The 72,089-nt window shown below is 44.8% G+C and overlaps 1 protein-coding gene across 1 annotated transcript; it reads left to right on the top strand.

The window, feature by feature from the left end:
- Nucleotides 1-38,887: 38,887 nt before the first annotated feature.
- Nucleotides 38,888-69,246, top strand: LOC147709526 (fucolectin-like). The gene is made up of 3 exons (XM_086925508.1): nt 38,888-38,957; nt 46,632-46,929; nt 69,043-69,246. The coding sequence occupies exons 1-3, from the start codon at nt 38,888-38,890 to the stop codon at nt 69,212-69,214; spliced, it is 540 nt and encodes a 179-aa protein (XP_086781634.1). The 3' UTR covers nt 69,215-69,246.
- The last annotated feature ends 2,843 nt before the right edge of the window (nt 69,247-72,089 follow it).

Here is a 72,089-nt window from a genome sequence, read left to right as displayed (position 1 = left end):
CAAGTCCTGTCGCCCGTTTTGCGATTACGCCCGTGGGTCCGTGCCGGTCACCGGGCACCAGGCAGCGCAATGTCCCCGCCGACGCTCTCAGGAACAATGGCCAGGTGGACGGGCTCCGTTCCGTCACCCCCCTCCGGCCTGAGGGGGGAAGGATAAGTCTCAGAGCGGTGGCCAACGAGGGTCCCTGGGCTCCTGGGTGAATCAGGTCAGCGTCCCCTGGTCTCAGGACACAGCACCGCCAATCCTAGTGCCTCGGGCAGCCAAGTGCAGGATCTCGTGCCACTCGGCGACAACTTGGTTCAGGGCCGAAGTTCGGAACCGTCCGACCTCCTCGCCGCCATTTTCTTCTCACCCTCGGCAACACCTCGGCCGCCTCTTCACTCGATCTTCTCGGGGCCAGCAGTCCCCCAGCGACTCTCCGATTGCGCCCAGCTGTCCCCTTACACTTCAGAGGGCAGGAACGTCGTCTTCGGGTCGCCTAGGGTCCCGAAAACAGGAGAATTAGCGGGATTCCGCGCGGAGCTGCGAGCTCACGCCGCCATCCCGATCGGCGTCCAAGCCACGCCCCAGATCCACTCAGATGATGAATGCTGATCAAAAGCTACTGACATGGATGCCTGAGGTGTCCAAAGTGAGTCAGTCATGAACATGAAAAGTAATCCAAGGCTGAAGGAGACCAAATTATGCCTCCAGAAAAAAACAGTTGTGTTATAAGTGTGGATTTTCATTTCCACACAAAGATAAATATCCCACCATTGGACAGATGTGCAAAGGCTGTAGGAATGAGAACCATTTTGGAACGGTTTGCAAGGTGAAGAAAAAAGTAAATGCATCATGACTCACCTACAAAATAGCCACCCACAATTTCCAGTAGCAAAATTCGCCGCACAACCACGAGGCCAAGTACCAAAATTAGTGGAGACAAATCGACACCAAAGGTATCCATAAAGTCCTGAAATGATATCAGTGTGCCATGTATAGGTCTCCTATTTGGTTGATCCCCGTCTCCTTCCATGTGTCCGTGCCGAATCTCTGCTCGTCCCTTTGAAGTTTCAGCAAGTGTGACAACTCTATGGAAGGGGAGCGGGGGATGTGGGGCTCCTTTCCATGCACCAGCGCAGTCGAGCCACTGCCATCTGGTGGGTTCCCCACTGAGGGTGCCTATCTGGGTCTGACAGCCGCGTGTATATTCTTGAACCTCCTAGTATGCTACAAATAATTGCCCTTTTAGGGCACTCAGGTGCCTGTAGCCAACACATTGGCCATTGCAGCTGTGACGCCGCATAGTATAACTCAAAGTTGGGTGAACCAACTCCACCCCAGAGTAGGGGGCGTTGAAGAGTGGTGAGAGCCACCCGTCATCGTCCTTTGCCCCATATTAATTCCAATAAGAAGCTTTGGAGTTTGCGGAAAAACACCAGGGCAGCCCGTTTGGGAGTGCTGCGAAGCAGTAAAAGAGCCACGGTAGCACCAGCATCTAAGAGACAACCCCACCCAATCCAGTGGAGAGAGAGGCAGTGATTGCCAAAAGGGCAATGACTGATGGGTGGATCTCATCGCCTTGTCCAAATTACCCTCATTGATGTCCTTCTCTGAATGCTATATCTGGACTTCTAAGTATTTAAACGTGTCGTAGCACTACTGAAGACAGAATCCCATTAGGGTGATCCTGGTCAGTTCAGGGGTCAGGTGAAAAGGAACAGGCAGGATTTGGGCCAAATTACTTTTTGTCCTGCAATGTCTCTGAACTCATCCAGCATGAGCATCAGCCCGAGTAGGGAAGCGTCCAGCTCCTATAGAAAACCATCATTTACATATAACGATAGGATGAGGTATCCCCCACTGGTGTGCATGTTGTCAAAAGTGGCAGGAGAGCGACTTCACTGCCAGAGCAAAGATCAATGGCGATAATGGACACCCACCCCTGCCTAGTGCCCTTCTGAATTGTGGAACTGACCAAAATCACCTGACCTCTCCAGACTCTAGCCATTCGGCTCTCGTACAGGGTGCAGATTCACCTCAGGTACCCTAGGCCAAACCCTATGTGTTTGAAGGTTAGCAATAGAAAGAGCCAGCTCAGGTTGTCAATGCTTTAATGTCCAAGTGCACCGCCACCCAGCTGTAGGCCTCACGGGGTATGTCTTGGATTAGGCGTAGCAACTGTTGGATGTTAAGGAAGGTGCTTCGTTCTGATATGAACCCCGATTGATCCTTGTGTACTAGACTGCCAATTATGGGGAGCACTCTGTTTGCTAGTACCCAACCTAGAATTTTATAATCTAGATATAGGAGCGATAGTGGCTGGTAGGCAAAGACCTCCAATGGGTCCTGACCTTGCTTTGATCAGGGCTTCCTGCACTAAGTCTGGGAGCAGTTCTGTCATCCTAGTCTTGTTGAACATATCCAGTAAGTGTAGAGTAATGCGGGTGGAGAAGGTGGAATAATATTCAATTGGCAACAAGTCTGTGCTCAGCGTCTTGTTCTGGGAATATTTTGGGCAATAGCAGCCCATATTTCTTCCAATTGAAGAGGTACATCAATGTCAGCCCTTAGCAGGGGGGGACAATTTAGTCAGAGGCAGGTCTTTGAAAAACACATGTATACGCTTGTTGTCCACGGTCTTGTACAAAGATTGGTAATATTCATGAAACGTAGCGTTGATGGCCTTATAAATTGTGAGCAGAGTATTCCTTATCTATCCGAAATGCACCTATCGGGGATTACCCTTGATCCTCCTTCACTAGCCATGCCAGATGTCTCCCTGAGCACTCTCTCTCTGCATGTAACATGGTTATGCACTGCTTGTAATTGTACTTTCCCAGGTGCGACTCTGCTTCATTGCGTCTGAATTGCCACCTCTGTTTCCAGAAGCCACAAATCCAGTTCAAGGGTCATCAAATCCCCCTGTAGCAGTCAGCATATATCCCATGCAGCCGTGAAGCAGTGGCCCCACACAACTACTTCATGTGCGTCTCACTCCAGTGCCAGGGAGCTGGTAGAGCCTTTGTCAAGGTCACAATATTGGGTAATGCACTTCTCAAACTCCTCCGTAATTGGGGGATCTGATAGCGCTTCCATTTGCATCTTCCAGGTGGATATCCTGGGACGCAGCCTGCCCCTTTGCAGGGTCACCTGGAGAGGTCAGTGATCCGAGAGGGTGTGTGCTGAGTATCTGGACATAGAATTAGTGCACCTAGCTGCTCAGTGAGCAAAAAGTAATCTAGCCAAGTTTGAACATCATGGATTGGAGAATATCATATATGAGTTGGTGTGTGCGCCATTTGTTGAAGTGTTGAGTTGTGCAGACACTTGCAGCATTATTGTTTCAAACTGGGTCTCTAGTTAGCAGAGGTATGCAGCCTGTCCAAGTTGGGACCACAATCTAGTTAGGATGACTCAAAAACACACCCTAAATTAACTTGTGCTCACCCTCTGGTAGCTTGGAACAGAGCAGACACGCTTAACTTAAGAGGCAATGTGTAAAGTATTTGTGCAACACTTAAAACAGTGAATGCACTACACACAAAAAACACACCTAGTTAGAAACATAGAATTTAATGTAATGAACAAAACATGAGCAAAACAACAAGAATTCAATAAGTAGAACTGGAGTTATAAATTTCAAAATCTTTCATTGAAATATAGTGCACAAAAGCATAAAGCGCCAACTGGGGGTAATCCAGTCGTGCTTTACTGAGGTAAATCCAAATGTTCGGGCCGACCGCAATGAAACAAGGGGTGAATACAGGGACCCACCAGCCCCACTGAAAATGTAGCTTGGCTGTGCCATCAACTGATCTGATACGTGGAGCAGTGGAGGAGATGAGTCATCGTCGATACTGCTTGATGTAAGCAATGCCTCGGTTCTGGGCCACTCAATCCAAGATGAATCGACTTCCTTGCTATGGTATGAGCTGCGTCATTGTCGAGCCACGCAGGCGGCAAAGCGATGTTCTTGGCAGGCAGATCATCGGTGCTGAAAGAGATGTGTCAGTTCCGACTGAGGGAACAACGGCAATACGTGGATTTTGCTGCCAAACTTCAAAAACCCACTTCCAAGGCCACTGGACCGGACTGCCATCACTAAGCAGGGTAAAACTCACAGTTGGCAGAGTCCAGAAGTTGCAGAAAGGTTGTTGGAAGTCGTTGATGTCCCTTGAGACTTCAGAACATGAGGCAAGCCAGAAAGACCTTCGAGTCACTTTGGTTCTGGGGATGTAGAGATGCAGGTTCAGTCCTTCCCACTCCCAGACAAGGAGCTCAGCAGGCAGGCACAGCAAAGCAGGAGTCCAGAAAAGACCTGCAGAGTCCAGCAGAGTGACAGTTCTTTCAGCAGCACAGCAGTCTTTCTTCCCGGTAAAATGTCTTCATGTACTTATACATGGTTGTGCCTTTGAAGAGGGGACAGACTTCAAAGAGAGGCCTTTGAAGTGCACAATGCCCAGCTTTTCCCGCTCTGGCTCCAGGCTCACTACAGGGCGGGATTCGGTTCTTTGTGTGGGGACAGGCACAGTCTATTCATGTGCAAGTGTCAGCTCCTCCCTCCAGTCCTGCCCAGGATGACCCATAAAGCGGATCGTCACTAATTATTATGCAGTTCTGTATCGCTTTGCCTCTGACTCAAACCCGCAGGAAATCCTTCAATTCCTCGACTCCATCACATTCGCATGGCTGGAGGAGACCAAAGGCAGCATCTGGTTGTCCCCTTTTACGTAGAAGTTGTGGTGCGGGAGATCCAGTATATGGTATGTGGAGGATTTGATATTCACCACCTAGAAACTGGGCGAACCCTCCACATGGTGTGACCCCTATTAGCCTCTATTATTTGATAAATAGTACAACACATAGTTGGCCAATTGCCACCAGGATTCTCCCCCCTGTTCACCAATTTCATGAGAGCTATCCAGTTGGACTTTATACCTGGGCGTTCTATTGCTCATAGTCTTCTTACAATCTTTGCATTACTACACTCACTGCAACCTCACCTGGAAGTTGTAGCAATATTCTTAGATGCTACAAAGATTTTGATTCCCTGGAGTGGAAGTATTTATTCATGCTGTTAGAACGCCTTGGCTTTATTAAGCAATTCACCCAGTTGATTATACTATTAAACTTTTCTATCAACAACCTGTCAGACATGGGTAAATCAATGGAGAAATATCCTCAACATTTCTAATCAACATGGGAACGAGATAGGGCAACACCAAGTGCATTCTCCTGTTTGGCCGGTATACACTTAGATGACGTGTATCCTGCACTCAACCCAGCCTTTTCTGATATTTCTGGTCTCAGAGTGCATCTGCAATTGGATCGTTTTCAATAACTGAACTAGATGATCTTTACCCTGATGGGAATTGTATCTCCTTAAGGTCCTTTGCAGAGAGCCTGACTGTACTCCTGATATAACCCTCTATGATAGAATACGAGTTAGGTGCTTCACAATACAGAGCACATTCCCTGAAGCCCCTTTGCCACTGTATGCATTGAACACAACTCTGGAGTCCTCTTCTCCCAAGAAATTGATCTTGTCTGACACATAATTTAATGTGTCTAACACTATGCAGGGCGACACCCAGTCTGCATACCGAGGACCTACTCTAGATGATGAGCTGACCTGCCCCCCCCCACACCAACAGAGGACCGCGGCGCTTCTGCTGCATTCACACCAGTATGTAATGTCCAAACTATAGATTGCAACTAATGCATCTTAAGTTTTTACATCAAATACATCGTACTTCGGTATCCCGATATAAGATGGGTCTAAGGGAAAACTCAGACTGCCAGAGGGGCACCGATATCCTACACCTGGCTTGGCTATGCCCAGGCAATAGCTAACTTCTGGGCATCTGCACTTCTTATCATTGCTTCTGGAACCAAGTTCAGATACCACCACTCATTGCCCAGTTAGAATATGACAAGGACATCCCAGCTGGAGTGAGGAGATGTCTTCATGTGTGGTACCTGGGCGTACACACAGTACCACCCACACCTATTAAAGCAAAACCAAATCTGAAAAGATGGTTAGACATTGCTTTGTGTTGCCACATTTGCCACCTTGAAACAGATGTTAAGTAGGAGAAATGTTTCCTTGTCTAAAAAGATTCAAATCATTGGAAATGTACTGAAATCAATCAATCAATCAATATTTGTTAAGCGCGACTACTCACCAGTGAGGGTCTCAATGTACACATCCATTGTGTGAAATATTTAAGAACAATGGTCTCAGCACAGGATTTTGCACTGGAAGGGTAAACTTCTAGTACAAAACCAATTCTAGAAAGCAAGCACTCATGTTTGCACTATAGTGAAAAGTTGTGGGCAGGGTGCTTGGCAGCTTGTGTGAGCGCAAGCACATGGGATGAGAGTAGCCGCCTGCCATATTTAATAAATGGCTCTGTGGTGCACTCTCTCTCTAGCGCAACACAGCTCTGCCACTTTGGTTGCTGCACTGCATTGAACTATTTTTCTGTAAATCTACCCCTCTGTAACTAGTATCCCTGATTTTAAGGTTATGCATCTGTCTCAGTAGCATGCCAATAACCATCTATGACATGGTTCTCTCTGCCCTACTCGTTGTATTGACCTCAGAGGAAAGAAAGGTAAGGAAGGCCCTATAGGAGAAGCATGTCATTAACCAACTGAGCTATAAAATGAAGTTCTGCCTCTGGATTCTCATAATCTCTCCCACACTCTCTTTTACTTCCTTCTTTTTCAACTTTTCGGTCTATCCTCTCTTTCAACATTTGAAATCTTCACCCTTGTTTGTCCTTTCCTCTCTCCCCCCCCACCTTTTCCTACCTCTCATACATTTTATAACAACAGTTCTGTATGCAACTATTTTTGATTCATTACTTCTTGTTTTTGCATTATTTAAGTTTTTAATTCAGTTCATGTTTTAATTGTCATTTGATATCTATTTGATTGCTTGTATTTGGTTTCATTCTTCTAAAAATAAAATGTATGTTTAAACTTACATTTGAAATCTACACATTTCGGAAAGATAAGTTATCTAGCTCTTGGTTTATGCCTCACCCACCTCACACCTTTTAAAAGTGCTGTAATGAAGCAAGTGAGATGGCAGGGATCTCAGTGATAAAGAAAATCTCAGAACACAGTAACAAGAATAACCTACAATGCAGCTGTGTTGTCAATCGAGCAGGGCACGATGACCCATTTCATAGAATTGAGCGAACAGTGCCACCTACAGAGGACACTATTGTTCTTTGAATGATGAATGGTACAGCAGCAGCTGGGCAAACAACAGGATGCTGAGTGAGAGATATAACAGCTCTCGCTTCTGGCAAGAGAGCAGGGAATGCAGCAGAGGTAGAAACCTGAGCATCGCACCGAGGATTTGGTCCAAAGTCTCCAGCAAGGTAGCATCTACCAGGCACTCCTTGAATGAGACAGGCCATTGGGTGATCAACTGTTGTTATTTCATGTGGTGCTGTATATGCAAGCAGGTTCACATATTTGTGTGGATTAAATGTGTCTACATATGTATGTCACTGTCTAGAAGAATGGGTGTTTATGTAGATGTATGTGATTTGTTGGAGTTTGTTATTTATTATTGTATGGTTGCGGAGGTTTTGTATGCCTGTGAATGTATTCTTATTTTTTCTTTGATTCTAACTTATTTGATGGTTGTTTACACTCTTGCGGCCACATGCATCATTGCACCCGTTTGCGAATCCTAAATTGCAAAAATTAAGGAATCGCAATTTAGAAATCGCAAACGGCAATGCATGAATAATTCGCAAATATTTTAGCGATTTGTTAATTTTCCTTAATTGCGATTCACATTTTGCGAATTGCAATTAAGGAAAACCTTCCCATTGATTCCTATGGGCCAAAAGGCCCATAGGAATCAATGGGAAGGCATTAACATTTTGCGATTTTCATTTTGCGAATCGCAATTTGTTAATGCATTTCAAGGGTGCTGAGGGGGGTCCAAAGGACACCCCCTGCACCCTTGAAATGTTGTATTAAGTGCAAGTTTCACACACACATGTCCAAAGGACATGTGTGTGTGTAACATGACACTTTCAAAAATGCATTTTTGAGCATTTTGAAAGATTTCGCAAATTAACACGAGGTTCAACCTCTTGTTAATTTGCTCCCCCTATTTGCGAATTCGCATTTTTTTAAACATTCATGCATTGCATTTAAGGAATGCAAAAAATTGCAATTTCTAAAAAATTGTTTAATCCATCCAAAAAAGTGATTTTGGAATCGCAAACGGCCGAATTTTGCGAATCGCACCGTTTGCGACTCCAAAATCGCTTGATGGATTTGGCTGTTGGATTCCATTTCTGATACAAATATAAGTTGCAATAAAATCAATTAACCAAAATATGTTCTTTCACACTACTTAAAAGTACTAAAAAAAGATAAGTTAAACATAGATGTCTTATTTTCATTACCAACTTCATAACATATTTTATGGTAAAGATTAAGAACTGGATTCATCAAACGTGTGCTTTTGTTTAATACATTTGGTTATAAGAATACATGTTCTAGAATGTCATTTGAGCAATATACCGAATGCTCTGAAGAGTCAATTTGTACATAACAAGTATGTACTGGAGAGTCCATTACTCTACGGGAAAATATGCCCTAATGTCCTTTCATTTCTGTACTCTCTCTGGCTCCTGTATCTATCCTGCATGGTACCCTGGCCCAAACTTGCCATCACTGTAGTGCAGATCTGGGGAATCCACTTACATAGTCTCCAGACAATGAAAGCTTTAGATGTCACCAGAAACACAATAGCTTTTCAGGCTCTCATTATTTGTGTACATAACTTTACAACAACTTTCCAAGTCCAGTCCTTGCTTGTTTTAAATCAGAGGGCACCTATTTATCACATAAATCATGCACAAATCGGTTTTGTTCATCATACCTTCTTACTATTTCCTAGCTTTTCATTTTAAGAATAATTTACAAACAGTTGTGTCCTTATACATCTCAACATAAATAAGACCCAACTTCAACAGCACAGAATACATTACTGTACTTATTTCAACACAGTGTTTTCCTGCTAAGCTCCATCCTAGAGCTCAGCACAGCCTTTGGTTATGTTTATCAAGTCTCAGAGAAGGGCTTTTCCTTTGGCTACTCTCTCAATCAATCCTTCTATTTAGTTTCTTCTGCCTGATCTCTCAGTGGTTCTGTAACCCTTCTATGTGTCTTCCTTTGCTCCAGACAGATTGTTCACCCTTTGTTCCAAGACTCCTCCCCATCTCTTACTAATTAACTTCTGTAACTACTGGCATCTTGTTTACTTCTCTCTTCCGCTCCTTCCATTACTTTGCTCATGTAAATTATGATCCTACGATTTCTTTCCGTTTGGTAGTCACATACTTTTCAGCCCTAAAGAGTCCTTTAAATTCAGTTTACTGACTCTCCTCCCCACTAGTCAACGTATTGTAAGATTTCTCTGCTATTTAATTCCTGTGTATCCTTCTGTTATTGACATTTCTATGTCTGATATCTTCACTGTATTCAATGAGGTGTCAACAGGACTCTGATACCTGACAGATCTAATTAGAGCCACAGAAATAACCATAGTAAACAAAATATGTGTTTGATGGGGATATAATAGTGGCTGTATCATAAAACCTAAGACTCATTGTGTTACTACCTTCATTTTCTCTCTAATGATTCTCATAGTTAGACTTATCTTCAACCCCGTCGTGCAGCCGTTGCAATATAAAACCAGTTTACACACCTACAATTCAATATTACATACTGTACAATAGAGCAAATTGCAGATTACATCTTCCATTATTCAATTGTTTTAAAGAATTGTGTCTACTTACGTGTGGATATACATGTTTTTATTAATACATGTAATATGTGATACTGTACGTTTTATAATTTGGTATTGTAGGTGTGAAAACATGTTTGAGTTTGGAAAGAGCATAACATAAAGCTGGGAGTTAATGTTAGGATTACCACACGTTTGTGAACTAAGGTTACGGTAATACATTACATTCTTTATGTCGTTTGAGGTTCTCTGCTCTAGCCACTATTACACCATCTCTACTTTAACTCCCCTCTAACCTTTTTTTCTTCATGAAAAGGGGGGGGGCGAATGTTCATCATGAGTGGATTTCCTCAACACTTTTCGCCTTGCTTAAAAATGTAGTGTAAGATTTTACCGCCCTTCCACCACCCCAAACATTGGTAAGTGTGAAGGGTGGCTTATCACCACACCAACACCCCGCCTTGTCCAAGGGCAAAAGGTGGGTGAATAGAATGCCACAAGGCAGATATCAGCTGCCCCTCCCCTGTTTGCATTGTCAAATATGAGCAAGGGACTGCTGTAGGATGCCCAAGGCCCTAGTTCTATACCACTTTCCAAAGGCAAGGGTGTTTAATAACTCCCCCCCTCCTGCATTGTGAAGTGCAATGTGGTTTCCTGCTTGTTCAAGGATGAACAGGGGGTGGTGGTTGTTTCATCCTCCCATCATAGCGGAAGGGAGTAGTATTTATTAGCTTCTTTATTCTCTCCTGCACTGAAATGGAGTGGGTGTAATCCACAAAAGCATTGGGTCATGTGTTAGCTGCAGCTTAGTCTGGGGCCAACACCACCTGACTTGCCCATTGACAGTAGGTGCTTGTCTTCCCCTTCCTCCTTACATTGCTCAAGGGTGGAATGAATTTCTCCACCCTCCACCTCGTTCAATGGCTGCAGGTGCAATTTTTGGGGGAGAGTAACTTGAAGAGGGGCCAGTGTGCATATAGCTCATTGTCTTTTCCTGCTGCTCCGGTAGTAAACAGACTACTGCCGGTGTGGGCAATAATAGATCAGAACTATAGGAGCATCTAAATAAAATCGAAATGAAGGAAGCCTTAGTCAATTGTTTATCCACACCTGATGCTGATCATTTGGCTAATGTCAAATTTGGGAATTAGGGTGCACAATATCTTTCAATTTAGAACAGGGGATACAGTTGTATTTTGGACCCCACTATATTTTATGTGATATATTATTAATGTGGACTCCTATTTGATCAGTTCTAGACAGGATGTTCCAGTAGTTAATATGAAGCTGATTCCAGCCCTCCTTTACTCGGCCTGGACGCCTAATGGTACATTTTTTGGATGATCTTGACTTAGAGATACATTTTGCCAGATTTCCTGTAATGATATGTGGCCCCAGCAGTACTAGATCTCATGTATCTAAGTTAAAGGAAGTATATTAGTGAAAGTGAAACTATGTTGCTATCTTGGGGTTCTGTTTGATAGTGCTGATTCACGGGGTTCCTGTTCGTCGGGGAGGTACCAAACAATCTCACAGTCAGTAGATGCAGTATCTAACATTTCTTCTGGAGTAGACCTATTATATCTTAATTAGAGATGTGTAATATGCAATGTATTCTGATCCTAAGGTATGGTGCAGGGATTTGGGGTTACACAAATATTGGGTTTTTGCAGGTTGAGGAGAATCACCCCAACCCAAATCCCCCCATTATTTCTCACAGGAGGAGCCGGTGCTTCCATATATTTAAGATACCATCACACTCATTGCTCCAATCCATGCGCTTCAATAGAGATATTATCAGTGACAGTCTGAAACGAGATCTTAGTTTGAAAATACTTCAGTTTTCTTATGTCAAATCTGCAATGAAATACCCTGATAGGCTGCACTTAAGAGAACATATAGAATTGAAAGGATCTTCTATACAGATTTAGGTCTCAATCCAGAGAACCTCGCAAATCGAAACATATCTGGTCATGGATTTAGGAAGATGGGAGAGAGGTCAGAGAGGTCTCTTGTTGAAATTCAGGCTCATTACATTATTCATTGCCCGTTTTATTAGGTCAATATAGTACTGTTTTTGCGTGTTCTTGCCTATGCGTAGAATATTCTAATCAGACTTGACTTCATTTTGTGGTTTTCTGCTAATTTTATCAAGTTTTAAAAAAATTGTTTTAATCCTTCAGAGTTGAACTGTGTTTTCTTCAAATGTTGTTAGATAAGGAAGTCTCTTTTGCTTTTGTGGCCTTTTTAAAGTCAGCTGTGCGACAACGCAATACTACAATGTTTTAATATTTATGTATGTATTTGTCAGATTGTAACTTATATGACTATATTTTTATAAAGGAATAATTGATTGATTGATACTTAAAGGAGTAGAGGCATTTTTGGAATGGGGGAAATCTCCCAAAGGTAAAGGACCCCACCTTGAAGCAAATGAATAAGTCATTGTATAAACCTTCGTATTTTATAATATCTAATATTTAATACAAGGTAAACTTAAATAAATCATGTCAATAAAAGGTGTTGCCATAATAGTGAATAGCTCAATATATAAAATATATGCTCCAAACTTTGTTTAGTACATAACATTAGCCAATTTGTTTAGAACTCCATATTTGCTTTGGAGGATCATAATATATTTGTTGAAGAGGTATGTAATACCCCCCACATATCTGCTCACCATGGATTCTCATTTAAGTTTTGGAAAAGGCAGCATGCCTCCCAGCAACTGGTTTGTTGCTCTGCCCCTCCTTAATTGGGAAAGTGTATATACCTTTAGTTCTTGATTTATCTTTGGAGCAGATGGGAACCTACTCGATCGAAACCCCTAAAAACAAGAGGCCTCATTTACAACAAAATGATACAGTGCAGCATCCCAAGCCATTTTGCTGCACCGGGCTTCGTTATTTTAGAGCACAGGGATGCATCATATTTACAACAATATGACGCATCCCAGTGCTTTCTCCTGCGCTGGCACTCAGTTGGCTGCCATGCGCCAACTCAGGCACCCTTGTACCACAGTGCATTGTTTTTGTGCAGGAAAGGACATGTTCCTGCATGAAAACAACAATTTACGGTGTTTTCCTCTTTCTATGCATACTCCAGAATGCAGGCCACATAGACAGTGGAAAAATCGAGGAGAAATAAAAGTATTTCTCCTTCTTGCGCCTCTTACACCTTCCCTGGGGAGGTTTAGGATTCTGACGCATTCCCAGGTTTCCAGAAGCAAAACAAAACAGAAGATGGGTGGACATTTTGTACATGCCCAAAACATTTGGTCAAGCAAGAAACTAGCATTTCTTTTAAGGTCTGATGCACTTACATTAAGGTTACACACTTAGGGCTAGATCTACGACCACGAGAATTAGCAACTCGCAAAGTACTAGTCGCTAAGTGGATTGTACAACCAATTCTGGCTCTCAATTCTGGCTCTCAATTGAGTTGCATTGCTATTACCGGGCTCGCATTTAGCGTGTCTGTATGTGTTTGCAAATTGAGAATGGGTCACAAATTAATTACAAGTGTGTCACAAATTGACTGCAAGAGGGTAGCAGTTTGTGACTGTGGCTTTAAAAAGTGCCCGATCACTTCCTGGAACAGCAAAAGGACCCCAAACCAGGAAGTGGTGTCCATTGTGATTCCCACATAGTAGAAGGAGTGCACAGTGGAGCCAGGAGCAAATTCCAGACTGCATCCAGGTACCAAGCAAGCCCTGCAATGGCCAGCCAGCAAAGAGAGAAGGGTACAAAGGAGCGCAAGGGCAAAATCAAGTTTTCAGAAAGAGATTTGGAAATTTTCACAGATGGTTTCTGCAACAATCATGAACAGCTGTTTTGCCGGGCCTCGCAGAATTTTCCAGAAGAAAAACGCAAGTTCTGGATGGAGATGCAGCAACAAATGAATGCCCTGGGAGTTGCAGATAGGTCCTTCGATGACCTCAAGAAAAAGGTCACGACCTGTGCTCTTGTGCCTAGGCAAGGATAGAAGCACGGCTAGGACAGTCCCATGGGTTAGGAGCGGGACCATCTAATGCTCCCCCTCTCATCTGTGGAGCCACAACAGAACCCTGGACAAGATACAGAGGCATTGTGTGCCTCAGGGACCAGCCTCACTCCTGCAACCACCTCTTGTAAGTGCAAAATACCTATAATTCAAACATACTGGCCAGGACCCAGCAGTCCACAGACATGTAACATAGAGACCCCTACACACTCTATTTCAGGCACCAAAAGTCACAGCTGTTGCATCATGGGATATGTAATCAGGTACGCAAACAGTGGCGTAACACCCTGACATGAGCTGAAGAACATGGTCCGACCACTGAGCTAGTGTCTAGTGCATTTTTGTTTTGCATGTACCACATAGATTCACCTGTGCCAGTCCAGGACACACAAGAGGAAGCAGGAGAAGGGCAGGACCGTGACCTGATGGAGGCAGAGCTGGATGTCCAGGCAGAGTGGCAGCTAGGTACATCAGATGTCCAGAGCAACACATTCCAGCAGACAACAGCAGCACCAGCAACAACTCTAGTCACCAGGGTTCGGCAACTATGTCCAACGTAGCGCTTGCAGAGGCGCCAATGGGCAAAGCCTCATGCCCACTTCCAGACAGGCGTGGGTGACCAGTCGGAGGTCAGTGTCATTGAGCAGACAGTGCTGCAAATTCAGCTCCTGTAAGACAGTTCAGGGTTATCAACAGCGAGCTGGCCCAGGGATTCACAAACATATACCTCCAAATGGGAGAAATCCAGGCACTGATAGATGCCTAGTTAAATGCCCTGACTGGGGTGATGGGACAAGTCTGCACTGAGCTGGCAGATGATAGAAGGCAGCAGAGGCATAATGAGAGGAGCAGGGCAAGCAGGAGTGGGGCTTTGACCTGGGCGCCTGCCCATGCAACCACCCTCAACTGGCCCTGCAGGTGGAAATGGCCACTATAGTGGAGATATGGCCAGAGGTCTCCAGAATATAACCCCTGCTCTTGAGGCCATACAGACCTATCAGTGTCCTGATAGTGAGGTATCCAGCCACAACAGCCTCTCCACTTCGGAGACACACATGCTGCGTAAGATCAGCAGCAGGCAACCCACATCCCCATAGGGTTAAACCCAACAAGTAACCAGAAGAGGCAGGAAGAGACTGGACATTGCATGTGTACCATGCTATTGCCCCCATGGACCACTGTTGGCGGTGGAATAACTACCCTTTGTCAAACTGTTTTTGATTGTTGGTTCACTGACAATGTTAGTACTCTAGATGAAAAAAAGCAAAAATATCGACTCCTTATACTTAAACAGGTAAGTACAAAAATATTGAAAACCAAATATCGATGCAAAAATATAGTTGTACAAAATATCTTTTTTAAAATATATCTAAATAAAATAATAAATATTAAATATGTTAAAAAAAATTAATATAACAAAATAAAGAAGATGTAATATACATTTTAACGAACATAACAAAGAAACATAATTAAAAAAGTTAAACACAAACACAATAATTAATATATGTAGTGCCTGTAAAACAATGAATAAACTATTATATTAAATATATTTTATCAATTTAAAATTATATTAAAAAAAATTCATATATATAATTTTTTTAAGGAACGATCCAAGTAATCACGCTCTCTTAGGATATTCCAATAACAAAGGATTTCTTACTAGTTACACGTTTCGGGGAACACTGTCCCCTTGCTCACACACTGGGTATTGGTTTACACCACCACATATATGGTACATCAACATAAACAAGGGACTATACTCTTAACCACAAGGAGGAATATCCACAGTAAACACGGCATCCATTTTGAAGTGGGGTGAGTCGCAGTTTGTCTACATGCCACTTGCATTAATAAGCATTCATATTATTACCTCTTAATATTATTTGCATAGACAAGTTATACATATATTCTTGGTGCATGTACGTATACTTGATGTGATATAACATTAATTTCGTTGTATTTTCTGGACTCATCCAGATTTCCTATCGGAAATTCTTTGGTAATGTTAAATCTATTGGAAGTGCAGAAAGGGTTTTCGCTCAAGTGGCGTATTCATACTTTGCTCTTCCCCTATTATACATTAGTTACTGTATATTGCATGATAGATAGAGCAACAACAGGTGAATATGACATATAACACAGTGTTTTATTGGTTAGGAATTCCTTACAATTGTACAGATTTTATACATGATACATGATCTCCATAGCTGATTAATATACTTAAAGAAATAGTGCTCTGTATAAGGTTTGGCGGTTTGATCGGGTAATATGGTATAAAAGTTTTTTGATATACACATTTCTAGCGCCACAGTGACTTATGAACCGAGACAGTGGACTCATGTCCTTCCTAAGAGAAGCCCATATCCTACAGAGAAGCTCCCAAGGTAGATTACTACTCTAGATCTGAGTTGCTAAAAGTCCTCTGGCCTGATGTTCCACATGTACAAGGGTGTACTAAGGTGTGTGGTGAACCCATCACCAACAGATGGATCTATGAAACCCTCTCACTAACTGTGTCTTATGTGCAAAAGCCGGAACAATTAGATTACAGTGAAATTGTGCAAAAAGAATGGCAAAGATTAAAAGTGAAGTATAATCTTATCTTTTAGTGTGCCGTGTGCCGGTTTCTCTTACTCTTGAAGAAAAGGGTAGGTGACCTCTACTGCTTCGTACAGGTATAGGTAGGTCCCTTCCTTTCCTCCTGTGAAAAAAGATAAAAGAGAGAATGTAAGGTTAAAACTAGGCACCTGAACATAGTCAGTGTCCACTATAAAACACGCTATGCTGTAAAGATACAGTATATTTCCGTAATAGTCTAAGTTACAGTTGTGACTAAAGGTTAATGGTTGGAGACCGAAGAGTGTTGGTGGTGTCCCCTACTCATCCTGTAAATATAAGATAATTTCCTCATCTTCATAATGGCCCCATGGGTTCCTTGTCTGTAAACCAATTATCCAACCCTTTCCAGAAGTGATTGCGTTGTTGTTAATTGCTTTAATCCTGTTGTTATTCTCCTTGCTGGATGTCCACAACCTCTGTAGCCGTAGTGTTGTCCAAGTATGAGACTTGGGGCCTGATTAGGATGGCGGGCGGACGTGACCCTAACAGAGATGGGGACCGCCCGACATAGAATATGACTCTTTACATCGCAGATTTTACTCTGCGATACATTCACAACGCGGTCGTTACAACGACCACGTTGTCACAACACACTGCCATTCCAACGCAAGTCTTTACAACGACTTGCGCTAGATGGTGCGCTGGACTTAGGAATAGTATGATTTACTATTCCAACTCCAGTGTATGCAACACTAGGGAAAGTGTTGGAATAGTAAATCAATCAGTCAAAACTACTTTGTCAGTCAAAACCATTTTATTTGGTTAGTAAAAACCATAAAAGTACCACAATACGTAAAACACATACAGTACACAATAAAAACACATACAATACACAGTAAAATATCATAATCGAATCATCAATAATATGGTGATTTGAGAAAATAAGGGAGGGAATAAGACAAAGTTCATGAGGTTGCATAACAATCTTGGCTGCAGTTAAAACCATTAAAACAGTACATCATTGCAATAAAAATAATTTAGTAATAAAAAGGCAGGTATTAAAAGAGTAATAACATGTACTTTACAAATACTCTGATGCTAACATAGGGTGCCGAATCTTCCTAAGTCTCACAGCTGCGACAAGAAATCTTGCAATGTTAAAAATCTCACATGGATCATTAAGCATTTGTAAATGCAGTAAAGCGGGTTTAACCTGAATGAAACCTTTCCCTTTTAAAATTGGAACTAAGAACCTCCTGCGGATAGCGCTATAGTGGTCACAAAACATAATAAAATGCATTGCATCCTGTATTGAAAAATTATCACAGGTACAAGCACCTGAATCACATGTCCTGCTCCAGCCTTGCATATTACCCAGAAAAAAGTGTATTAGAGTAAAACAAATGCAGGTTAAAAAGCAGGCGGTGGAACGGCTTCTTGACAATCCTTATATAAGGTTCAATCTCGGGTGGTTCTTAGCAAAAAATGTACTTTAACTGTCGTTTTCTTTTTATTCCATCTCCTTTTGCTCTACCTTCACTTGATCCAGTAAGTGTATTTTTACCCATGCCAAATCATCTTTTCTTGCTTTATATGGGGAATAGAATAGGTCTTGTCTTTCAAGCTTAGTTAAAGTATTCTTAACACAGTTTAGCCATGGAATTTTGTTAGCAAGGTCCAGGGTGACACTATCCCTAATTATCTTATGGTTCAGCGTTAATTGGGGGCTAAGCCAGGTTTTAAGCCAGCAAAGCACCGGAGCCAGCCTCAACCTGTCTGCCACATATTCAACACCTAATTCCTGGTGAATTGAAAAAGTAGAAGTGGATTGAGGTACAGACAGGAGGGTACGTAGAAATTTATTTTCAACTGCCTGCATCCCCTCCATTGACATATCCCCAAATGGCCGAGCCATATAATGCAATGGCTATACATATAGACCTATAAATATTGAGCATTGACACATTGGTGTAGCCCCCAGTCGCTGTGCAAATCCATTAACTGCGGCCGTTGACCTTGCCATCTCATTTACTTTTACTTTCTGTTGCGCTACCCAGGAACCCCTCTCATCAAAAAGTACTCCTAAGTAAGTAAAGCAGGTCAACCCTGGTCAGTTCTGCTCTTTCACAGAAAAAAGTATTAGGCTTTTTAGGTGCCAGCCCAGGGTCATTACGTGGGATTTGGCTATGTTTACCACTAAATCTAAAGATTTCATGTAGGCCCCAAAGGAGTCCAAAAGCCTTTGGAGCCCTACAGCTGTGCGGGCTAATAGGACGGCATCCTCCGTTTAGAGGAGCACAGGAATGAGCCTGTTTCCTACCTGGGGAATGTCCAAGCTAGCCAATTCTAAAAACTTGCCCAAATTATTGATAAACAAGGTAAAAAGTAGTGGGAATATTAAATCCTACTATTCCTTAGTCTTGAGCGCCATCTAGCGCAAGTCGTTGGAACGACTTCGGTAGTAATGGCACTGTGTTGTAACAATGCGGTCGTTGTAACAACTCTGTTGTGTTTGCACGCGGTGTAAAATCTGCGATATAACCATTGTTTCCCCCCCAACATAGCATCGCGGGTCCCACAGGCCAAATTACAATGGGACCGCCAAGGTGGTGGTCGTATTGTACAGGTTTTCAATTGCGGTGGGTGCTGCTAGCTGCAGCACCCGCAGCAATGGAAAAAAGGGATGTGTAACACATCCCTGTACTGCGTGACTGGCACCAAAGAAAAGGGCTCGGGGTGAAGGGGGACCCACTACATGCCCCCAATGTCCATCCCCACCAGCCTTTCCATGGCGGGTAAACCGCCATGGAAAGGCTGGCTGGGAGGGACCATCCTAATCCCTACAGTGTGCCTGGCAGGCACCGCCACCATTGTAGGGATTGGAGAGCCAGACTGTTGTCTGTGACGGTCTCCCTGTCATCCTAATCAGCCCCTTAGTGCCACACCCAAGAGAATCCAGACAAGCAAAAACTCAATAGACTCAAATAGAGGCTCTCCCAAAGGCATCCACTTCCCTTTCCCTTGTTTTGTTGCCAGCAGCACATTGTACTATATGATGGGGCTTCGCAATGCAGGTTATTAGGTTCCAGCCTGAAAATTAACATTCCCTACTTTTCACATACAAATACCATAAGTGCTCATTTTACACAGGATTGCTTTCGGACCCAAAGACCTTTGATAACAATGCCCATAAGGAAAAAATATATAATCAAATAACTTTATTCGCATTTAGTAAATGCATAAAAGTACAAATAATTATCACAGTGCAATTTGATTGAGATAGAATTAAAAAACAATTAATATTTAATTTTATGCTTTATCCTTTTTAAAATAACAATATTTGCAAGTGTTCTTATTTCTAAAACTAACTGCTATTCGTTATAAAAAAATTATTACAACAGGCAATTAAGATGGTACCACCCCACATAAACAGTTCATTATTCTTTATCAAATTCTAATTAACACATTTAAAACCTTACAGCAATTCATTTTCAAATGTGGGGAGGTGACGGCGGGTTAATAAAAATGGTCAAATAAAACAACACCCCTGTCTGTAGAACTTCTCCTAGTCCGAAGGACTGAGTATAAAATAATTTGCAATTATGAAACAAATATAAGGGGTTTCCAAAGAATTAAAAACTGCAAAAGCAGAAAAGTGAGAATATAGGCTCCATTTTTTTTATCAGAGGAAGGATATATTTCTTCTTTTCATTTAATAAAAACCACAAAAGAATAAAATATGGGACATTGTTTGAGGAGACAAACCATTACAGGGACATGGCGATAAGTTGTTTAATGAATGTTCATGAGCTGGGTATCCTGCTATGAGTGGAAACAAATGTAACCTCATCCTTGTTAAAAGATATTAATGCATATTATTAGTAACAAAGGAGAGATATGAATCATGACCCGTGGGCACTATGGGCAGAGTTCGGTAGAATATACCTGTGACTTTACTTTGGTTGCGTTGCCATCTTTCTAGCTCACATTTTTTAATAAAGGCCTCTTTCAGCTTACTCTTAGAGAAAGACAAGCATTTGCAGGGTGTTGTGTGCAGGAAAGCTTATCCCAAATCTGTGAGAGACTTCCTGATGTATACTAGCCAGGAAATACTATTGGCAAGATTAGTTATATCTTTTATTACAGCTTGATTCAGCCCAACCGAGCCCCTTTACCAGATGAACAACCATAAGAGAAGCGGGCCAGTTTGGCTACATCAGTAATGAAAGGGAGGCCAAGTTCTTTATGGGCGATCAGATTTGAACAAGCCAAATTAACTGAAAGCAACTTTTTAACAAACTTATCCTCCACTTTCTGCAAAGCACCCACTTCAGCTGTGCCCCAGATTTCTGCGACATAGCTAGCTATGGCTACGCCTGCATAAGGAAAAAAATATAGAAAACAGGATAGTAGGTTGACCTATATATATATAATCCGTTGTGACCCCACCATAGGCCCCTCATGCACAAAACGACCACAACTAACCTTCAGAAGAGCAAAATCAATGAGACAAGAGTTAGTAACCAATGCACCAACGCAGGACAGAGGCAACAATTGGCTTAAAGCCCAGACAGGGTTTTTTAGGTGCGCCAAATGTAAGGCCTGCAAACATGGGACTAACACGAAAACAGTCAGGACTCCACTCAGAAAAACACAGTTGGAGATAAGAGAACACTTCACATGTAAAACAGACTTCGCCGTGTACGTGCTGCAGTGTACTTGCAACAAACTTTATGTGGGGAGCACCATCCATCCAGTGCATGTGAGAATACTGCAACACCTCAGGGCTATCACAAATGACGATCCCACATACCCTGTAGCACGACACATCAACACACACCACAATGACAAAGCGGAGTATCTGACATATTTTGTCATTGATAGCGTAAAGAAAAACATCAGAGGAGGCAACAGGCAGTTAACCTTGAGGAGATTGGAATCAAAATACATTATTTTGTTAGACTGCAAAATGCCTAACGGTTTAAACACAGATGAGGTCATGAGTGTGCACCTTTTGGCAAAAAGAAAATTGAGACTGAGCCAGCCACACATGCCTCCTCGCGCACACTGCAAGCAAACCCAATCTGATTAACATCTGATTCACCATCCTTTGTACATATATACATAGCCCTCACCCTGCACGTATAAGGACACACTTTTGTATATTTCACCAGTTCAATCCTTTTGTGCGTGAACATGAGTATTTCATTTATTTTTACACCAACCTTCTGTTTGCCTGCACTCACATCACACATGAGATATAGCACAGTCAGCAATAGCAATAATGGCTGGTCAGCAGTACTAACTCAGTGCCCACTTGGGCCGAACGAACGCAACTGCAGAAAACTGCCCCCTCAATCCGTCATTAAACCGCCTCAGGCACAGGCCAAATATACGCAATCGCGCCAGAACACCAAATACACAGCTGGTATATTAGAATTGCGGTTTGGGGGACATGAAAAAGGATAAAATAGCGCTGTTTGAAAATGACCGCCAAAAACAGACATGCATGTCTCAGGCTTACCTGGTTACAGTCATCGTTACAGATGCACATGCATCGTATAACTTTAAGTCGATGCAATTGAATGTATATATATATATATATATATATATATATATATATATATATATATATCCAAAACCACACGCTCACCTCCAAAGAAAGTAAGCAGGACACAGCTCTGAGTGCCAACAAAGGATTTATTCAAGCAGACCACAGCTTTGTCCTCGCAGTCCGTGAAACGCTATGGCAGACGCGTTTCTAGCCGGAAATGGCCGTCATCAGTGCCGGCTTCACAGGCTGGCTGGTAAGTCCTGGACACAGAGACTGCCCCCTAAGTAGCAGTCTCTCGGCTCCTCCTCCTAAGTGCAGGTCCTTTGATGGATGTTTGTGATTCGCAAGAGTGATGCATGGTGGGAGCTGGAGTCCATTGTGGTGCCGCATACAGTGATGGGGTAAACCAAAACACCCGAGTGGTGTCCCAAATTCATGGCGCAGGACTGAGTGCCTCCATACCGCTCCCAGGTTTGTTATTCAGCTTGAACCTCTGTTGGCACTCTTATCAGGCAGTAAGATACCGCCTACTCTCTCCCCTTGCCGAAATGACCGCCTGGTGGCAATGAATTTTAGCTTGGGGGGGCGCCGCGTTGTGCACTCCTCGTGCTATACCACAGTTCTTTGCCTTTTGAACGCGGAGCACCAGATCGAGAGGGTGTGTCCTTGTACCGGTATTGGCAACCCGGTACTATACACCCAAAACCACACGCTCACCTCCAAAGAAAGTAAGCAGGACACAGCTCCGAGTGCCAACAAAGGATTTATTCAAGCAGACCACAGCTTTGTCCTCGCAGTCCGTGAAACGCTATGGCAGACGCGTTTCTAGCCGGAAATGGCCGTCATCAGTGCCGGCTTCACAGGCTGGCTGGTAAGTCTTGGACACAGAGACCGCCCCCTAAGTAGCAGTCTCTCGTCTCCTCCTCCTAAGTGCAGGTCCTTTGATGGATTTTTGTGATTCGCAAGAGTGATGCACAGTGGGAACTGGAGTCCATCGTGGTGCCGCATACAGTGATGGGGTAAACCAAAACACCCGAGTGGTGTCCCAAATTCATGGCGCAGGACTGAGTGCCTCCATACCACTTCTCAGGTTTGTTATTCAGCTTGAACCTCTGTTGGCACTCTTATCAGGCAGTAAGATACCGCCTACTCTCTCCCCTTGCCTAAATGACCGCCTGGTGGCAATGAATTTTAGCTTGGGGGGGGCGCCGCGTTGTGCACTCCTCGTGCTATACCACAGTTTTTTTCCTTTTGAACGCGGAGCACCAGATCGAGAGGGTGTGTCCTTGTACCGGTATCGGCAACCCGGTACTATACATCCAAAACCACACGCTCACCTCTATATATATATATATATATATATATATATATATATATATATATATATATATATATATATATATATATATATATATATATATATATATATATATATATATATGTATGTATGTATGTATATATATATATATATATATATATGTATGTATATATATATATATATATATATATATATCCAAAAAACTCCTTCCAAGAAAAGAGACAGAGACCCAGGAGGAAACTGTAGGAAGCCTTCTTTTATTTGCACAATTGCGAATGCATTTCGTCAGCCTTCTGCCTTCTTCAGCGCCCAAAGCGTGCTGTAAGTGGTGTCACATGCTGCAGGTCAGTCTCTCCCCTTAAACGCTTGCAAATGCAAGCCAGCTCCACCCCCTGCAGTGAACTCCACGCACCTGTGGGAAGTCCCAAGTGTGACGCAGGACCTCAAATCACAGAATGCAGTGTAGTGAAGTCTGGGAACTGCGGTGCTGGAGCAAGACAGAATGTGAAAATGTCATTGTGGGGCGGGCCAGGAAACAGCATGCGCCGCATAGAACACTAGGATGGAATTTCCTGCTTTGGTGTGCAAATTGCCGAGTGCCTCCTCCGGTCCCCCAATACCACCTCAGCCACGTTGTCCAGAGAGTCTGTAGAGCAGCGGCTGATCCACAGTGTGTTCTGCCCGGCATGGGATTAATAATCCCAAAACTGCTTTCTTTCTCCCCGGTGTTCGTGGCGGACTCCTGGCCTTTCCAACAAACGCTGGTGAAACAAAACGAACTGCAGCAGTTCAGGTCCCAGTGAAGCCGGTGCCCAAAGCGAGGTGGAGATCTCTGAATAGCGTCTCTGGGTGATGCTGCCATTAATCCACAAAACTCCTTCCAAGGAAAGAGACAGAGACCCAGGAGGAAACAGTAGGAAGCCTTCTTTTATTTGCACAATGGCGAATGCATTTCGGCAGCCTTCTGCCTTCTTCAGCGCCCAAAGCGTCCTGCAAGTGGCGTCACATGCTGCCGGTCAGTCTCTTCCCTTATATATATATTGGGGCAGTCAAAGAGTCAGGATTGACTGTTCATGCTATCTGCAATAATAACTGCCTCCTTGGTAGTGGAGGTCAGCCATCCTAATTACCTCTTCATTTAATGACCCTTCAATTGTTGCATTCATTTTCCGGAGCACAATCTGTTGGGATATTTCCACACTGGTGGAGTCATTAAACCAGACAAGGCCAATATTCAATCAGAGAACTTGATAGTGCGAATTTACAGTTGTATAAATCAGCACAGTAATCTACAAACATCCCCATATAGCATAATTCTTGTACAGTACTGAACCATCTGCCGCTTAGATGCTAAATACACTTCTGTTAACTACACGGTTTTCAGCAGCTATGCCGGTGACTTAGCAGGCCTGCTCCCCCATATTTCCTACCCCATTGATTCATTCTCAGGCATAGAAATTCTCTGTCAGCAAAGTCTAAGAAGTCATCTCATCTGCAATGGTGCACAGCTTGGTTGTAGAATCAAACAGTGAAAAAGTACTGGTCAGCGGAAGCTGTACCTGGCCAAAGAAGGTTGGTGTAGTGTTTAAATTCTCAAAGGCTCCTCTAATTTATTTTATTTTATTTTATTTTGAAAGTTTTATATAGCGCGAACAAGATCTTCGCAGATATCAGAGCGCTTTACATAGGTGAATAGCAGAATATACACAGATACATCTATAGTGTTAAAAGTACAGTGAAATGATATCATAAACAATCAAGTAGTCAATTTCAAAGTCATACAAAAAAGCAAAGGGTTTGAACAAGTAGTACAGATGAGCACTGAGTCTTTGAGGTTGATCCCCAGTAGTGGTTCAAGTGCATTTAGCCATGAGGATCGCTTTTACTTCTTTCTTGAAAAGTATGGTAGAGGGGATGAGTCTGATTTCAGGGGAGAGTGAGTTCCAAATCCTGGGAGCCATTCCTGAGAAAGAGCGTTTGTAGGTTTTTTCTTTGCGGAATCTTTTAGGCTTTAGCAAAAGATTGTTTGTGCCTCTAGTGTTTCTGGATCCTCCAGAAATCGTCAGCTTCTGAGCGAGGTATCTAGGTGAGCTAAGGTGGACAGCCTTGTGCGTCAAACAAGCGATTTTCAGGTGTATCCTGGCTTCAAAAGGCAGCCAGTTCAGGGATTTGAAGTCAGGGGAGATGTGTGAGTGTTTTTTTTTCAAAACCATTTTTATTAGAGGGTCAAGCAAGTGCAGGCACAGCCCTCCACAATCAGGAGGAGACTGTCAACAGCAAGTATGAAAAGGCACATTTATGGCATAGCATCGAACCCCCTTATACAGCAATTTTCAAGATATTCGGAACACACAGCCACCCACCAACCCCCAGAACTCCCCCCATTCCCCAACTACAGCCCACCCCTTATCCCACCCTAACCCCGTGCACGTGACCATTAAGCAACCAGAATAGGAGAGGGATATATGCGGGGCCGGTCAGCGGCCTAAGATGCTGGGTCCACACCTCGAGGCAATGCATCGTCCATGTCCATAGGGGGGTCGAGGGGGAGGCCCCTATAGTCCGCCCATCTCTTCCATATTTTAAAATGTTTGCGGGGGCACCCCCGAGCCTCGAAAACAGGCTGCTCCAGGCCCATGATGAAATCCAGGCCTGCCCTCCATGCACTAAGGGGAGGGGCTCGTTCGCTTTTCCAGGCCTGCGCCAGGTCTCTCTTTGCCACCACCAGTCCCAACAGCAGTAGATGGCGCTTGTATACGTTGCCCCCTATGTTCTCCAACACATGCAAAAGGCCCAACCGGGGCGTACGGGGCAACTCCCATCCTAACACCTCAGACAGGCAACCCCAAACCCCCGCCCAAAACCGAGTCAACCGCTCACAAGACCATACAGTATGAAAGAGGGTGCCCCTCTCCGAACCACACCTCAGACACTCCGGGTTGGCAATCAGCCCCGCCCGCCACAGCCGCTCCCTCGTAAAATAAGCTCGGTGCAGATATTTAAATTGTATGAAGCGGAGGCGGACTGCAATGGCCGTCCCCCGGGGGGATTCCAGGGCTTCGCGCCAGTCGTCTTCGTCCAAGGGACCAACATCGGCTTCCCATAGGGCCTTCAGTGTCAGGAGCGAGGGGGAGCAGTGCGTGACCAGGGATCGGTAGATCTGGGAGACTTTTTTATCGCCCAAGTCACCCATAAACAGCTTTGCCTCTATGGGACTGAAGTCCGGGAGTTGCTCCAGCCCTACCAGGCTAGGAGTAAGGGCGTGGCGGAGCTGGAGGTAGCGAAAGAACTGGGTCCTGGGCATGCCAAACTCAGTGCTAAGCTCTTGGAAGGACTTAAGAGTGGTGCCGGAGAGGACATGCCCCAGGGACGAAATCCCGATCGCGTCCCAGCCGTCAAAGCCCTGCAGCGACGCCAGCACCGGCAGCAGGCCGTTACGCCACAGCGGAGTCTCCGCCGTAAGTTTGCCCCACCACCCCATGCGGTGTAGAGCCTTCCGCCAAACGGCAAACACTAACTGGGTCACGCGTGGGAGCCGCCGTCTCCTCCCAGCCGAGTACAGCAGAGTGTGGAGAGAGGCGCCGTCCATTAGAGTGTGCTCCAGAGCATAGGCCGGGTCACCACGGTCCCCATACCACCACTCATTGAGCACCAGGAGATGAGAGGCCTGATAGTAGGACAGCATATCCGCGGTAGCCAAGCCTCCGCAGTAGGTAGAAAGGAAGCACGTACGGAGTGCCACTCTAGAGGCGCCTCCGGCCCACAAGAACCTGCCCAACACTGAATCTACACTGCGAAACCACTGCTGGTCGATCGGGTAGGGATGGTTCTGTAGCTGGTAAAGAAGACGAGGCAAGGCCACCATTTTGAAAATGGCCGACCGGCCATATATGTTAAGAGGCATACGTGTCCACGTTTTGATGTCCAGCTGGACCCGGTCCCAGACCGGCTGAATGTTCCGGGCCCATGCCACCGTAGGCGAGGCAGAGAGAAAGACTCCCAGGTACTTCACCCCCTCCACTGCCATCCGGAGGGAGGCTGCCCATGGAAGGTCCACCGTACCCTCACCCAGCACCCAGAGAGTCGATTTGCGCGGGTTAAGATAGAGTCCCGACGCCTGGCCGAAGCCACGCATCAACTCCAGAACCCGGGGGCCAGTAACTCGGAGGTCGGTCATAAAGAAGAGCACGTCGTCCGCATATAAAGCAATGCGGTCCGTGTGGTCCGAGCCCCAGACGAAGCCCCGGTACAGCGCATCAGCACGGACCCTAGCCGCCAGCGGCTCCATGGCCAGCGCAAATAGGTAGGGAGAAAGCGGACACCCCTGACGTGTGCCTCGGGTAACCGGGAATCGTGCCGAGGCCGCCCCCGATATCCGCACCGAGGCGGTAACCTCCGTGTAGAGCAAGCGGACGTAGGAGATGAAGGTCGGGCCAAGGTTCAGCAGCGGTAGAAGGGTGAATAGGAAGGTCCAACTGACTGAGTCAAAGGCGCTGTCTATGTCGGCCAGCAACAACGCCGCCCGGTCCTCCGAGGCATCGATAGCATCAATCGCCGCCTGCGCCCGCCGAATGTTGTGCCGCGTCGCCCGGCGTGGCATAAAGCCAGCTTGATCAGGATGTACGAGGGCAGTGATATGCGGAAGCAGGCGGTTCGCGAGGGCTTTGGCCAAGAGCTTGGCCTCGAAGTTAATAAGGGAAATGGGCCGATAGGAGTCGTGGCGGTCCGGGGGTCGCCCCGGCTTCTGGAACACAACGATCTCAGCATGCCGCCAGTCCGGTGGGAGGCGGCCCTGCCCACGCGCTGCCTCCAAAGCACGTAGGTAATGTGGCCCCAGCTGCAGATGGAATTTGCGATAGAACTCACTGGGGAAGCCGCTTGGTCCAGGCGCTTTGCCCACATTCAGTTGACCCAGCGCGTCCCCAAGTTCCTCCGCCGTCAGGGGGAGGTCCAGAGCGTCCCGCACCTCATCCGACACCGCGGCCGGGGGGACCGAGGCGAGATAATCGGCTATGGCGGCGGGAGCCAGAGCCTCCCGGGAGGCGTACTGACCTCTATAGTAGTGCGCAAAGCTAGCAGCCAGGGTAGCCGGGTCCGTGACAGCCACGCCCGCAGCGTCCACAAGGCCTGGGAGTGTAAGAGGCTGCAAGGTTTGTTGACAGAGTCGATGAAGCATCTTGCACGATTTGTCGCCCCACTGATATACCCGGCTACGGGTGGCCAGCCACGCCTGTCGAGCCTCACCCAACAAGATTGCAGAGTGCGTCTGCTGCGCCTGCAGAAGCTGTCGCAGGGAGATGGCATCCGCCGCAGTTCTGTGGCGCGCCTCCAGCTCCTCCACCCGTTCCGCCGCCGCTGCTATGCCCTCCAACCGCGCCCGGCGAGCCGACGAGCACCACGCTAGATCGATGCCCCGCAGCGTGGGCTTCATGGCTTCCCAAACTGTCACTGCGTCCACCCCCACACCTAGATTATCCTGCCAGTACTGGGCAATAGCGCCACGAATATGTTGGGAGTAGTCAGGCCGCTGCAGATGCCACGTGGACATCCGCCAGCGGAAGGGCTGACGCGGTCTATGCAAGTCTATCTGGACCGCCACCGGGGAATGGTCGGAGAGCCCGCGAGGCCGTATCGCCGCCCCTTTCACTCTGGCAAGGTAGGCCCGTGGGAGGAAGACATAGTCTAGGCGCGAGAGGGAGCCATGTACCGCTGAGACGTAGGTGTACTCGCGGCGCTCCGCGTGCAAATGCCGCCATACATCAGCCCAACCCAATACATCCAACATAGCGCCCAGACGCGTAGGAGCGGGGACAGGCGCCACCCCAAGACTCCGCTGCCGGTCCACGGCCACATTTATCACATCGTTCCAATCGCCACCAATCACCGCCAAAGAGTCAGGGAGTTCAGCCCACAGAGCAAATAACCGTTCAGCCAGAGCCCATTGCAGAGGGGGGGGAGCATACACACACCCAAACACCACCGGCTCCACACCAACTCTCCCTTGGATGAACACAAAGCGCCCCTGAGGGTCCAGCCACTGGCGCTCGTGCGTGTACGCCAGGCGCCTATGAACAAGAATAGCCACCCCCCTGGAGCCCCTGGCAAACCCGGCATGGAACACCTGGTGGAAACCAAAGCGCTGGAGACTCAGGGCCCTCGTACCAAGCATGTGCGTTTCTTGGAGCATGAGCACGTCTGCAAGATCCCTTTTGGCCCAACGCAGTACCGCCCCCCGTTTTATCTTATCCAAGAGACCCCGGACATTCCAGCTAAGAATGCGCATAACGGCACCAGAAGGCGCCAAGCCAGGGACATCAGCCATCATCCCGATATAGCAAACCCCACACACCCCGGCCCCCGGCCCAGGCCCCAACCCCCATAACAGCATAGGTTAGATAGATCACGTGCACCCCAAAGAACAGCACCCCCATTCCCACACCCCCCACACAGCCAGACTCCCCAACACACCCCCAAACCAACCCCGACCCCCCACCCCCACCCCAATACCTCAAGAAACAATGAAGTACCTGTCGCGGCATACTGTAGTTAAGGCACAAAACAGAGCACCAAAAGCTAGGCATACCAATGGATCCCACTTACCCCTCAAGAACCAACCAAGCACACACCCCAAAACACGAACCTCCCCGACCCCAACAGTAGGAGGCAGCCCACCAAATATGCCCACCCCCCCCCCCCCCCCCCACTTCCATCAATAAACATCAGCAATAACAACGCATATATAGTGCATTGGTCCACATAAGTCCAGCTAAGGCCCGTAAAGGCCAAGTAATACCGCACCAGATCCGACCTGGATCGTTGAACAGCGCTCCGCCGTGTCAGCATGGGACCCCAGACGAAAAGTAGATTGCAGCAGAAGGGTCAGCCGTTGTATGTCACGACCCCCCGCCAGAAGGATCTGTCTCCGGCTGCGTGTCGCCCAAAAGAGGGTCCCGAGACAGGGACCTCCGCCTCGATCGGGACTTGCGGTGCCGCTTCCCTTTGGCTGGCTGATCGCCCCGCTCCTGAGAAGAACTGCGGGAAGAGCCGGCGTGGAGCCCCGGCTGCACATGTGGGCGAAGCCGGACCGCCTCGTCGGTCCAAGCAAAGACGGCCTCCGGAGTATCAAAGAAGTGAGTCCGTGAGTTGAAAATGACCCGAAGGCGGGCCGGGTATAGCAGGGAATACTGGAGTTTCAGGCCCCGGAGTCTGGCCTTGGCTGCCAGAAAGGAGTGACGCTGCTGCTGTACCAACTTTGTATAGTCTGGGAAAATCATGATTTTGCAATTGTTGAATTGCAGGGTGTCCTTGAGCCTCGCCTCCCGGAGGATGACATCTCTGTCGTGGTAGTTCAGGATCCGGGCTATGATCGGGCGAGGCCGCTCTCCAGCCGGAGGCTTTTGTATCAGGGCCCGATGGGCTCGCTCCACCACAAAACAGTTCGAGAGGACGTCCGGGGGCAGCCAGCTCTCCAGCCACCGGGAAAGGAAGACGTCCATAGGCCCCTTCTCGCACCCCTCTGGAAAGCCCACAAAGCGGAGGTTGTTTCGCCGTGCCCGTCCTTCGGCATCCTCCACCCGGAGCGCCAAGCCCCGCTGCGTCTGCTCCAGGTCGGCGACTCTCTTCTTCAGGGCACCCACATCGCCTTCCACCGTCGTGACCCGGGTTTCCGTCTCCGTGATGCGGGCCACCGCATTGCGGAGGTCCTGGCGCAGCAACATCACGTCGGCGCCCACCGCGCCGATCTTAGCGTCCAGCATATCCCGGGATTGTGTGATGGCCGTGAGCAACGCTGCATTGTCCGGGCCGGCCGTCTGACTCCCTCCGGCCGCTCCAGCACCATTCCCCGGGCCGGCAAACTTGTCCATGGGCCCCGTTGTAGCCGCTGTGTGGCCGCCCTTGCCCCTCGTCATGGCCGCCGACGGGGCGGACCGATGGAAAGGCCGCTACGGAGCACTGGCGGGACAGGTACAGGTGCAGGCCGTCCCACGTCGTCGGGAGAGGAAGCAAACCTTGGAGCGAGGGGGGGGACTCGTCCGTCCCCCGTGGCGCCGGGGCTACCGGGCCAGGACCAACCGCCGGGTCCTCCGTATCCGGGCCCCGCCGCAGCCCATCCAGAGACAAGACTGGGCACTCAGGATACGTTGTAGGTCCCCGCCACCGACGAGCCGGGACCACTCTCCGCCGGGCACGGTCACGAGCCCTTGACTCCGGCTCCAGTGACTCCGCCCCGGCCACTCGGGCCAAGCCGACCGAGACCCCGCCGGTCCCGTGGCGTCACCAGCGGAGGGGTGAAAAATCGAGGCCCCGGCTCACCACGCGGCAGGTAGGCCCAGAATGGACGGCCCTCGATGATCGCGCCAGCGGGCGCCCGGAGCTCGATGAAGCACACCACCGGGACCCTCTGGACTCCAGGGATCTCCTGCACTAGCTGAGATGGGGGAAGAAGAGGTAGGGCCAGGATAAATGAGCGGATAATGAACGGGCTGGCAGGAGCTCTACTGAGCCGCGTCCGCCATCTTCGCCCTCGAAGCCACGCCCCCCGTGTGAGTGTTTTTTGATCCAGTGATAAGTCTCGCTGCGGCGTTTAAAGAGGCTCTTATGGGTGCCGTAGTAGCTAGGGGGAGACCGCAGAGGGCGGTGCTGCCGTATTCTATTCGAGGTATGACAAGTGATTGTACCGCAGTTTGGAGATCTTTGGCTGGAAGGAAGGGTTTAAGTTTCCTAAGGGTGTTGATTTGGAAATTTGCTCCCTTAGTTGCTTTGTTGATGTGTTCCTGGATGCTGAGATTGGTGTCGAGTGTTATGCCCAAGGATTTCGCTGAGTCCACGATGGTGGGTTGAACATTGAGTGCCGTTAGGTGTTTAAGCCACATTTGTGCGGTAGTGATCTTCGCGGGAGGTGAGATCAAAAGGAACTCTGTTTTGAGGGCATTAAGTTTGAGATGATTAGCGGCCAACCAGGATTGGGTGCTACTGATCGTTGAATTCAAGAGCGTGATGTCATTGGGTGATTGAAGTTTGAGATAAAGTTGGGTGTCATCAGCATACATGTGGAAGTGCACATTGGATTCTTGTAGCAAGGTGGTGAGAGGTTCCATAACTAGGTTGAACAGAGTTGGGGATAGGGAGGATCCTTGTGGTACGCCTAGCGATACAGGTCTTGGCGCGGACATCAAGTTGTTGCTCTTGAATTTCTGCGACCTATTATGCAGAAAGGACGTGAACCATTTGAGCACAGTTCCAGATAGGCCCATTCTTGTGTTTAATAGGTCGAGTAAATTCTCATGTTTGACGGTGTCAAATGCGGAGGAGAGATCAAGGAGGATTAGGAGGCAGGTATCGTTATGATCTAGGATTTGGAGGGCGTCATCGATTATGTGAGTCATAGCAGTTTCAGTACTGTGATTTGCTCTGAAGCCTGATTGATGAGAGTTGAGAAGATCAAACTGAGTAATGTGTTTAGACAATTGTATTTGTACGCATTTTTCCAGCAGTTTGGCAAGAGTCGGAATGTTGGTGATGGGGCGGTAGTTGTTGAGGTCTGAGGGGTCGGCTGTAGGTTTCTTTAGCAAGGGTGTGACTTGTCCAACTTTGAGGGAGTCGGGAATGGACCCTTGTTGAAGTGAGCTGTTAATGATTTTAGTCCAGAGTGGAAGGAGCGACGGGGTAAGGACTTTGACAGCGTTAGCAGGAAGGGGGTCCGTGAGGTGATTGGAAGGTTTCAGAGTGCTGAGCAGTTTGCCAATTTCTTCTTCCGTGTAGGTGACAAAGGTTGACCAGATGGCATTGTTTTTTGGTTTAGTTGGTGCTATGCAGAGGGGTTTGGGGTAGCGGCTTGCATCCATGAGTAGGTCATTCTTTATGTTGTCAGTTTTTTGGATAAAGAAAGAGGCGAAGTCTTCGCAGGAGGGAGCTTCACCCATAGTGTTGAGAGGTTGGGGGTGTTCTTTGGATTGCGTTCGGATAAGCTCAAACAGCTTTCTCGGACGATTTTTGGCTAGGTCAAGCTGACGGCTGAAGAAGACTGATTTTGAGCGTTTTATTTTCCTGAAGTAGGCATTTCTCTTTTTCTTCAGGGTTTTTAGGTTCAGTGCAGAGGGAGCTGATCTCCAGGTGCGCTCTGCCATTCGCATGGCACGTCTGTCGTCATTGAGACTCCCGTCGTACCAGGGATTGGAGATTTTTGCGGAGGCTTTTTTTAGCTGCAAGGGTGCGACTTCATTAATTATTGAGGACATAGTATTAAGATAGTGATCAGTCAAGGATTGGACGTCCTTAACGCCAGTAGGAGGAAGTAGTGAATTGCAGCTGTTGGGGGGCAGAGGGTTTGAGTTTAGTTTTTTCATGTCTCTTTTCCAGATTTTGGGCCTGGCGGATTGAACAGGGTTAAATTTAACTTTTACATTGATGAAGAATGTGATAATATGATGGTCTGACCAGTCACAGGGTTGGATAGATTCGAGTTGGATAGAGGCTTCTTTGGAGATGATAAGGTCGAGGATAGAGCCTTTCTTGTGAGTTGGACTATTGCAGATTTGAGTGAGGTCAAGGGCGTTAAGGAAATTCTTCAGACCTTTTACCACCGCATCATTGTGATCGTTCCAGTGGAGGTTGAAGTCACCAAGGTATATTTGTGTGAGTTGTCGCCCGGAGTTGGTTGAGATCATATCCATGATTTGCTGAGAGAAGGTAAGGTTGTCGCCGGGTGGGTGATAAACGCCGTGAAGAGTGCAAATCGGTTTGCCCTCACTGATAATATCGAGGCAGATGTATTCACAGGAGGTTGGGGAAGGTAGGGAGGGGGAAGTTACTTTCAGGACAGAGAGGTTGCGCCTGTGTATACATGCGATTCCGCCACCTTTTTTATTGCCAGTCCTGTCAAGTCTGGTGATGTGGTAGTTGGGGGGAACCAGAATGTCCATTATAGGTGTAGAAGATTCTGTTAGCCATGTTTCAGTCATGATGATTAAGTCAAGATCCAGTTTTAGGATGAGATCGGCGATAGCGAAGGAGTGTTTTGCGGCTGATCTGCAGTTGAGGAGAGTGCATTTGAGACGGGGTGTGTCGATAGTGGAAGGGGGTTCTAGAGCGAGGGGGACTTTACTCAGGTTACTATGGATAGCTATTCTGTTGTTCAGTGTGGGGGGTCTAAGGGGATTGGAGTGAATCGTAGGAATGGCAGTGAGAGTGTTGGGTGTATTGCTATGGGGAGCTGGGTCGTAGGAGCGGAGGAGGGCGATTGTGTCGAGGTCCGAGAGAGGATTACAGGAGCGATGGGGGCGGTTTTCGCGGTTGTGAACAGGGATTGTGGTCCAGTGCGGTGGGAGTCGAGTGCGAGAGTTCGCCACCCGGGTGGAGGTCCAGTTGGGAGGGGAGCAGATGGTGGAGGCGCGTGCGGGCTGTCTGGGATGTGTGCTGAGTAATTGTTTGATGATGTGAATGTCTTGTTTGATCTGGTGGAGGGTGTTGGGTGAGGAGTGACTGGAGTGTGATAGGCAGAGTAGTTGTTGTTTGATGATGTGCATGTCTTCTTTGAGCTGGAGGAGGGAGGTCGTAGTGCAGTCCAGTGTGGGAGATGTGTTGGAGGTGGGGATGGGAGGGTCGGGCGTTGTGTTGGGGGTGAGGATGGGAGGGTCGGGCGTGGGTGACAACGGGGAGATGTTGGAGGTGTGGTTGAGAGTATTGGTGGTAGGCGGAGAGTGCAGGGTGGAGGATGGGCGTTTATTAGTGGTGAAGGGGGCGCATGTACGGTAGTGAGGGGTGAGAATGGGGGGGGAGGTGGGATTGTATGTGGTTCTTTGTTGAGGAGTCGTAGTTGAAGAGATAGGGGTAGCGTGTTCTGCGTGGTTGGTTAATGAGTGGAGGTGAGGGCTGAGAATGGGGGGGGACAAAGGGTGGGGTTTATCTGTGAGCTTGTCGATCAGATGCTTAGCTTGATTAGGCGGGATGTGGGTGGGGGCTGTGATGTCATGGGTGACAAGAATGGGAATGTGGGATGGAGTATGGGGGGAGGGGGTACGGCTGGTGTATGTGGGGCCAAGATCAATGTCAGTGATTGAGGGGTGTGGGGTAGCAGCAGTGGATGGGAGCATGGCTAAGGTGCCGGTGGCATAGGAGAGGTGCGCGTCGTTTTGGGGCTGCGCTAGATTAGCGGCGTTGTTGGTATGGGAAGTGGTGTCAGGGGTGAGCGGAATGGTTGTGGTATGAGTGGGGGTCAAGATGTTGGTGGGGGGGGTGTGGCTGGTGTGTGAGGGGGAAAGGTCTGAGTCTGTGAATGAGGAATGTGGTGTGGCTACAGTAAGTGGCGGAATGACTGTGGTGACGGGGGTAGAGGAGAGGTGCGTGTCGTTTAGGGGCTGAGCTAGGAGAGAATGGTTGTGATTAGGGGCTGTGAAATCAAGGGTGATAGGACTGAGAGTGCTGTGAGTGCTGTGTGTGCTGTGAGTGGGGGTCCGTGGTTTGGAGAGGTGCTGTATGAAAGTGGGGAACAGGTTGTCTAGTAGTTCCAGGTTCCTGTCTGTGGATTGGATAAGGACAATCCCGTTGTTATAAATAGTGATGGTGGTTCTGCCCGGGAAGAGTTGGGAAGGTGTGATGGTGAGTGTTCGGCCATGAGCGGATTTCCTAGCATTGGAGACGGTGAGTAGGGAGAGGAACGTTTTTCTCCATTGAGCTCTACGTGTGGTGTGGAAGATGATATCAATGTTTACGGCACCATTGACCGGTGAGAAGTAGGTGTCTGCAAAGGGGGTTTCAGGGTGGGACCTCAGTAGATTGTGTTTAAAGCGTTTTGCAGCGTTTTTGGTGAGTGCGGGTGGGTAGTTGATTCTATATGTGTGCTTGCCGATGAGCTCCATGATATGGTGACGGAATAGGTAGGGGCGTGTGGGTGCCCAGTAGACGCCGGTTGCCGGGAGTAATAGTGACACAAGTAACAGTGATACAAGTAACAGCCAGGGTATATGAGGTAGTCGTCAACGTAAACAGGGTAGTGAGGTAGTGAGGGTATATGAGGTAGTCGTCAACGTAAACAGGGATAAAAGTTGTAGCAGGAGCGGAAAATAGATGCAGACAATAACTTCCCTGGCACAGGGGCGGTACCGGAGGGCACCCAAAATATGTGCAGTAGTAATCAGTGTGTCCGGGAGGGAACGGTGTAATGAGTGCAGAAACATATGCAGGAATAAAATAAAATACCTATGCAGGCAGTAAAAAACCTGAATCGAAAGTGACAGAAGTGAGTATGTGTCAGTAGCGAAATACACTTGCAAACAAAAGTCAAATGCAGAATAAAGTAGACGTACAATTCTAAAAATATACTGGAATAAGGTACCTATGCAAACTGTAAAATACCTGAATCGAAGGTGAGCAATAGTGAAAAGTCAAAAATAGTCAAAAATATGTGAGGTACATGAATCAATAGCCAGATACAATTGATAACAAGAGTCACATGAGACAGGTGGCGGTGGACAATCCCAGTGTAATCACCTCATGCCTGAGAAATGAAACACTGCTGCCCCTCATGGGAATTTTGAATTGTTCCAAGTGAAATAGTTATTTGGCTCATGCAAGAGATCGGATTCTAAAGGAATGCAGATTATGGTAGGAAGCGTGGAGGAGTTTTTTCTCTCTGGAGTGAGAAACTGCCAATACCTCAGATAGACTGTGGGATACCACTCTCTAAAATGCCTTGAGGAATTGTTTTTGTGCAGGAAGGTATCCCTTGCACCATGGCCCAAGGGTGGCTGCATTAGCGCTAGGCTGCCTCAAGTGAGCCAGTGCTATAAGAGACCAGAAGTGCAATATTGTATATGATATGGCGTATTCCTGCTATCTTCCTTTCACACAATGCAGCGCATGAAGTTTCCGAGGGAAAGATCCTCACAAAGGACTTAATAGCGATTTTTACCGAATCGCTATTAAGAACTTGCAAAATTGAATGTAGGTAGGAATCTCCAAAATATTTGCGATTCCTTGATATTTCTTGATTGCGAATCGCAAATTGAGATTCGCAATCAAGGAATACCATCCCATTCATTCCTATGGGCCAAAAGGCCCATAGGAAGGAATAGGATTTGCGCCCGCAATTTGTGAGTAACTAGGAGGCACTCGCCGATTGCGAGCGCAATTTCAAGGGTGCAAGGGTTCCAAAAGGTCACCCTTTTGCACCCCTGAAACGTGCATGTGTGCACATGTGGCGCACATACATGCCATAAGGGCATGAATGTGTGCCACATGGCACTTTAAAAAAAGAAAAAAGTGCTTTCTTTAAAGGAAACTGCTAATTACTAATTAGTGAATCCTTAATGAATCCTTAAGGCTAGAGTGCACATTCTTTAGAGCTGCTTACATTGCATTTAAGGAATCGCAATTTGCGATTCCTTAAATGCAATCGCAAAACAAGGAATCACAATTTTTGTGATTCCTTATTTTGCAAGTGGGTTTAATCTTACCTACGTTGCTCAAAGCCGAATTGCGATTGCAAAGGCTGAAATTCTGCGAATTGCAGCGTTTGCAGTCGCTATTTCGCTTTCTACATCTGGCCCTTAGTGAAAAAACAGGAACCTGCAAGACTGAGATAAAAGAACAGGGAGTGTCTGGCAGTGAATTAAAGAGACATGACATGAATTCCTTATGGAGAAAATACTGTTACTCACTACAGCTTTTACTAGACAAGCCTATTGACATTGTTTGTTTCTAGCACCTTCACACATTTTAGCTTTGTACTTAACTCCTGCTAAATAAGAAAAAGCATCTTTATCCTTGCTTCTCCTTTCTGGTGGTTCTTTGTGATGGCTGCGGCTCCTAGTTGGTCGCAAATTGTGACCTACCTCATTAATTTTCATGAAGCAGGTCGGGTTGTGATCACACTAGGAATCACTATTTTATATATACTTATTTTGTACATTAGGAATTGCGATTTTCTAATTCGAAAACAATTGCAATTAGGAATTTGCAATCCCTAAGTTTTGCACATCTGGCCATTAGCGATGTGTGCTCTTATTGCTAGCCATGGAGTGTGTAGAATACAGCCAGTTTTTATTATTTCTGGGGCCTTCCAGATTTCATTAGTCCAGTAGACATGCTTTTGTCACTAAAGGAGAAAATTGGTAGTCATTAATGCGAGAGTTTTAAATTCTGTTGCTATAGAGGTTGAAATGCTCTGGTTATAACAGTCAGCTGGCCTAACCAGTCCAACAGATAAATCACAGGACTTATAGAGAGTGCAGGCTAAAGCCCAACAGCCTCCTCGGGCTCTCAGACAGAACTGACCTAACTCCTTGGAAATATTCTCATCACAACCCTTCCTTGCAGGCTCTCAGCCAATCGCACACCCGAGCGGACTGTCACTCACAGCAGACTCTGCTCACAGACACTGTCTCCAGGATCCCTAGTTGACACACTGTGGTACTACCCAATCATCCAAAACATAAAACATGCTCAGCTCAACTGTAAAGTGACAAAGAACTTTAAAAAGTTTCACAGATAACAAATATCTGTGCTTCACAATTAGCACCGGATTATTACTATTATAGATAGGTTGCAAAGAGTATAAATGTATTCAAATGATGCAGAAATGAAAGATATTGTAGCATCCTCTGTTGAACCAGAGGGATCTCTCTTGATAATGTACCTTATAAAATTGCAATTGTATTTTACAATGATTTTGTTTTTCTGTTGCAGGATGAAAGGCATATTTGTAGCAGCTCTTGTCCATGCTGTGTGTTTCATCAGCGCTGCTACTGGAAGCACATGTAAGGCTTCAATGAATTTGACATTTTGTGTAAACACTTCAGTGTGTGGCCTTATTTTGCTTTTAACATTAACAATTGGAAATGTAGGGATTATGTATCAATGTGGTATTTCTATAGCACATCCCTAGCCAAAGACAGTGACTGGTTTGTGGAGGTTACTGCATGGTGATGTAGTGTTCTATAAAATTGTGTGTCTTCAAACCTGAATTTGGGCAGGCCCGATGGATACGGGATGTTGTTTCAGATCGTAAGTGCACAGATGACAAAGGCCTTCTGCCTTTTTTATTTTTGCACTTAGTCTGCAGTCTAATACTGCCCTTGCTGTAGGGAGAATGACATAAATATCGGTACAAAAATATAATTTTACCTAAATTATTATATTTTTACTTTTAAATAATGTTTATTGTTAAATATTAGTATTTAAGTGGTGAATAATTTTGTAAATTCAATAACATTGCTGTTTTAAATATTTAAGTGTGTTTTGTGATTTATTTTGCATATTGTATTTTTCTACACTTGAATTAATAATTTGTATTTTAGTAGCGGTTATTGGATTTGTATGAGAATAAAACAGGAGGTAATTTACCTTTTAAAATTAAGTATTTACCTGGCAATTAATTATTTATAGTTTCAATTGATTATTGTTATGTAATATATTTGTTGTATACTATTTAATTGCTGATCTACTGATATTTGTATTTAATACTAAGGGGCCCATTATGATGGTGGGCGGATTGCCCCCGCCAGCTTGGCGGGGGCAATCCGCCCGCCATCATCTCTCGTTTCCCCCCCCCCACTATATTAGTATGGTGGGGGGGACAACGGCGGACGGAAAGACCGTCCGCCGCTTTTCCGCCCCGGTCGCCTTGCGGCCGGGGCGGAAAAGGAATAATATGGTGGCAGTGTCTATCAAACACCGCCAGTCATATTATCATGGGTATTTTTCAATGCCTTTCCATGCCGGCAATCCCGCCACGGAAAGGCACGGGGACCCCAGAGTAAAGGTGAGTAGGGGGGTGAGCACGGGGGGTACCTGTCGTACCCCCCTTCAGTTGCATTCACAAAGCGGCAGGCACTGCGCGGTGCCTGCCGCTTTGTGAATGTAAATGATGTAAAGCATTTTTAGCATTTTGGCGGGCGGTGCAGAGAGCACCGCCCGCCACAATGCTAAAAATACAGGATGTGCCCGCCACTGTGGCCGGCACATTCTAATACCACCCCGGGACCCCCGCCCTTATGGCGGGTGGTCCCATTCCCCGTCAGGTTGGTGGGCGGGCAAAGTCGCCCGCGATCCTATTGACCCCCTAAGAGTCTTATTCCGATGTCGGTTGGCCCGCCACGGAAAGACTGTTGGTAGCGGGCCCACCGACATCCACAGAAGTGGTCCGACCGCTGGATTATGATCTCACAATCAGAGCAATACGCACACTTAATACAACCCTCTTCTACACCTTGGAAACCTGCCAACTGGTATTGTTTTCCATACCTTAGACAAGGAAGGTGGGACCTACATTCCTAGATGTGGCCCTGGATTTATCTAAGAAATGTATAGCACTGATGTGGAAATCTGGGGTGGGACCAGTGGCTTTAACTTGGTGAAGGATGTCACGATTTAGAGCTAGAGCGGAAGAGAGAGCCCTGATTAGGGATGATGCCATGGAGTGCGACACCACCCAATTGTGGCATTGTGGTTGGAAGTGCTAGAGTTCTGGGAACACCCGCTAGAGGATTCTGGCTAAGATACAGAGGGACACACCATGCCAGCCATCACTGGGGATACAGATGAGGAAGATGGCACACAATTGGAGTGTTGAGTGGCTGTATCTCTTGAGGAAAATGTGCCACATTCCATGGTTGAAAAACTGTGGGACACAGGAGGTTGTGCCCCCTCCGCCTCACATACCCCCACTGTTCAGTTATACTTAGGTAACTTAACTGTAGAGTCTCCTTCCCTCCCCTCCTGAGCTCCCCGCTGACCTCATACTTTCACTTTTTGGAGCACCCTGATATATCCACATCAGATTGGTCGGCTGACCCCTGAGACAGTTTGGTTTGCCTTTTTTGTGTTTCATGAATTTGAATGTATTGGCCTCTGCAAATTCCCTTGATGATACCTTTGAATGTCAGCATGAGTAAACATGGGACCTGGAGTAAACAGTCGAAACATCGCTGGATCTAACCAATTGACAAGGTTGGCTAAATCATATGAAAGCAGATAAAGAGAACAATGTCAGGAGAAGTGTTATACGATCCCCCGAAAATCAGAACTTATGACACTGAGTGAAGATTGTCACATTATTACTTATTATTCTTCGTATGCACAAGAGAATCCTGACCATCATACCTGTGATAGAGCGCGCAGGTCGCCCGACTATAAATTTACCATACTCATCTGGGCCCATAATTCTATTACACATTTTCTTAATCAGGTAACTTCACTCTACTACCAGATATTTTTACCTACTAGGTCCTATACCATTGACTTACCAATCCTTGTCACTGGTACATATAACCTATTGGATCAGGGAGTTAGTTTAAAAGGCAGTTCAATAAACAGATAGAATTTGCACTCATAAAATAACCACAGACTCAGGAAGTTTTAAACTCTTTATCTAAATTTCATCAAAAGTCATGATCCAAAGATTGAAAGCAATAAGACTATCAATAACCAAAATCAGAAATAGTGTATAACTGTGCAAAAGATATATTATGCCAATCATTTAGCCAGAAGAATAACAGGAAGGTAAGAACATGGAACAACCTTATTTAATTAAACAGACTTTGTACAATTTATCTAAGGGTAGGGAAAAAGAAGGAACATACTAAATAACACAGCTTGACGCAATTATCAAAAGGTGGGTATAAAGAGGGAACGTAATATGCAACGACGAAACCAAATTGACCATATAGCTATTGGGAAGATAAAAAATGGAACACGCTATTAAATCAAATAACCAAGTTTAACTACTTTAAAGGGAGGGTGAAGAAAAAAGGAGCATTTATGCAATAATGAAAAGCATTTAACATTCAACTATAAGGAGGGTAAGAAAGTGGAACATGCTATTAAACAGCAAAAACACAAATGTATCATTTATCCAAGGGAGGGTAAGAAAAAGGAACATATGCAAATAAAACTTCAGCAAAATTAGGGAGGGTAAAAAAAGGACGCAAATTATACTGACAATTACCCACACAGATTTATATTTAACTAGAATGGTGTGAAGACCAACCCTAGCCACGGGTCAGTTGAAAAGGACAGAAGAACCCCAAAAGTTGCAGTGCCAGTAGGCCAGCAGGTGCAGAGCAGAATCAAGACAGGAAAACCCAGATTTGGATCAGGACCGGACCACCAAAGGTTAAGACCAGCACCTGCAGTTCGGTTGCAACGCCTGCGCTACTCCCTCTCTGCAGCTAACAGTCAGAACCCCGATTGGGCAGTCGATTTCACCGACAAAGTGCTTAGCCAGCACTTCAGCTTCCCAGAACCCCGATTGGGTCAGCGAATCTTCTGGCAAAGTGCTCCGCAGCCCTCTGTTCTTAATCACCTATTGAGTGCATTGGGTCAGTGACAGGTCAGCTATTCGGACAAGTCGGACAAATTAACTAGCTAAGCCTACTCTAGTTATAGTATTTTTCAGGACAGTGTACCACCCCCCAATGTTGCAAGTGTAAGGATCCCCAATTTCGATTGGACAGAAAAGGAGGACAGGTCATCACACCACACCAAATATTAGAGCTTTACCGTCTCCTATTCAAATTTCGTTCCCGCCCATCAAATTTCAGGTTCTCATAAAGTTTTATTCCACCCAACAATGGATGTTCTATTGACCAATACATTGTTTAACATTGTATAAATTTGGGTTCACAAGTGCACGTTCCCAGGAGCATCTTCTAGTTAGTCAGCTCCTTGGCTATAGTCCAAAGGTCACTGTTCCCGAGACTTGAGAATTTCGCGCAGCCAGGCCAGTTTTCAAAGTGTAACATGAAATGAAAAAGAAACAGTTTTAAAACACAGAATACATGAATACACTGTATACCATGTATTTCTACTCTTGACCCATTACTGTATGATAAACTATAGCATTAGGATTAGGCAGAACTAACAGCTTAGCAAAAGCAGCAGTGCAAGCTTCTTGCATGTGAGAACACAGAACAGCCATATTAGCACTAGTGCGCAGAAGCGACAGATTCCCTCCAAAATAATACTACGTCATGTCACGTGGCTATGACATATGCATGCGCAATAAAACATTTGTGTGGCAGCAGCCATATTAGATGCAAGCGTATTAAGGTTTAGTAAACACATAAGCAAGCTTCTCTCGGACACCCGATGTCAATGTAAAAGGTGCAAAGTTAATAAAACAAACATGTTGGTTACATAGTTAACGTTATTCTAGGTTCATGAATAAGAGCAAGTCGCTTCTCGTGCCAATCCTTGCTCCATCACCTGCATAGGTACCAAATGTTTGAACCTTCCTGTACATGCGGCCAATGTGCCCAGAGTGCCTAATTGTCTTTAAAATACAGAGGTTTTGAAAATAACTTCTTTATTCACTGTCATTATGCATGAGACATAAAAGACAATAGTTTCTCATTCATCATTTTCTTCAGTACCTGAGCACGTCATAGCTCAACAGAGGTTGCAAAATACAGACACAGTAACAGGTAAGTCATCTGTGTAGCTTTTGGTGGGTGCAAAAGAAGATTCTTCATTCAAGTTCACCCACGGGGAAGTGCAACAGAATTATTAGGTCTAAGAACATTCAGTTCCTCCTCAGTGTAGTGTGGCTGGTTAAAACCAGCCCGACCACCTCCACAAGTATATTCAGTTCTTAGATCAATTTGCAAATGTTAATGTACTCTCCAAATGCTGTGATTATATGTGCCTCAGCATATGTGCTAACCCTAAATGATATTTAGACATGTTACCATACCTTAATACTTTGCTCATACACTGGAAGCAATGTATTCTCAGTTGACATTGATCGTTTGCTCATGGCATGAAATGTGACCATATCCAGGAGCCATAGTGTCCTCTTCTTCTAATAGGAGTGCCAGCAAGAATAGATGCTTCAGGTTCAGCACTTCTGTAAGTGGTCAGAGGAGCATTAGCTCTTCCTTTGTTGCTACTCAAATTTCCAACAGTCACTTGGCATATGGTACCCTTCATTGTACAAGGTACAGAGAATCCAAGACAATGCCTCCACAGTGCAGTGACCTTGCTCATGGCTATATCTATGGTATAAAAAATGTGATGGGAAGGATGCTTGAATTAATCTCAGTCACGGGTAATTACTCTGACCCCATCCAAGTCCATCTTTTTGTGCCCACAATGACACCTCTGATTTGCCCCAGCAATATGCAAATCAGTCTTGATCCGGATCCAGTAGGAGCAGTCCACCTCGAGCTACCAAGCCTGGTCCCCTCTGAACCGAAAGCAAACCAAGACAGGTTCCACCCTCACTGGAGCTCGTCAGTTGGGTGCAGCTTGGTTCCAGTGGCAAATTAGCATGTGGCCTGCATCTAGGCATGGACTTGAACGTTGTAATAATATCGTGGATGAGAAACTTAATCATGCATTACTAGGAACTTACTCCGCACTTTGCTTTCAAAGTGATAACAATTATTTCTCAGATTCACCACAGAGATATCTTCATTGCATATTTCCAGCTTTCAAGAAGGATGGGTTTGGGTCTTATCAAAGGGTTTACTAGCCAACTTTTACAAAAATGTTTTATATCTTTTGTAGCTGAGAAAAGTTAGGATGGTGATGTGCTTATTTTGTGGAGGGAGCAAAGGGGAACCCAATCAATTTGGTGTATGGATCAATCAATTAGATCTACTTTTTCAATTCATGCATTACATGCACAGACAAGAGATTTCCTTGTCCGACCTTCCCGCCAAAGGAAAGAAAGACCAACTGATTAATGTAATGTATGTTAAACCAAAAGACTAGAACTTACAACTCTTTTTTATAGCTATCAGGATTTAAATTAACGCCACTTGTAAGCAGGTGTTGAAAAGGAGAAATGCTTTATTTCTCCTAACTTTTGCCACTTTGCATGTTTGCTGCACTGTACAGCATACATCCACAGTGGGAAAAGTTTTACATTTATTCAACGCACAGTGTTTTGTTCTTGAAGGGTATTCTTCATATACAAAACCTATGCTAGACTCAAGTGAACACCTTTGCACTATGATGCAAACATGTGTGCTTGGTCCTTAGCAGCAAAAGTCTATGCAAGCACTAAGGTAGAGCAGGATAGTGCTATATCTCTTTGGACATGGTGCTTTCATGCTCTCTCCCTGTGACCAGTTGACCAGAAGTTTGTAAATCCGGGCCTACATTTCCTGCTCCCGATCAACATTCACTATTTTAGTGACAATACTAGACTTCCCCCCTCCTAGGAGGTTGATAGCTCCCTCATATGCAGCAGAGCAGATAGAAGAACCAAACTGTTACATCTGCTAAAATAACATGGTCTGCAGAAATAGGCCCACCCCTTACTGACGACCTTAGGAAATAATGCTGTGCCCAAACAGCTGCTTTCTCTCCTAGGTATAGACACAGACTAATACATGTTACATTTGTACAGAGTATCATACCCCAAGGCGCTCTACAGGTTAGGACTAAGAGACAACTCAAATTGTCCAAGACGTGGGGCCCCAGAGGCAAAGTTCTCTTCAGCTAGCATGGCAGTGCCCGAAGGTTGATAAATTCTGACACAAACAAGTACAAGAGGTAGTTGCCATGACAGATCTCTTTGTTACTGTGACTCTGTTGACAGCTCCACTAGGGCATGTACAAGAGATCCTAGTGGAATCAAACAAATTCACCGGCATGATGTTACTGCTGGCAAAGAAAAGGGTTGATATCCACTGGTGCCGGGGACCCCCTCTGAGGACTAAAGCTTCGCTATGTGATGAGACCTGGTGCAATGAACAATCAGATGCTTAATGGGAGATGATGCACCGTAATCTAGACCCGAAGACATCTGGGGTTCACTGAGAGCATATGTCCTTCAATAACCAGCAGTGGACGGGCCTGCTGCAGTAGAAACAGTCTCAATGGACAATGATCTATGAATGTAATATTATTTAGGGTTGCCTAATGTCTATAGGCTTGATTAAATTCTGTGCAATAATAATCTATAATGTCACATGTTAAATTTTTTGGTAAATCGGGAATATACAAATTGTATGAGCTATGGATTCATTCAGCATATTATCCTTCAATTGATGTGTTTATGATGGTCATATCCAAAACCATTTACTCTGTAGCTGGTTACAAAAGTCATAGATAATAAAATAATAATAAAAATGCGGTGGTGCAGCACACATTGTGGCATTTGCTACTTCTGCAGCCGCCCCAGATTGAACTTAGTTCTGGACCTGCTCAGCTTATTCGAGGACCTTTTATCAAACATCTTTTGCTTTGGGAGTACATGTCAAAAATGTTGTTGCTTCCTAGCATCCCAAACCCATCTTAAAAGGAGGCCTTCACACTTGGCCCACATTACTTGCGGGTATGGACCCTTGAAGTGAGCTTCTGCGGGAGCTTCTGTGGGAGATTGACCTTAACTATAGGCGTCTTAGGTCTCACTCTTGCCATAGTCTGCAGGTGGGTTTGATTGCAAATCCATTTATGTCACTTAACATTTACTCTTTTTTTAGTGGAAAATGTCGCCTTAGGTGGTCGCGCTACCATGTCAAGCCAGCTCCCTGACACAAACATTGGTCACCTTGGACATGCCATGAACGCCATTGATGGGAACCTGAATTCAAACTACTATCAAGCATCCTGCAGTCATACAGATCGTGAGCAGTCCCCTTGGTGGAGAGTTGATTTATTATCATCGTATAAAATTGAGTATGTGACCATCACTGTTACAAACACTGTTCCAGAAAGGATGAATGGCGCTGAACTCCTCATTGGCGACTCCCTTGCAAATAATGGGAATGCCAATCCCAGGTAAAGTATATATGTCACCTATACCTTTCCTTAAAACTTGCTACATTTTGAAGTGTCAGAATATGTATGACTGCTGCATATGGTAATATAGTAGACTGCTTCCACATATCAGGCTACAAGGTCTTACATTTGAATATCTGAATAAAAATACATCTGAACAAGGTGTACTTTTGAATGAATGCTGGATATAGTTGAATATGAAACAAGGGAATTTACCTAAGCCTCTGATGTTGATTCAAACAACGAATGCCTAAATAGGGATAAACACAACTTTATTAGTTTATCCTAACATTGATTTATGTCACTTTTCTTTTTAATTAATTATCAAATGCTTTTTATATCAAGACAGAAAAAGACCGTCGTCAACTTCATGTATTGCCATACAATTTTCAGCACTGTGAAGAACAAATCATGAATATTTACAATGAAAAGAACATAACAGTGAACATGTGATTATAAATGCAAAAAACAATGTGCTCATAATTTCAAAAATAAATCAATTAACAGTTGCCAAAAACCAGTAATCACAAACTGAATCGTCAATACAAATCCTGTGGGGCGAAAAAAAAAAAAACTTTTGAAATGTCACCCCGGTTCCTGATACAGTGTCACTCTATTCTTATTATAATCAGGGAATAGATGCCATATAACAAGCGAATGTCGCTGGCATTGAATGTCGTTAATGGATAAATGCCGACGCATTTCGAGTCCCGCTGTCTGATTCACAGGACTCTCATCAGGGCAGGATGAGTCAGATCCATGGGAACTGTTTGCAAAAGAAAAGTGGGGGGGGAGTTTTTAGAAAGAGGCCCTCAATCCATTTAATCTTTAAATAAGTTGCATCATTACAATACAGCATACCTTTTTTTTATGTAACCAAGGATACGCTCGCTTTTAAAATGTCGTCAGTGCCGTGGATATCACACTGCAATAGAGTAAAGTATGGATCAGGAATGAAAAGGTTCCCAGTATGAGCCAGATCGTGCTCGTGCGGGTGGGGGGCACAGGGTTATTATTTACCTTGAACCTTCTTGCTCCGGCGACGTATCTGCCGTCGTGTGATTGTGTTTTGATTTCCAGATTGGTTTACATTTCTGGAATTTTTTTTAGGGCAACACATAAGTATTTTGTGTATCCGCAAAGCGACTGAAACTCGTTTGAAAACAAAAAGACTTACTCATAAGAAGAACTAGAAGAAAGCGGAAATTAAGGCCGCTGCTGCTTCAAGGTGCTTCAGTTCTATGGGGAGTAAAAGGGCGGAAGAGAGTCACTAGACTGGTCCTACATTGAATGACAAAATACGCCGCCAGATCAACTTCAGTGGCTTACCGTTGAGGTACACGACTATCAGCGTTTGTCAATTTCACTCTGCCATGGGTTCATGCAGGTAGCAAGAGCCGTGGATGTGCCGTCAAATTCAAAATTCAAGTCTCGGTCATGTGATGTTGGTGTGACCAATCAGACCGTCTGAAACCATGCAGTCAGTTGCAATGTCTTGTGGGATTTGTAGTGAGGCCAGGCAAATATTATGGTGTATGTTGCTCTCATGCCCTATTGACTTCACTCAGACAGTTAAGTCCTTTATTGACACTATCGAATTTCATAATGAGATATGCTTCTTTTCGCAATAGCACCGTTTCAACGCTGGACTGATGTTTGGGGTCAATCCAGACTAGTACTGTCCATTTGAAATCATTTTCACTATGGTTGTGATTCAGAAAATGTTCAACCATCTTTGCGGACAAAACTTTTTTCTTTATTCGGGAACGGTGTTGTGTGATCCTTACATTAATGGATTGGCAGGTCTTTCCAATGTATACTCTATTGCATGGACATACCACAGCATAGACCACATTCTTGGTCTTACAATTTGTGAACACATCATGTTTCCATTTGAACCCGTTATGGTCAAAAACATTACCTTCAAGTGTCGTTGAACAGGACAAGCAATTGCCACATTTGTAATGCCCACATATGGGTTTTAAATTCCATTGCGCTATCAGGTCGCTTTTCTGTTTGGGGATATAGCTGTCCGCTCTTATTAGTTGTTGGCCTATACTTGTGTTTTTCCGCATGGCGAAAATCGGTTTTTGTAGGGGATGTTCTAATGTTTCCAATAAATGCCAGTTTTTTAAAATGATGCGTTTGAATTGATTTGTGTGCTGACCAAAGGTCGTTACGCAAACCAATTTCTGTAGCTCACCTTTTTCTTTAACCTGGAGGAGATTCTCTCTCGGGATAAACCTGGCCCTTTTTTTTGAGTGTTTTAATAACTTTTTTGGATAACCCTGTTTCGCCATTTCACTGCAAAAGGTTGTTGCATGTGACTCGAAATCTGACACATTTGAGCAGCTGCGTCTTATCCTCAATAACTGCCCATAAGGCAGGTTCTCTTTCAAGCACTGTGGATGTGAGCTTGTGTAATGAAGAATGGTGTTTCTGTCTGTTTCTTTTTTGTATATGGTGGTTGTCAGCATTGCATCGCAAGCGCCTACTGTGATGTCCAGGAAAGTCATTTTGCATTTACTGGATTCCAGCGAGAATTTGATGTCATTGTGCCGGGAATTAAGCCATTCGTGGAAGTGATCGAGCTCGGTCTGGCTCCCCTGCCACAGGAGCCAGACGTTGTCGATGTACCTTAACCATTGATTTATGTTGCCAGAACATGGGTTGTGCCATGTATAGCACTGCCATCTCCGGTGCATAAGGGCAGCCCATGGCAGTCCCTTTGATTTGGAAAAAGAAATAATTTTCAAATTTGAAGTAATTACTCCGTAGGGTTATTTCTGCCAATGCTACAATGAATGAAGTGGGTACTCTATGGGGTCTGTCAGGTTGATCTAGATATATTCTATCACCTCTAGTGCCTCATCCTGAGGGATTTGAGTGTAGAGTGAGGCGACATCAAGTGTCACCTTCAGTTGTGTTTGTTCGTCAAATGACTGCCCTTCTATTTTGGTGATGAAATCTGTGGTGTCCCTTAGCTACGATTTGACTTGCAGTATGAAAGGTTTTAAGAAAAAATCAATATATTTAGAGACTGGCTCTAATGCAGAATCGCAACCAGACACAATGGGTCTGCCTGGTGGTACCCGTTCATTTTTATGTACTTTTGGCAAGAAATAAAGAACCGGCATTCTTGGCGATTTCTTATTTAGGTATTCAAACTCCTTTGGGCCTAAAAAGCCTTCATCCAGTCCTGTCTTAGTAATCCTTGCAATTTTGTCTTGAATTGCGTGCACGGGGTCCTCTTTTGACGGCCTGTACCACTCTCGATTGTTCACATGTGATTTACCTTCATCTAGGTACATGGATCGGGGCCATAGCACTACTTACCCCGCCCTTGTCAGCCTGTTTTATTAAGATGGATGTGTCTGCTTTAAGATCACGAATGGCTGCAGTTTGACCTTTACTGATGTTGTTCTTCACAAAGCTTTCTGTCTTTTCAAGTTTAGTGAGAGATCATTAGACCGCTTGCTCAAAGGCAACAATTTGCCTCGGAATGTTTTGTGTAGGAGTGAACTTCGATTTCACTCTAAGTCCAGTGGTTTCCTGACTTGACATCATTTCGGCGCCCGCGAAGAAGGCCTTCAACCTTATTTTGCGGCAAAAATCTAATGCCTCTAACTTGAGTTTAGTAAAATCCGTTCTTTTATTAGGGACAAACTTGAGGCCCAGGCTCAAAAGCATTTCTTCATCTTTCGTGAGTTGTTTATTTGAAAGGTTGACTATAGTAGACTTCTCTAGTTCTTGTAATACTTGTTGCGAGTTCCCATCTCCCATGGCTGCTTGAAACAGACTCTTGATTGACCGCCTCCGGCTAAAAAAGAAGATGCTGCCGGAGCCCCTCGCCTTTTGGAATTATTCTGCCTTGAGTCTGAGGAGGAATCAGATGCGGTTGTGTCAGAGAATATGTGGAACCTGTTCCTTGGTCAACCTTGAAATGATGTTAATGCCCCCCTTGACTCCCCTGAGGTATAAAAATCTTCTTTGAGGAAGGGACACACCTGTTCTAGTTTGAATGATTTGGAGTCTCTGTCAAATTGGGCTGCTTTAACATTAAGGGTGTTATCTTTGAAAAGCGCAATTTCTTTTTCTATTTTGTCAAGGAGCACTTTTGCTTCAGTGTGGTCTGATTGTCAGTGATGGTTTTGATAAGCTCCTCTATGCCTCTCTCTTCTTGGCTGCAAATACGTTGGGCTGTCTCTATAGTGTGCACCATTAAATCTCTGCTGCACTTGCTATTTATTTGACTGAAACCTCGATCACTTCCACGAATGGCTTACTTCCCGGCACAATGACATCAAATTCTCGCTGGAATCCAGTAAATGCAAAATGACTTTCCTGGACGTCACAGTAGGCACTTGCGAAGCAACGCTGACAACCACCATATACAAAAAAGAAACAGACAGAAACACCATTCTTCATTACACAAGCTCACATCCACAGTGCTTGAAAGAGAACCTGCCTTATGGGCAGTTATTGAGGATAAGACGCAGCTGCTCAAATGTGTCAGATTTCGAGTCACATGCAACAACCTTTTGCAGTGAAATGGCGAAACGGGGTTATGCAAAAAAGTTATTAAAACGCTCCAAAAAAAGGGCCAGGTTTATCCCGAGAGAGAATCTCCTCCAGGTTAAAGAAAAAGGTGAGCTACAGAAATTGGTTTGCGTAACGACCTTTGGTCAGCACACAAATCAATTCAAACGCATCATTTTAAAAAACTGGCATTTATTGGAAACATTAGAACATCCCCTACAAAAACCGATTTTCGCCATGCGGAAAAACACAAGCATAGGCCAACAACTAATAAGAGCGGACAACTATATCCCCAAACAGAAAAGCGACCTGATAGCGCAATGTAATTTAAAACCCATATGTGGGCATCACAAATGTGGCAATTGCGTGTCCTGTTCAACGACACTTGAAGGTAATGTTTTTGACCATGACGGGGTCAAATGGAAACATGATGTGTTCACAAATTGTAAGACCAAGAATGTGGTCTATGCTGTGGTATGTCCATGCAATAGAGTATACATTGGAAAGACCTGCCAATCCATTAATGTAAGGATCACACAACACCGTTCCCGAATAAAGAAAAAAGTTTTGTCCGCAAAGATGGTTGAACATTTTCTGAATCACAACCATAGTGAAAATGATTTCAAATGGACAGTACTAGTCTGGATTGACCCCAAACATCAGTCCAGCATTGAAACTGTGCTATTGTGAAAAGAAGCAGATCTCATTATGAAATTCGACAGTGTCAATAAAGGACTTAACTGTCTGAGTGAAGTCAATAGGGCGTGAGAGCCACATACACCATAATATTTGCCTGGCCTCACTACAAATCCCACAAGACATTGCAACTGACTGCATGGTTTCAGACGGTCTGATTGGTCACACCAACATCACATGACCGAGACTTGAATTTTGAATTTGACGGCACATCCACGGATCTTACTACCTGCATGAACCCATGGCAGAGTGAAATTGACAAACGCTGATAGTTGTGTACCACAACGGTAAGCCACTGAAGTTGATCTGGCGGCGTATTTTGTCATTCAATGTAGGACCAGTCTAGTGACTCTCTTCCGCCCTTTTACTCCCCATAGAACTGAAGCACCTTGAAGCAGCAGCGGCCTTAATATCCGCTTCCTTCTAGTTTTTCTTATGAGTAAGTATTTTTGTTTTCAAACGAGTTTCAGTCGCTTTGCGGATACACAAAATACTTATGTGTTGCCATAAATTTTTTTTCCAGAAATGTAAACCAATCTGGAAATCAAAACACAATCGCACGACGGCAGATACGTCATCGGAGCAAGAAGGTTCAAGGTAAATAATAACCCTGTGCCCCCCACCCGCACAAGCACGATCTGGCTCATATTGGGAACCTTTTCATTCCTGATCCATACTTTACTCTATTGCAGTGTAATATCCACGGCACTGACAACATTTTAAAAGCGAGCGTATCCTTGGTTACATCAAAAAAAAGGTATGCTGCATCGTAATGATGCAACTTATTTAAAGATTAAATGGATTGAGGACCTCTTTCTAAAAACTCCCCCCCACTTTTCTTTTGCAAACAGTTCCCATGGATCTGACTCATCCTGCCCTGATGAGAGTCCTGTGAATCAGACAGCGGGACTCGAAACGCGTCGGCATTTATCCATTAACGACATTCAATGCCAGCGACATTCGCTTGTTATATGGCATCTATTCCCTGATTAGAATAAGAATAGAGTGACACTGTATCAGGAACCGGGGTGATATTTCAAAAGTTTTTTAAATTTTTTTTTCGCCCCACAGGATTTGTATTGACGATTCAGTTTGTGATTACTGGTTTTCGGCAACTGTTAATTGATTTATTTTTGAAATTATGAGCACATTGTTTTTTGCATTTATAATCACATGTTCACTGTTATGTTCTTTTCATTGTAGATATTCATGATTTGTTCTTCACTGTGCTGAAAATTGTATGGCAATACATGAAGTTGACGACGGTCTTTTTCTGTCTTGATATAAAAAGCATTTGATAATTAATTAAAAAGAAAAATGACATAAATCAATGTCAAGATAAACTAATAAAGTTTTGTTTATCCCTATTTAGGCATTCATTGTTTGAATCAACATCAGAGGCTTAGGTAAATTCCCTTGTTTCATAGTATTAGTGGCCCGACCTACCCTCTTTCCCACTGGGCCCAACCCCCCTTCTTTTTTTCAGGATATAGTTGAAAGCAGAGAATATGAACTATCTGACCCTCTAGATTCATCAAGAAAACTGATTCCAATAAAAGAAGCACCGAAACCACCACGTTCAAAGCTTCCTCTAAGAGCTTCACCGAAAACACACCAGAGTCAGCCTACTAGTCCACCCCCAAGACGACCTCCAACAAAACCCCCCAAACTACCACAGCTGCCTCCTACACGCATACTAGACTGGGAACCGTGCAGCCAAGTATTCTTGATACTCTAAGCAACAGTGAGAAATTTGTTTTCTGGTCTTGTTTGACTGCATAGGTTTGAGTGGAATTACTACTATGTATTCTTACCAATAAGCCCCCTTCAACAAATATGGACTTCATGCACAGAGGTTACAAACTTAATGCCATGTGCTCTTGTCTTAGGCCTTGCTTCCTAATTCACCTATCATAGTCCTAGAGATGTTTCAAAGTGGGTCCAAGTAGCTGCCCACGCCTTGTAAAAAGCAATGAGAAATAAATAAACAATAGAAATAGCTTCCGATCAGTTTTATGGGTTTGCTTTATGGTACCTCCCTGAAAGATGAGCTTGACATTTCCGTTGAAGATAATCATGTTTATAAACAACAGGTGTTGACTTTTTGCCAATAGAAAAGTTGACTATAATATCGCATATCCTGTAATTGTCCCCAATACATATATGAACTACAACTGTTCTATTTAGAAGGAAGCAGCCCAGAAGAGGAGTTTGAGCTGGCATTTATGCACAGATACCTGATATAGCCCAGTGCAGGCATTATCACCATTTACACCATAAGTCTTAGGGCACCCAACTTGCACTGCAAGTGTGAAAAAATGCCCATTCTTGCATGGACACCCCCATTGTTGTTGGATTTTAGACTCTTTACACTGGGGCAGTGCCCAGTGTATGTGCTCTGACCCATAAAAGATGTGGACATTTGCTAACCCCTGACTGGCTTATTTAACCCCTTAGCTGCGGCGGCTATTCTGCCGCAGCGATAGGGGGGCACTCCCGTACTCGTGGCGGAACCGCTCCGTCACAAGCCTCGGGTGGGCTGTGCTTGGGATGGAGCGGTTCCGTCACTGCCCCGCCCGCTCAATAGAACCCGCCACGCAGGCGCGGCGAGCGGGCCGTGACGGAACCGCTCCGTCACCAGCACAGCCCACCCGAGGCGTGGGCCGGAGCGGTTCCATCACAAGCATGGAACAGGTTAACTTACTCAAATGGCCTTGGTATATGGTGCATAAGAGAGGGTGCATGGTTATTAAAAGTGGAAAATGTAGAAAATGTATGTTTCCATGTCCCTAGAGAAACAAGGCCCTAAAGCTATTTTTACTGTGTCAGACCTAGCTGTCCTATGTAGAAAACCAGAGTGCAGATTAAAATACAAGAGTTTCTCCTCAGAAAATTACAAAGACCCTCTACAGATTTGTTTAGCTTCTTTACTTCCAGGCCCAAGGGGTGCCAATCTATTTAGCGTATCCTACCCAGGCTTGATTGTGGTTGGCCTATAACTGCAACTACGAACCGATCTATGGCAACCATTGACTACCATTGGTGTTTTTTGCTTTTTGGCACTGTTTTCAATTAAATCTTTCCACAATTATTTCTCTGTTTCCCCTTATTGGATTTTTGCTAAATTGGTGCCACTTTGCTTGTTACATTTTTTCTTTCTTGCAATAATTTGGAGTGGGATTTTTATTGCTTTGTTGTAGACTTTTTAACAGTTTTTGGTACTTCTAAATGCTTTAAGCATTTTTCTTATGTTAAGCCTGTTTACTTTGTACCACAGGCAGAGCTCAGGTTGAAATTATTGAAACAACTTATTGGTCTTAATAAGATAGTGACTTTATACTTGTGATTGAAGCCAATCCACAACAAGTAATAAACTACGTTCTCAAAGCAGAACTTTTAGTCTGTACTGTTTTTTTCTTATAGTTTTACTTATTGAGGTTTTAAAATCTTCTCATTAACAAAACACATCACAAATGCAAATAACACATCAGCAAACTATGTTTACTTTGCTGTCAGATTACGAGGTCACATTCAAAGATAAGTGGTGTAGTGTGATTGTGTATGCATGTCAAGCGACCTGATGTGACTTTAAGCAGGTGTAAAGTGTTGTCATGGGTCCATTATTTATCCCTTCTGCATAATACTTCTCTCATTTCTTTTATTTTTGTTTTTGTTTTGGGAATTGCCCCAATCTTTGTATATTCAGATCTTGAAGATACAGTATCAGTCATGCAACATTTCCGTACTGTGACATTTGGAGATGTTCGGCATCTCCAGATCTGAGTGATGTCTTTTTTTACCCAATGTCTTCTCTGCATTTGTAAGCCCTCATCCTCAAAAACGTTTACCAGAGACAATAAGCGACTTTGGTGCACTGGTCGCTCCAGAATATGTAAATGTGGGATTCTTGTAAAGCGCACTGTTACTCTACCCGAGTGTCCTGGCGCTGTAGACTGCTGGGGAACCCGTCCTGGATTTCCCTGTGAGATGGTCCCTTTCTGGGTATCTCCAGGGTGAAACCAGGCATCCCTGGCGTCTGTGGGGGGCCGTTGTAGAGATGAGGCAAGCTTAATGCCCAGAGTTACCGAGTGTGTTCCCTGGTTAGAGTAGGCACTGAGGCGAGAATTATCGAGTCCGTTGACCCCTGGTCCACGACCCTGCTGCATCGGGAATTGAACCCTGGTCCCGGGCCATTCTCTGCTTACAGGTCTGCTGCCTCTAACCAGTGAGCCACACCTCTCCAGAATAGACCAGGATTTGCAGAAAATGTCTGACATAAAGGGATCCAAAGCCAAACAAGTCTAGACTTGTATAAAGTTCTCTATTGCTGATGGACAACGTAAGGATTCTGGCCCTGGTACTTTGTGACAGTGTTATAGTCTCTCAGACTAAGGTATATCCAATGAAGGTATTTAAAGAGTATGAGGCGAAGCAAATTTGTGATTGACGTGTCACATAGGGCCATGAGTGCAAATATTCATTCCTCATCTTGTACAGAATCTTTATCTGTTTCCTTTGCCAACCTCAATGTCAGGAAAATCACAGGTGAGTTAATCCCTCAGATTATGTGAATGTAAGACACATGTATAGTTATAGTTTTGATATAAATAACTGACTAACCATATGTTTGCCCTCTATAATGATTCAAAACTTTGAACCTTGTCTGGTGTAAACTAGATTTGACTTGGTTTATCACTAATTCGGGTCTTGCCCGTTTGGATTCTCGCATATGGCCCCATATCTCACAATGAGCGTGGTATTAAAAGAAATTAACGCTCACACTGTTCAGTAATATAACATTTGATCTGACGAATACTGCATGAACCTGGAATTATTTAAGTCAGCTCCTAAATATTGGGCACACACAGAACCTACTCTATGACATGCTTTCTGACTTTTCAATATCACAACGATACGATATCAGTACTGAAAGCATCTGTTGTAAGGTTCCTGCTTACAACTTGAACTACATAGGTTGGAAATAACATATTAGGGTCACCCCACCTCAAATCCCCCCTCATCCCTAACCCACCCAACCCTTCAAAAGAAAAGACAAACAACCTCCCTTGTGAAACATTAAGTTTCAAGACCAATATTGTGTGGGGTCTAAACTAGGAGAGAATGAAGAAAATTGGGTGAAGCTAGTCACTGTGTGTCTATAGCCTCTCCACTTTCTATCGTCTAACAAAGACATTAGGGGCTAGATGTAGGTAATGAAAATTTACCGATTCTAAAATACCGAATGTTACCGATTCGGTATTTTTGAATTGGTAAATCCTATTTAGCAAAAAAATTGGTAAACATTACCGAATCGGTAAGATTCTGTACTTACCAAATCGGTATTTAGCGATTCGGTAATTGCCATTCATTCCTATGGGCCTGGAGGCCCATAGGAATGAATGGCAATTATCGAATCGGTAAATACCGATTCGGTAAAATGGGGGACACATTCAAGTGTGCCAGGGTGTCACTTTGACACCCTGTTGCACCCCTGAATCGTGCTTGTGTGCAGATGTGGCATACATACATGCCCTAATGGCATGTATGTCTGCCACATGGTACAGTTGAAAATGCACAGATTGCATTTTCAAAGGTATTCGTTATTTACCACCAACTTATAGTTGGTGGTAAATAACGAATCCTAAAATGGGAAAAGCACTCATTTGAGTGCTCCCTACATTGCAAATTCGATAATTTACCGATTCGATATCTTAAGGAATCGGTAATTTACAGATTCCTTAAAATATCGAATCGGTAAATTACCGAATTTGCCATTTAGGCCACCTACATCTCAGTAGCCTAATACCAGTCGGTAATGGCAGAAATTCGATAATTTTGGCCGTTACCGACCGGTATTAGGGTTCCTACATCTGGCCCTTAATCTGTATTGTTACTTTCTTTTTTCACCTCCAGAGTATCCAATTTAGTTGAGCTTCTCCAAAATCGTCACTGGGTCTGAGGAATCCCTTGCAGTAGCACACCACATGGGCTCACAATCTGTCAGAGAGATGATGTTGAATGGCTTAACTGTAGAGTATTCAGACTTGAGCAGTCTGGTGTATCTTTACACCAACGTTAGCAAGGGCTGCCTCAGCCCCTTGAGGAGCTGGGTTCTGAACGTTCCAGATTAGAAACACAATGAAGGAAGAATTCAGGTTTTAGAAATGTGCCTATTAAGAAAGGGCACGATGGGAAGGGACTCCAGGAATAAAGCTTGAAGGAACTATGGGGCTAATTTTCAAGCCCCCTGCGCCGCCGGTGCGTCACTTTTTCCCATAATAAAAGTGATGCTCCGGCGGGGCAAGGGGCTTGTAAATAAGCTCCTATGTCTAATACAACAATTTAGCAAGTGGACAAACAATAGATCCCGAATAGTACCATAGGCTCAGTTATGAAGGACCCATGCTTGTAAGAAATGTGAGTATTATTTGAGGGTGTGACTGCTCACCTCAAGTGATGATAACAATCCTTGTCAGTGTGAACCACTGAAGTCACTAAATAAACCTGAGCTCCAGCTCCTGGTAGCTATGGCTCAGAGCAGACAGGCTTAACTTAAAGGCAATGTGTAGAGTATTTATGCAGGACCAAAACAAAAGTATGGACAAAATGCAATACAAGAAAAATCCTAAACCAATTTAGAAAAATAGAGATTTTAGTAAATAAAATAACACAAAATGAAATCAGGGATATACATTTTTAAAATTTAAATTAAAAATAGAGGCAAAAAGTACTGGGCGCCAACTAGGGTCATCTGGTTGCATTTGACTGGTACCTAGGCACAATTTAAGGCCGACCACAATGGAGCACAGGTAGGATACAGAAACCAGATTTGACCCGGTTAAGTTTTACCTTCTGATTTAGGGACCAATTTAATATTTGGCAGTTGAGCCATCCTTCCCCAGGGCAATAGATTAAATCACCCTATTGCCCTGGCAGAGGACCCAAATGCCAAATTTTGAAATCAGGCCAGCAAACATTCCAAACATTGACAGGAAGTGGATTGTAACATGACTGAGCAGTACGACGAAATATTTTTTTTTATTTTGAAAAGAAAACTCCCAAAGTGAGATTTTGTTTTAGAAAATTAAAAAACAATACCCCCCTCGCTGTGGGAGGTTTTTTTCATGGTGAGTGGATCATTGAGCATTTTTAATTGACCTTTACCACCAGATTTTTCCTGGCAGTGACTGGCATTGAAAAACGGTTGTATGTCCCCCCAGCTACTTAGGTGAGTGGACATATTCTTATGTTCCCGGGTTAGGCCTATGTAGTGATGCTGCTAATTTCTTACACTGTCCTATTTTTCACTATAACATTTCTGCTGTGAATTTTTGCACATATTTGCTTGCAAGACAATATTTGATTAGTTTCTCTGAAACAACTTTGTTTACACATCGAGCTTCACACAAAATTAGCATGATGCCTCGAACATCATGTGCAAGGCCTCTGTGCACACTATGCGCAAATGTCGTTCTATCTTCATCCACGGGGTGAAAGACCTATCTACATATCCATAACATAGCAAATCTACAATGTACATTGCCAACAGTGGCGGCCGGCACAAATAAACGTGGTGAGCGGAGCAGAGCGCAACAAGGGGGAAGCCGACAGACAACGGAATAGGTATTATTTATTTATTTAATTATACCTATTCCGTCGTCTGTTGACATCCCCCACCACGCCCGCCCCACCTCGTTTACCTGTACCGGCTGCCGCTGCTTGCAAGGCTGATTTTTATTATAAATAATGAATATATCCTGATAGATTAGCAGAGGAGGCAATTCAGCTGACACCAAGGGCTCCTGCATGCAGAGAGATCACCCCGCAGCGGTCTGACATTGCTGTGACGGGGTATCCAGTTTGTGACGAAGACGGGCTCTCACATTCTCTCCAGCCAGATAATGAGGTTCAATCATCCCTTTAGGGTATTCCTAGCACCCACACACCCTCTTGGTACACTTAGAGTAGGGTTTTGCACAGTAGGAGTCAATACATATATTTGCTTCTGTCTACTGAATAAAGTTGTTTTTTGCACAGTAAGAGTACACAAGATTACTGCCTTGTTTACATGCCTCCATATATACACTGTTTTAGCACCATGGTAGAACTGTATCTACTATTTACTCTTCTTTTTCATGTAATCACATTTATCTGATTCTCTCTACTGATTTTCGCAGCACATGAATTCCATACAAGAATAACGTTGGCTCAATAAATATATTGAAAACTTTCCACTGTCTATTCTGTATATTTCTCTGAGCACCAGTAAGCACACGTGACTGAGCAAAAGGTTCTGACCTGTTTCAACAATCCCTGAGGGGTCAGGGTTGTTATTTTCAGTGGTTGCCAGAAACTATTAGGTCCCTGGTAAGGTTAGGGGGGCTTATGGTGGCACTGTGAGCTAGCAGGTCTCTCGGCCGACATATTCCACGGGGGTGCCGGGAATCAGTCTAGGCTCCTCATCCAAAGTTTATTGTCCACCAAATGTGCAGATCCTACGGATTCGTAGGAACTACACAAAAATATAGCAAAATCTCAGTGGGCCCTTACTCTGCCAGGCCATCGGAGAAGTTTGACCATGGAAGAGACAGAGTTGTCTCGGCAATCATCAAACGATGGATTGCCCGCATTCAAATCAGACAAACAGATCAATATGTTCTCTGGAAGGGAGCTCTGTTGCATTTGCATCAGAGTTCCCTCTCCACCAACATAAAAATTGGCCACTTAGTTTTTTTTAAATGGAAGTTAAAAATCTTCAGCATGGCGAGACAGCAGGCTGTGGCCAGGGAATGCTCTATGACATCGGAAAGCTATTGGGCAACAACCCAGTGAAGCAGTTGACTTTTGGCGGGAAGACTCAGAGCGGGAGAAAATTGAAATTCATGTCCTCAGAAAGTTCCTCACTGGCAGGGTTCTTCTGGTACTTTCACCCGGCAAAGATTTCAATGTTCAGACAAGGTCACCTTTTCCGAGCTTGGATTTCTCTAGCGGGGCAAGGCTGAAGGTTGTAGCCAATGAGGGCTCCATGAGGCCAGATACCTTCTCCTTGAGGTCCCACTGAATCAGATTTTCTGCTGTGAAAAAGCTGCAAAAAGAGCAGATGATGGACGGAATGCTGAACAAATCAAACATTCAACCCAGTCACATCCAGGATTAAATCCATTGTGTTTTTGCTCGCTACATCATTATAGTTTGGACCCTGCCATGTGCAAATCAGTTTTGAACCTGCTCCTCAGGGGAACAGTCCAGATCGAACAGGCATGCCAGGTCCTCCCTGGACTGGAAACAAGCATCCTGGAAGTGCTTTGGGGGTATCACCCCTCATCAACCTGGCTTGCTTGAATAGGGTGGCATAACAAGCACAGGACCCTTTCCACTTAGGGCAACAAATGAAAAAAAAACAGATGATGGTCAAAATGCTGAGTAAATCAAACATTCACCCCCAGTCAAAGATCTGGGTTACACCAATCTTTTTTTTTGCTTGCTACATCACTCCAGTTTGGACCCTGCCATATGCAAATCACTGCTCCCTATGGGAACAGTCCAACCCCAACTGTCCGCGGGGGGGTCCTTCCATGACTGGAAGCAAGCATCCTGGGACCAGTTTTGGGGAATCACTACTCATCATCCTCGATAGCTTGAATCTGGTGGCATAGCGAGTACGGGGCCCACATCCTGGCATATCCTTCCCACATAGGGCGAAAAATTTAAAAAGAAAAGCTGATGGATGGAATGCTGAACAACTCAAACATTCACCCCCAGTCACAGATCTTGCTTAAATCCATTGTCTTTTTTCTTGACACCTCATTCCAGTTTGGACCCTGCCATAGGCAAATCAGTCTTGACCCTGCTCCCTGTGGGAACAGTCCTGTCCGAACTGCCAGGCCAGGTCTTCTCTGGACTGGAAACAAGCATCCTGGGACCGGTATCATGGTCTGAGTGGGAGAAAGCTGCATATTCATCCCAGTGGCAATGCACTTTTGTCGGGTCTGATTGGTAGGTATGTACCCGTCTTCAAGAGGTCTTTGGTGCAAAAACGTGTCTAAGTCCAAGGTTTCAAGGGTGATAGGAGAAGTACACTTTGACACCACACAATGGTCTAAGACCTTTTGGGTAGAATTTGGGCGTTAAGACTCAAGCAGAGGCCACAGACAGGGTCCAAGAAAGGTCCAGTTGTCATTGGTCAGCTGGGCAGTTGCAAGAAAAGGATCTTGTAGCTTGTTGTGTCCTGTAGCTTGAGCATGCGGTCTGCCTTCTGACGCTTGAAATCCATCTCTTGATCCTGGATACAAGAGAGAGCAGGTCCAGTTCATCAGGCTTTTCTCAAGTCACAGATAGCAGATTCAGTCCTCTTTAGCGTCTTCCAACGTAGTGTTCTCAGGAGTGCCCAGTGGATGCCACTTTTATGTATGGTACAAGCCTTTGGGTGGAGGAGATTCCTGACTCCTGACTCCTCCCTAACCAATAAGGGATAAGTTCCCAAGAGGAACCCTGTCCATCCACTTTAAAGCATTTACTGTGTGTCCTCTGTGTTTAAATTCAAGATAGTGAAACCCTTCTCCCATTGTGCCGAGCCTGTGAGTCTACACCAGAAGTTTGGCCACAGAAATGAGCAGCCCCTACTCTTTGATCATACTACACCAGTTCTGGGAGCAGCTCTCCTGCCATTGGGATTTATGCTTGCCTGATGGGGAAGAGAGGAAGAAGCCTACTCAGGTGTCAGCTAGCATTTTCTTGTGACACATTTGGTCCAGCCTTTCTGCATCCAGCCCACTGCTCATCCTGTCAAATATGACAACAACACCTCCCCACAGCCAATGTCTTTGTCTCAGCTGTAGAAGCAGTTTCACACCTCATCAAGGGGCTATTCAGTTGCTAGGTAACAGTTAGAGCTCATGCAAATGGGCCTCCACAGGAAGACAAAAGGTATCTTCCTAAAAGTATCTTGTCTTTAATAATTATTAAAATGTGATCTTACCATCCGATTGTATTTTTTATGACTATTAACAGTGTCCTTGAATTTTATTTCAAGCTGTTTCTAAACTAAAATTACTATTATTAAATGTAACAATGTAACTCAGTGTTTCCCTATGGGACAGAAAGCCTTGCTACAGTGAAAATTGCTTTTGTAGCCTTTTCCGTGTAAGTATGTGTGTAACATAACATTTCTACATGTCCTAATTTTAAATACCAGGCACCCTGTCTTATGGACAATAATGCCTACATAGGGGTGACTTATTATTATTTTAAAGGAAGGTTTTGACCTGTCAAAAGTAGTTTTGTTATAGGTTGTATCACAGTATTTCAACTGCCACAATCAGGCTACAATGGGAACCCTGCTTACAGTGCACTAGTGACATTTAGCTTACTGGCCCTGGGTGCACATATACTAGGGACTTACTGGTAGTTAAAAATGTCAATCAGGTGTATACCAATATCATCACATTTGAAAGGGGGAGCATAGACACTTTACTACTGGTTAATAGTGGTTAAAGTGCACAGAGTTCTACAGCCAGCAACAACAGTTAAGGCAAAAATCTTGGAATACCCCACACATAAGATGGTTATTTCCCACAATGCCTAAGCAGTGTTTCCAATTAGTTTACATTAAACGTGGTATTTTCTCATAGTGCATGTAATGAGATAGAGCTGAATGTGTCCCTCCTTCCCTCTCTCAGCAGACAGACACACTTCAGGCCAATAGGCAGACTCTCAGCTTCTCCAGTAGACAATGCAGAGTTCTAGTTAAGTCCCCTCACCTTTGGGTGTTTGTCAGACCACAGCCTTGATCGCAATTCAGCTCTTCGATTACTCAGCAAGCATTCCCTTCCTTAAGACCTTGGACCTCGAACACATTAGGTGGTTTTCTCACACTTTAATAAATATTTTCCAGAAAGGGGATTTGGATCCACTGTTTAATACTTCAGAGCCAGCTTGGGGTGGTTCTCTTTCAAATATTTTCTAGCTGCTGCTCATACACAGCCTTTGTGGCTTTTACAGCAGATGTATCTAAAACAGGGGCACAATGGAGTGAGAAATCAGTGCATCTGGCAGTCATCAGCCTTCCTGAAGAAATATATAGAGACAGACAAAAGAGAAGGCCTTGGATAGAATCTTCCTGTTGACTTCAAAGTGAAACCTCTAGAAGCTTCTCCCCTACTTCAAATGCACACATGGGTATACATACTGGACTTCAGACACCAACTCTTCAGTACACTTCTGCACCTGTGGATTCTTTTCCAGGAGGAAGGACTGATATGCTGCTGAAAAGGCTGCCACTCTGCTGGACTGCTACTCTGAAGAATTGGAGCTTCAATCTCATCTTGAATGGAGGACCCCAAAGTGACTCCAAAAGCTAGATTGCTCTCCTCCTGACCCTCAAGGACATAAAAAGTTCCCCAAACAGCTCCTGAAATAAGCTGGAGTGTGTTCTTGCCCCCCAAGTGCTGCCCTTCAGCGCCTGGACCTTTGGAATTGTTCAGCGAGCTTAAATCAAGCTTTTGGGCTCTTTGCGCCTGTGAACTGGCCTGTTCGCACTGAGACCGCACTGTTCACACTGAAGCACCACCAGACCACCTCTTCACAATGCAGCATCAACACACAATACAACGTTCTGGCCCACTCCTCTGTGAAGCTCCGCCTGCTCTTCATGCCTTGCTGACAACCTCCCCTAACCTTTTCCTTTGATCCAGCAGCCCTCTCCAACACAAACGGGCCTCTTGACACAAAACTTTAGAATGTAAAACTTAAGCAGGACTTTGCTGAATGTAGGCAACCTGTTCTCCATCGCAGTTGGCCTAAACGTTTGACTTTGACCTATTACAGCGAAACAAAATAGCAGCGGTGGTGCTATTTCACACGTTATTGTTTTTTAAAATTCACAACTCCAGTTCTATGGATAGGAGTTTTGTCATTTTAGTCTTGTTTTATTCATTACATTTTGCTCTATTTTTCAAACCTGGTATGAGATACTTTTGGTGCAGACTTTTCACTATTTGACTGTTGGAGGTGTTGCGGAAATAATTTACACTTTGCCTCTACGTTAAGCCTGACTGCTTTGTGCCAAGCTACCAAGGGCATGAGCCCAGGCTAACTTGGGGTTTGCTTGTGCTTTATCCTGACAAGGATTGTGGTTGTTGCTTGACCAGGGCGCATCCCCAGTCCATCAGTAACCCAATTTCTTACACCTGCCATCCAACAAACGGCAGTGCTCGGGAAGAACTAATCAACCACCCTCTGCTAACAAGGTACTCATTGGATTTCTAAGGGAAGCCTTATTTCCATCCTTCTTCACTTCAATGTCTTCCATCTTACTGCCACCTCCAATCCCACTGTCTAGCGCAAGCTTTTCTTATCCCCCTCTTGTGCCATGTTAAACTGGATTCATCAAAAGTGAATCTCACAGGTTCCAGAACTCAGAGGCATACAACACACAGAGTCCTACTACCATACATGGGCTAAATATTCACCGAACATACAAATAATTAATGCACACCTGGAATATCAGTTCAAACTTCTGTGTGTCACATAACCTTAGAGCATTTAACAACAGCAACAGTAGACTCATTTCTCCTTGATACAGAGAAACAGATCTGGACATACTGCTGATTCATAAAACATGTTACCCTGCATTCAGTATATTGACTGTAGTCCAGTTCCCTCTTTGTAGGGCACACTTATTGCATCTCTCAAGTTCACACAACAGATTCTGCCCTTACATTACTAGGGAAAAGTCTATCTTCTGCACAAACGCTAGATTAGCATTGCACCAGGGCCAAAGCAAAAGTCTGGGTACTACAGGGAACACGTTTACCATGCAGGAGTCCTTCCTGTCCAAATAGAGACACTACTTTCATCAGGGCTGTACTTGTTATGACAGCAACCTTCTTACCAACTACACTCACACCCCTAAAGCTATGATGGTAGAAAGACGTGGGGAAGTGTTGAGATATAAAATGCACAAATTAGGGTACAGCTTGAATACTTAAGCTTGACAGTATTCATGAACAAACATATTGATGAGGAGTAAAAGTAATGTTTGTTAGAATATGATTCTAAGGTTCTTTACTTTTTGCATCAGGGTGAGCAGCTAACAGGATAGGAGACCACTCAAATGATCCCATATCATATCATGTCATGTTATGTTAAATACAGATTAACCTTATCATTTGCAGTCTACTTATGTTCATCAAACACTCATCATTATTTGAAAATTCACTTCTACAAAAAGAGTACCACACAAGATTGGGATAAAATTGCAGCGGATCTTATCAGGAACTTGAATGCAGGAGTAACAGTTGGAATGCCATAGGATAAGGCAATACAAAAAGTAAAGAAGGCCTCATAGATACATATATGCGCTTTGAGAAAAACTCATGAAAGCAGAGATGTTTAAGTGGTAGGATGCCACCACTTTGAAATAGTATCTGAGAATAAATAGAATTACACATGGTCTTAGATCACAAACCACACCCTCTTATCATGACCTGGATGAGGATTTGGTGATACAAATAGTTCTGTTAATTTCATGAATATTCTGATTGAAAATGTGGAAAGACGAGTTTCTAAACTTTTACAAGAAATTGAGGAGGTGAACAAGAGATTACGGAACCGAATTTACCAGGACCTACCCAAAAAAATTATGCAATCTTGTTAGGTATTGTGCAGAAACATCAGAATTATATTAAATAAAGAAAGGCAAGAAAATTAAAAAGAGATGAAATTGACTATGCAAGTTGAAGTGTAGTCACATTTTTGAAATGTTTTGACTATCTAGTCAATAGAGATAACCAGGCCATGAGCAGTAGAGGTTCCTTAGTGGGTAGTGGAAACACCACCCCCTCTAGTAACCTCTCCGGTAGAGACAATGGGAAAGCAGGGGAGGGGATCTCCAACCAAAATAGAGACAGTACTTCTGTTTAAAAAGATGTGAAGCCTGAAGCCTGACGTCAGTGCAGACGCCAGCACAGCCGCAGCTGCAGCAGAGTTAGGCGTATCCTCCGGAGCCACGGGGCCGGGAGCATGGAACCTAGCCATGCCAGCTATAAGCCCTCAACTTGGATAGGCGCATCATTTCAGTCTGCAGCTTTCCAGACCCCTCCCGGCCGATCGCAAGTTTGTGCTGTGTGCGCAAGTGCGAGAGTGCAGCATCTGCAGTCAGGTGCCGCAAAGAGTGGGCCCCGGAAACCCGCGGAGGCAGCTCAGTTAGACCAAGTGCAGCCTATGGTCCCCCGGAGGGCCCCCACTCGCGAAGGGCTGGAAAAACTTGAGGTACCGGGCGGGTACACCTGACTACAAGTAGTCAGCACCAGGAGACTTCAGTTGTCCAAACTAGAACCTCAGCTCCAACCCCAACACCATCCGAACAAGATTCCAGGAAGTAGAGGACTTTGCAGGACCCACAGTAGCGACAACAGTAAGACCAGTAAGACCGGCTTTCTGCCTCTGGGTCTCTGCCTCAGACCCTCAATGGAACCCACTGTTCTGGTCCCAGGTCAGAGATTAGGGACAATATTCCCCCCTTGCCCCCGAGAGGAGAAATTTAAAATGAAGAGTTAACCTAATGATTAAGTTGACTCTTCAATTCAATGTTCTCCCTTTTCAAAGTTTATGTTGTTATAATATTTGTAGAGCGCATAGCTGCCCCAGCCATGGGGCATCCCAGCACTAAGCTCAGACAGAAGATGGATGACAGGGCCGAGGAACGCTGCAACCAGTGTTTTAGAGAACGGATGAGTTTTAATGGCCCTGCGGAAAGCAGCATGATTTTGAATGCTTCTGATGGTAACTGGAAAGGAGTTCCAGAGTTTGGGAGCTAAAGCTCGGAAAGAGGGTCTTCCGGGCTCTGGCTCTCTTAATCCGCGGGATGGTAATCCGCGGGATGGCAGCTAAATGCTGATTGACAGAGCGAAGGAGACGAGTGGGCACATAAGGTGCTAGGATTTCAGGGGATTGAGCGTTAAGGATACAGTGGGCAATGCACAGTGCTTTAAAAAGAACACGCCTCTCCACTGGGAGCCAATGAAGTCTATTAATGAACTCTGAAGTGTGACAGGTCTTGGGGAGGCAAACAGTAGTCGGGCAGGCGCATTCTGTATTCGTTGGAGGCGCTGTGTCTCTGTTAACCCCTAAGTACAGACCACTAGAGTAATCCAGCCTAGATAGTATGGTGGCCTGGAAGATAACCTGCCGAGTTTTAGCCTCAAAGAAGCCCAACAAACCCCATAAACACCAAAAATACCCCTGCACCCCAAAATCCAAACCCATCCTTTACACTAAAATGACCCTGTGCACCCCATAACTCAAACGTACCCTGAACCCTTAGAATACCTCTGAACCCCAAAACATATGCCCACACACCCCAAAACCATATACTTACCTTAAACGTAAATGTAAAAAACATATGATTTTACCATTCATGCATTTACAACGAATTTCGTTGAGGCCATAAGTAGCTGTTAGTAGCTTTTTTCCCGTAGTAGGCAATTTCTGTTGTGGTTGTTATTCATTAGTCAAGTGGAGGCATTTTATAGTATTGAAGCATTTCCTGTCATTGTTAATAACCTGTGCTATCGGTTGGGGTGATTGGTGTTCTATTAGAAAACTGAGTTTTAAATATCGTTCGGCAAAAATATTGTACCCAGAATATCAGCTACCACAATATCATGAACGTAAGTATTCTGAGGTTTCATTTTATTTCCATTGTTAATTCAACATCTATTTTTCTTGATGATATATGTATCTTCGACAATCATTAATAAGCAGTTAGGAACAGTACATCTGTACTTAGGAATAAATAAGTATTTTTGTACTCTTGAATTGGTCCTTATTCTGGAATCCATGTACCATTTACCTGATCCTTATCTTTTCTCATTCTAGGTGTGCAATTGTTACTGCAATCTCTTCTGGAGAAACACTGACCTTTCAGTGCAATGGAATGGCTGGACGCTATGTGAATCTTTTCCTTAGGAATAAACTGGAGTTTTTGACACCCTGTGAAGTACAGGTCTTTGCGTTCGTGGAGGATCAATGTTGCCCAAAAAAGTGCTGAATAAAGAGAATCGCGACAGCGTCGGCATGTGTACCCAGCTGATTTCTGGTGCTAAACGATCAAAGCACCAGTATACTTTACAAATAATGGTTTCTATATAATTATTTCCATTTCAATTGAATTAAATAGATTGCAATTCTCCTAATTTTTGTATGTCTTGATTTTTAATTCTGTAAATCAAGGGTTTCTCTTTCTTCTTAAATAAATATTACTACGACTGCAAAAGGAGAATCTCTGTATGCAAGTTAGGACTTTCACACTGACAACTAATAAAGACTTTCCCGGAGGGTTGGCAGCTGGAACCCTATTACATTCTCACTTTACTGAAGTGATAGCTCATACTTGGAACACTATACTCTCATTCTACAGTAACATATTTACCAGGATTAACAGATTCAACATCATATGTAATCAATCACCTAGGAAAAAAATAATAATACAAAATAGTATTAATAGTAAGTAGTACAAATATGAATTAAATGTGAATAATAAGTTCTGGCAGGAGATGCTTCACTGTCAGACCCTGTTTGGAGGCAACGGTGTGTACAGGGGCTACTAGGCCTTCAAGGCCGGCTTTAGTGCTGGTGGCACCTGGAGCGAGAATCATTTTTGGCGCCCCCACACCCAATGAACGCCTCTTCAGATTCTCTCACTATCACCGGGCAAAGGTGCCCCTCATCTCTCCAATCATACGTTATTGCTAAAAACAGCGCCCCCCTGAGGTCAGCGCCACCTCCGCAGGCCAGTGCTCAGGCTGGCTGCACCAATTCTACTTCCCTAAAGCCGGCCCTGTAGGCCTTAACCTTGAGGGTTGAGGTTATTTGCCTCTGATGTCCTTGGGTGCACAAGTGAAACTAAGTGTGAGCGGGAAATGCGTTACGCTCGTGGATTTTGCGGATTTTTGGGAAATCCGCAATCCGCGAATTTTGCGGATTTCCCGCAAAATCCGCCACAAAAAAATCCGCGAACGTAACGGGTTCAAAAGTTGAACCCCCACTCATGCAACTATTTTACAATGGCGCCAGCAACCTGCAAGCGCCGTTGTAAAATAGTTACAAAGTTAGCTTGCACAGGAACCACTAGATAAAACGAAGCAGGTGCTGCTTTATTTTATCTAAGTGCTTCTTGTGCAAGCTAACTTTGTAACTATTTTACAATGGCGCTGGCAGCTTGCTGGCGCCATTGTAAAATATTTGCATGGCTGGGCACAGGTCTGCAGCTCACTCAAGGGACCCCTGCGCCCTTCGGGGCGATTGCATAGTAACACACACATGGTCTTTCGAACTAGTTGATGCTCAAATTCAGTGACTCATTCATTAGCCCAAAAACAATCGTGAGCGTCGTCGAGGCTGGACAGGTGTGCCTTCTTCCCAAATCTACCGTGGAAAATCAGCTGTGATGCTGGATAGGCTTTGCCTCCTTGACTTTCACGAGCGCAATAACCGTGCTGTTCCTGTGACCAGGAGCTTCTTTCTCTTCATCTGCTGAACTGATCTTTGTCTGACCTTTTATTCACACAAGAGGCACATACCCTACTGGGCACATTGTGTTCGCACGGGTTTCTGCAAGTTCGCACGCGTTTTGTACAATTTCGCAATTTGCAAAATTGTACAAAACCCTCGCGAACTTGCAGAAACCCGTGCGAACATGAAAAAAAAAATCCGCAAATTCGCGGGAATTCGCGGATTTTGCGGATTGCGAGTTCGCAAATCCGCAAAATTCTCGAACGCGAGATTCGCAAAATTCGCCCATACTTAAGTGAAACATCTGACAGCTCATTAATGATGCAATTCAGAACAGAAGGGCTGAGACACACCTTTCTTTACCAACACTTTTGAAGATCCACTGAAATCACCCACTGATTAGCTGCAAAACAGTACACCCAGCTTCAAAAAAAGAAAAACAGAACAGAAAAAGGGCTATTTTCTCGCCTTCTACCAGGCTTCGCTGAAAACACTGTCTCTGGATTACTGTCACTGTAGCGAAAGCTGGCAGGGTTTCCGAGTGCATCAGAGAGCCAGAATGGATGTGGTTTGCACTCTAACCCTTTACCTTCCTCAAGAAAGGCTACAGTCCACTCTAAGAGCACACACATATTTCAAAAAAAGACTTCGATCGGGTGATTTTAGCCAGCGAAATTAGGAACTATAAGTTTCATTGATCCATCAAATGAAATGTGTGCCTGAACTTACTTGTATACATTGTTATAATGTTTGAAAATTCTGATTCAAATTCTGGTGTAGCGGTCTAGTAGCGCAACACCCGGAGGGGACCAAATCGGATATCCGGCGGCGGCCATCTCCGAAGGTGCAGACAGTCCGATCCGGCGCTCCCGATCTAATGTAGTTATAAGAACGTGAGTTGACAATAAATCTAAATTCAACCTTACCTGGTGTCCTAGTGTCATTGGTAGGCAACTGTGCAGACCCAGAACATTACAATGGCGGCGAGGTGACGGGATACACCCAAAACAACAGAACCCACCAGTGAAGCACAGGCCACAGCATACCACCAGGTGCCCACGGCAGTAGCGGTAGCGTGGCAGAGACAGACGGCGTCAGGGAAACATCGTCGATACCCTACCCAGCACCAGGAAACAAAGCGGTGCGCAGCAGCACGGGCGCACAACCACCGGAAGACCGCTGTTATGCCGGATGTCCTCGGGATCGTTTTGAAGTATTATGTTCCACCTCTAAATCCAGCCAATGTCTGGGTTGCCGTAATGGGACAGTGCAATGGAAGGATTAAGTGGGGGAGTAAGGGTGATTGGGAAAAAGGGAAGGGAAGGAAAGGAAGGGGACAGCAGGGAGGGAGATCTGGAAAACACAAAGAGTTACTTGTGGATCTCCAAAACATCCACGTCTCCGTCGGCCGA

This window comes from Lissotriton vulgaris, chromosome 6, assembly GCF_964263255.1.
Source record: "Lissotriton vulgaris chromosome 6, aLisVul1.2, whole genome shotgun sequence".
Lineage (NCBI taxonomy): Eukaryota > Metazoa > Chordata > Amphibia > Caudata > Salamandridae > Lissotriton > Lissotriton vulgaris.
This window is presented reverse-complemented; position numbering and strand designations above follow the sequence as displayed.

Coding starts and splice junctions, on each gene's coding strand:
- LOC147709526 (XM_086925508.1), top strand. CDS start 38,888: ATGAAAGGCATATTTGTAGCAGCTCTTGTCCATGCTGTGTGTTTCATC. Junction 38,958..46,631: donor CGCTGCTACTGGAAGCACAT/GTAAGGCTTCAA, acceptor CTCTTTTTTTAG/TGGAAAATGTCGCCTTAGGT. Junction 46,930..69,042: donor AATGGGAATGCCAATCCCAG/GTAAAGTATATA, acceptor TTCTCATTCTAG/GTGTGCAATTGTTACTGCAA.